This window comes from Myodes glareolus, chromosome 3, assembly GCF_982192425.1.
Source record: "Myodes glareolus chromosome 3, mMyoGla1.1, whole genome shotgun sequence".
Taxonomy (NCBI): domain Eukaryota; kingdom Metazoa; phylum Chordata; class Mammalia; order Rodentia; family Cricetidae; genus Myodes; species Myodes glareolus.
Window position 1 is genome coordinate 74,452,649 of NC_142028.1, and position 72,089 is coordinate 74,524,737.

At 40.3% G+C, this 72,089-nt stretch overlaps 4 protein-coding genes across 4 annotated transcripts; all 4 read left to right on the forward strand.

The window, feature by feature from the left end:
* The first annotated feature begins 1,711 nt into the window (after positions 1 to 1,711).
* Positions 1,712 to 2,650, forward strand: LOC125410807 (olfactory receptor 2A12-like). Its single transcript, XM_048450553.3, has one exon. It carries the CDS (start codon positions 1,712 to 1,714, stop codon positions 2,648 to 2,650), a length of 939 nt encoding a protein of 312 aa, XP_048306510.3.
* A 10,954-nt stretch (positions 2,651 to 13,604) lies between these two features.
* LOC125410808 (olfactory receptor 2A12-like) lies at positions 13,605 to 14,601 on the forward strand. The gene has a single exon (XM_085698113.2). The coding sequence runs from the start codon at positions 13,654 to 13,656 to the stop codon at positions 14,599 to 14,601; it is 948 nt and encodes a 315-aa protein (XP_085554239.2). The 5' UTR covers positions 13,605 to 13,653.
* A 22,853-nt stretch (positions 14,602 to 37,454) lies between these two features.
* On the forward strand, positions 37,455 to 38,396 carry LOC148122695 (olfactory receptor 2A12-like). The gene has a single exon (XM_087905004.1). The coding sequence runs from the start codon at positions 37,455 to 37,457 to the stop codon at positions 38,394 to 38,396; it is 942 nt and encodes a 313-aa protein (XP_087761130.1).
* A 16,357-nt stretch (positions 38,397 to 54,753) lies between these two features.
* LOC146892332 (olfactory receptor 2G3-like) lies at positions 54,754 to 59,469 on the forward strand. Its single transcript, XM_087903865.1, has 2 exons — positions 54,754 to 54,775; positions 58,520 to 59,469. Exon 2 carries the CDS (start codon positions 58,528 to 58,530, stop codon positions 59,467 to 59,469), a length of 942 nt encoding a protein of 313 aa, XP_087759991.1. The 5' UTR covers positions 54,754 to 54,775; positions 58,520 to 58,527.
* Positions 59,470 to 72,089: the final 12,620 nt, after the last annotated feature.

Below are 72,089 nucleotides of genomic sequence, written 5' to 3' on the forward strand. Positions count from 1 at the left end.
GGTTGGCATCTGGTGAAATGAAATTGAAATGGGGAGGTTGGGCATGGAACTGTGGTGTTCTTGGCAATTTCCAGATGAATAATGTTCCTGAGAACCTAAACCTCATCAGTGCTTACAGCTGCCTTGTAAAATGCCATTTAAATATTGTTTACTATTCCATTTGAGCATCTGTTTTTATGATAACATATTTCCAATTCTTTGCATATATATTTTGAGTATTTCTTTTTCACCTTTTCTAAATTACCATTAATTTTTCCCTCCATGGAAACTGTTTTTTTGAAAAAAAATCTTAGATTTACTTCCCCTAAAATAATATATATATTCTATCAGGTTTATTAAAAAAATGGTTGCTTTAGATTTACCACTCACACCTATAGTACACCTGGAATTGATTGTTGCCTGCAGAGGAAGCTAGGAGTAAAAAAAATGACTTTCCTGGTCCTATATCCACATGCTCCATCACCATTCCCCAGGAAGATGACAGTATCTCCAGTGCACTACACACATGAACTTCTGTCATTACTCATAGGACTACATGTGTGCATACTGCGTCTGACTGCGTCTTCATCTACTTGCTTAGTCTATTTTGCATATGTCTGTGATGTGTGTGTGTGGTGTGGTCGAAGACTGGCAGGGACTCCTTCCTAAATTGCTCTCACCTTATTCATTGAGGCAGGGCCTCTCAGTTGAACACAGTGCCCATCATTTCATCTAGTGTAGCTAGCTGTCTAATTCTGGGGATACTCTGTCTATGCCTTCCCAGATCAGGAATGAGAATGTGAGACTGCATATGACATATTATATTTTATATGATGATTTCAGGAGTTCTGTGGGATGCTTTAGATATTTATCATAATCCTGAGACATGAGCCTCATCAGCCTCATTTGACAGATGAAGAGACTGAGGTTCAGTAACTTGAGAAGAGTGCACAGAAACTGAACAGTGTGCCCAGAACCCACACCCCAGCCTTTATTTTCTTAATTAAAAATTATTATTTTCCTCGACCGAAGAATGGATAAGGAAAACGTGATACATTTACACAATGGAAAACTACAAAGCAGATAAAAATAATGACATCTTGAATCTTGCAGGCAAATGAAAGGAGCTAGAAAACATCATTTTGAGTGAGGTAACCCAGACCCAGAAAGACAGTTATCACATGTACTCATTCATAAAGTGGTATTCAAACATAAAACAAAGAAAACCAGCCCACAAATCACAATTCCAGAGAACCTAGACAACAGTGAGGACCCTAAGATAGACTTACATAGATCTAATCTACTTGGGAAAATAGAAAAAGACAAGATCTTCTGAGTAAATTGGGAGCATGGGGACTTTGGGAGAGGGTTTGACAGGAAGGGGAGAAGCAGGGAGGGGAGCCTCGAAAAATGTAGAGCTCAATAAAAATCAATTTAAAAAATCAAGGCATATTGCTATGAAAAAATTATTACTTTTATTTTACGTGTGTGACTTTTTGCCTACATACATGTTTGTGTACAATGTGTGTGTCTTGCTGTGGAGAAAAGACAAAGGAGTCAGATCTTCTGGAACTGGAGTCACAGGCAGCTCTCAGTTGTCTTTTTCTCTGTAATAGCTGTCAGTGTTCTTAACCTTTGAGCCATCTCACCAGCCTGTATCTTTCATTTCTACCTCTATAGCTGGAGTGTGTCAGGTGACACAGATGAATGTGATTCTCTTACAGGCACCACCATGTTGATGATTCCAGAGCAGAACCAGAGTTGGGTTTCTGAGTTTATCCTGCTTGGCTTCTCCAGTGACCCCACAACAAACAGCATCCTCTTCACTGTGTTCCTTCTCATCTACCTGTGCTCAGTCATGGGCAATGGGCTCATCATCCTGCTGATCTGCCTGGACTCACATTTGCACACTCCCATGTACTTCTTCCTCTGCATACTTGCCATGTTGGATATGAGCTATGTCACCACCACCATGCCCCAGATGTTGGTACATCTTCTTGCTAAATCTCAGACCATCTCTTTTGCTGGCTGCTGGATACAGATGTATGTGTTTGGTGCCCTGGCTACGACTGAGAGCACTTTCTTTGTTGTCATGGCTTATGACAGATATGTGGCCATTTGCCACCCACTTCACTATACTATCATCCTCAACTGGAAACTGTGCATATGGTTGGCAGCAGGGACTTGGATCTGTGGTTTCTTCTTCTCTTTGTTCCATACATTCTTTACCATGAGTCTGCCATACTGTGGACCTAACAGGGTTAGCCACTACTTCTGTGACAGCCCTTCAGTGCGTAGCCTGGCTTGCATGGATACCCACCTCATTGAGATGGTAGACCTGGTCTTGAGTGCTTTTCTGGTTGTTGCTCCCATTTCCATCATTGTGGCCTCCTACATTCTCATTGCCATGGCAATTCTCAAGATCAAGTCTACCCAGGGACGCTGTAAGGCTTTCTCTACCTGTGCCTCCCACCTGACTGTGGTCTCATTCTTCTACGGTCCATCCTCTTACATCTACATGAAGCCCAACTCCAGCTACTCCCCTGAACGAGACAAGCAGATCTCACTCTTTTACAATGCCTTTACTGCCTTGCTCAACCCTCTGGTCTACAGTCTGAGGAACAAAGACATCAAGAGGGCATTTCTCAAGGTTATAGGGCATAGTATATAACCACAATCCAGAACAAGCGGAGTTAGTGAATTCAATGTTTAAGGAACAGTGTCTTTATTGTCTGTAACTGACCTGTGCATTTGAATGCACATTGTAATTGGTAATTGGGACAAACCACTGTGTAACCATGGAGGCCCTTTTGATTGCTGAGCTTCATTAAGGTGTAATCCAAAACACCTCATTAATTTTACTAGATTATACTTGTAGAGATTTCCTCTTTTTTAACATTTTTATTTATCCTTTGGGAATTGTACTTCATACTCCCCAGTCCCACTAATTTCTCATTCCTTCCATATCTGTCCTCCATCCTTATAACTTCCTCCCCCCAAAATAAAAAATTAAAATAATGAACACATCTCACTGACTCCTCTGTGTAATAACCTGTTTATCACTCTCATCCTTCTCTTACGCCAGTCACAGCCATTGCATCTCCTGTTCTACGCTACTGTATCACTCAGCTCCTCTGTCTTTCCTGCATCTCTATCACACATTCATTTGTCATAGTGGCATTTAAAGACCTGGTGTGTCATGCAGTTACCCCTTTTCCCACATAGGTTGACTCACAGATATTCATTGCAAGGAGTCATTATTATGGTTCAAGGTCCCTCACTTCTGCTACAGCATCAACACTGGACCCTCACCTAGACTACACTCTGATTTTCTACTGTTACCCAGAGTCATGGAGATCCTGTGGCTATGGTTTCACAGGACAGGTCCCTTCATGTTATCCAGCAGTTCATAGATGATGTAGCTGTTGGGGTGCACCAACTCAAGGCACTGGATCTGGGCCTTGGTGGTAGCTGAGTTGGTCAACCTGGGTCTCCACCAGGCCTCTCTCCAACAAGGGGCAGAGTCAGCTCTTCCCTACTCTGGGAGAGATGGGGCCGGTCCCCTACTTGCCCCTGCCAAGGATGCCTTACAGCTCCTTGTGAGAAGCTAGGCACGAGCTCTTACAAGTGGCAGCCTGCAAGGGGCAGGACCAGCTCTCCTGTGGGTGGTGGCCATTGAAGGGAAAGACCGGTTCTCCTGCCCCTACGTCAGTGATGATACCGCAGGTCAGTGAGGGATGCGGCCAGCTCTCCCAAATGTGGTAGCTGGTGAGGGGTAGAACCAGCTCTCCCAAATGTGGTGGCTGTCGAGGGGTAGGACCAGTTCTCCTGCAGTCAGTGAGGGTGAGATGGGATCAGCACGGCACTCAGACATCAACGTGTCTTCAGGTGGCTGCCCAGACCACTGACACCTACATGGCCTTTTGTGGTAATCTGGGCCTCAGACATCAACACAGACCCTCACTGCTGTTGGACCTCAGACCCAGACATGACCGTTGGCAGCAGTCCAGGGCCTGATAACACCATGGCCTCAGGCTCCTCATACCAGCCTCTTCATCACCACCATCAAGTCTCCAGTTCTACCTCTCTGCACGGCACATGAACTGCGTCCCTTCCCTTTCTCTCCCATCTCTCCACCACATATTCTTACTTCTCATCTCTCCATATTTGTTCATCATAGTGCGACCACTGCCTTGACCTCGGGACCAGAGATTCACTATTTAAGAAAGGGACAATATTTTTATGTAACTGATCTGTATTGTTGAACCAACATAGTGCTTGCTACCTGAGACAATTGACAAATTCCAAACATCTCAGTAATCTTACTGGGTTATAGCCGCAAATAATCATTTGTTGTTCATTCTTATAGCTGCAGGTTGGGAGTGACCTTTTGACCTCTCACATCCATCCCGAAGGAGGAACCTTATGTCCGTCCAACATCCTAGAACGTCCTAGCATAGAAGGAAAGGAACAGTGGACAAAATCACAATGGCTCCACTTCTCAAGAGTGACCTGCTTTTCTTACCACACATTCTTTTGACCAAAGCAAGTAGTATGGTCCAGTCTGAGGGCAGGTGGTTGGGAAGCTGCTGTTGTTGTGGTTTGTTTTGTTTTGTTTTGTTTTGTCTAGAGAGAAGTAATACATGTTCTGTGTCCATGTTCTGATATGTTGGTTTCTCTACTTAGAAGCCAGCAAGTAATGCACATTATGCAACCTGGTGTAGTTCACAGATCACAGCAGCAAACCTATAAACCAACATAAAACATGCTAACTGTGGATAGCACAATTCTCAAGACAGCAGAAGGCGGAGGCAATATATGCTAAATAGCACATCACACGTTGGTAGACGAGAAGTACACTGACAGATTATGGAACAGAACCAATGCAGCTCAGAGATCTAGCTTCACACATAAATTCAGTGTGGTCTGTGGGGAAGCATGATGACCTCGTCTGTCAAGTGACACAATGTTGAAAATGAAGGGACCTGGGATCTCATAGAACCTTTTAACATCTGATCCCATGATTAGGCAGCAGGCAAGGGCACTTCCCACTGTTGCCTGCTGACTGCTGGCTCCTTTACTGCCCTTGAATGGTGGGTATGGATGGCCTCTCATCTACAGGGTAGCTCTTTCCTGACCAAGTAGCAGATTCCTCTCTGATTCAGTGACTGAAATTATTCTTTCCTCAGGAGCCCTCAGCTGAGACCTCCTCCAGTTTTATTCTGTGGACACATATTTTTGAATAATGTTTATTCTTCATTTTAGTTAATACTCAGTACTATTGTTTACTTACATATTTAGTTTTTGAGAATTCTCACATATCCTGGGCTAGCCTGGAACTTTCCACATTGCCAAAAGTGACCTTGAAGTGTTTATCTTCCTTGGTCCATCTTCCCAGAGCTGGGGCTGTAGGATGGACTGGAGGAATTTTGCTTCCTTAATGATGTCCTTTGTATTTTAAAAGTTTTCACTTAGGTAAAATACAATTAATGCACTTAAAAAAAATTCACTGTGATTATCCCTGGCTATTCGGGAACTCAGCTGGCTTCAAACTGACAGAGATCCTCCAGCCTCTGCCCTAGGAGAGTTGGGATTATAGGAATACTCCATACCACCTAGCCAACTACTCTTATCTCTTGTCATTTTGTAGTGGATCTAAGAAATTGTTTCTTGATCCAATGTCATGAAAATTTACTTCTCTGTTTTGTCTTCAAAGTTTCTTTTAGGTTTTGCTCCATTCTGAATTAATTTTGTTATAGCATGTGGCAAAGCCATATTCCATTCTTTTTCATGTGGATATCCATGTGTCTCATGCACATTTTTGAAAAATAATATCCTTTGCCCACTGAACATTCTTTATGACCTTGACTAAAATAGTTAATACATTTTAGTGTTTGCATTTGGGGTGACAATCCAAGTCTATTAAATTCCATGTCTGTCTCAGGCAAGTATCCTCCTTTTTCAGTTTTCTCTGGCTTTGTGGATGATTTCAAAGTGAAAACATTGGTTCTTACACATTGGCCTTCTTTCAAGGTAGTTTGGCCTGCTCTCAGTTACTGGTTTATGGCCGTGGGGAGACACCATGACCATAGCAACTCTTATAAAGAAAAGCATGTAATTTGGGGCTTGCTTACAGTGTCAGAGGTTTAGTCCATCATTTACCATCACGGCAAGGGCATAGCAGAACTCATGTCACTGCAGCAGTATCTGAGCGCTACATCCTGACCAATGGCAGAGAGACACTGGACATGTCATGGGCTTTTGAGAACTCAAAAGCCACCTCCACTGACAAGGTTCCTACAATAAGGGCACACCTCCTAATACTTCCAAAGTGTTGCACTTTCTAGTGACTAAGCATTCAAATACATGAGTCTATGGGAGGGGAACACTAAGGTTTGAATTAGTCCATCCCACTTTCCTTTGAATTTTAAGTTCCATTTGGCAATTTCAAAAGAGTAACGGCCAGGATATGATAGCAGCACGTTGAATCTGTGTATATGTTTAAGATGTATTAATGTCTTAACATTATAGTCTTCTGTTACATAAAACACAGCCTTCAAATGACCATGTAAGCTCAATCACACACATAAGTATGTGTTTATATTTATATATAGATATTATCTATTTAGATACATATATAAAATATATTTTAATGGATAAAATGCTTTTGTTTTGTTTTACCATTTTTTTTCATTGACACCCATAAATGTGTCAGCACCTGTGTAGTGGGTCGAAAGCTGGCATCATCAAATGTCAGCGTGCACACACAGCTATCTCTAGTAGTCCCTGCAGGAACAAGTAGTTGCATGAGCGTGTGTACTTCCCTTCCACATCTTGAGTCTGTGGTCCCCTAGGACAGTTCCCTATGGTGAACTAAAGAGGAGGCACAAACTTACTCTAGTTACACATGGTTTTAAATGACATGAAAGTGGACAGCAGAATATTGTGTCCTATTTCTGGTTATCCCTGAAGACAATGGTCAGGGGAAATTCCTTTCAGGGGACAGAACGCTGTCCATGGAATTTGGCTGTTCGTTTGGTTTGGAAGCAGAAATGGCTTCCAGGTAAGAGACTATAATGATGAGTGCATTGTGGCCCATGGGTTGGTTACATGGTCATGAATATCCATGGAATATAATAGTAAAATTGGATATATTGAGTATGCAAGAGTTCTGTGTGTAACCTTCTTAGAAATGGGAAAGAATGTTAATATGTTTCGATCTCATGGGAATTCTCATCAAAGTTGTCCTCAACAGAGAAGGATACGAACACTTGGGTGGTTAGGATGGCATTCTCTGCAGACACCTGCTGCCCTTTCCCTGGTCATACTCTTGCTGCTTTTTATGGTCATCTTCACTTCCTTTTTTAGACTGAAAACTTTTGAAAGTACTCATTTTACCAAATGAGCCAATTCTCACATGGTCCATTAATGAAACATTGCTACCCGGGGGCCAATTAACGAGTCCCTGCTTGTGAGAGCTGTGGATCTGCTGGCTTCTCTTCCTGAAGCTCACTCTCCTCTCCTTAGGTCTGTGGGCCCTTCTGATACAGAATAAAACCTCTACAGTTTGACTTTTCCTTCATGCTGACCTCTGGGGTGGTCTCATGACCATTGTGAAATTGGCCCAGTTCTGAGCAGCAGGAGCATTTTGGTTAGAGCAGAGCTACAGCCATTAGCTTGAACTCACACAATTAAAGATGTGATAGATATGGCAGATTCAGCCTTATCCTAGAGGCAAATGGCCAGGCCCTGGAGTTGGTTCTACCTTTCACTAAATGGTGACCTTTGTCAAATTGCTCAAGTCTTCTGGGTCACTATTCAGTATCTGTGCAATAAATATTTAGGGCCATGCTTTGGAAACTCTTCGAGCTGCAGCCATTTAAAACACCAGGGTGTTTCATCCCTTGGAACAGCCATGAGGCTTTATTATGTTTGCCTACCATTTTGAATCCTCACTCAGAAAGCTATAATATCAAACCCCAACATTTTTTCATTTTATATTTCCTCTGGGCATTTTTTTTCTTTTACCAGATTCCAAACATGCTTAGTGGGAGGCTTTGGGCTTTTCACATTTCCAAGTTCTGTCCCCATCATATGACTGCTTTTCTGCCATGTTATTGATGCCCATGCCTAACTCAAATGGTCTCTCTCTCTCTCTCTCTCTCTCTCTCTCTCTCTCTCTCTCTCTCTCTCTCTCTCTGTGTGTGTGTGTGTGTCACTTCTCTTGAGCTTCTCCTTATGAATCTATAATAAAATCTCCAAGACTGAAAACAACAGAGCCAGGGTGACTGTGTCATTTTGTATGTGACTCAATCAGTTCTGTCTGCTTCTCTCTGAATCTGTTTCTTTATCTATCCTGGTGGAGAAGAAGCTCTGCCTGGACTTGACTGCCTCTCAGAACTGATGAGGATCAACAACAGGAGTGAGGAGATCTGGGGTCAGAGCTGTGGAACAAGACTTAACAATAGCACTGCAGGAGCCAAGGTGCTTCTGATTAGTGCTGATTGCCAATTACTAAGGTGTAAATACACCCATAGTGGCCAGTGTCAAGATTGCAACACATGCCACTGAGCAGCAGTTGAGGAACATGTGTTTCAACCAGCAAAGGTACCACACTGAACAACTGCTAGAGTACCGACTGCTGGAAAATGGAGTTGGAATTGCAGAGTTCAGAGCTTGTGTTGCCTTTAAAATGCTATGATTGAAACTCTAGCCTCAAGCGTCGCCTTTACTCAGATGCTAAACAGCTGAGCCACATTCCTAGGCACTCTGTCTCTGTTTCAAATACAATTTATTTATCATTTCATAATTATCCTTTCCTACTAGCTGTGTTTAAGGAGCAGTTCACAGGAATTCTAACCCCTAATTAATCAATAACTCTCAGCAGGAAGACTTTATCCTCCAGGCTTCTCCTTCTAAATCCTTAGGAAACCAAGACACAGAAAGAAGGCAGGGATGGATGGAGATACGAGCTCAGGGAACACTGGTCAGACCTTCCGGCAGTGTGCTGACATCATCATATTTATTTTCTAAACCATCCTAGGAGGAAAGAGGTTACTATTGAAATTCTACAGAAGAGGAAACCCAGGCAAAATAGCAGTGAATTCAAGAGAACATGATCTAGGGTTTGGACAAAAATTTTTAATTGCATCCCAAAGACATGAGCTATTCAGAAAGTTCTCGCAGGGGGATGTCAGGGGGATGTCACAGATGACTTCCATGTTGCATGTGATGCTTGACTCTGTTTGTCTGGTATTTTTGCATATCAGAATTTTGCATATACATATGTGTATTTATGTATGTATGTATTCATGTATCACATGTCTGATTCCTGGGGAGGTCAGAAGAGGGTACTAGATCCTCCAGAACTGGAGACATAGATGGTTGTGAGCTGCCATGGTAGGTTCTGGGAACCAAACTTAGTGTTCATGCAAGAGCAGGAAATCCTCTTTTGCTCCCAGCCATCATCCAGCTCCCGTCATTGTTATCTCTTCTTTGGCAACAGAGTGACTGGGTATCCTTCTCAAATACTCCACAGCAGAGCAGGGACAACTGTGATTGCCCGAGGTAGTTGAGGAAGAAGAGGACTGTGACTCTAATGTGCTCTCATTGAGTGTCAGGGCTCAGGGTTTGGGCGGTAGAAGAGGAGTCAGAATGAGAATTTACATCCTTGACCTGTCTATTGGGTGACCGGATCCCACCTCATCTTCTCTGAGCTGCTAGTATTCCTCTATTAGCCTAGAGAAAGGGAACAGGTCATCACCCCTCCTCCTGTGGATTGTTTCTTCCCGCTCTGCCCCCAAGGGTCGCCCAGGGTTGCTCTTGTTGACAACATCCAGGAATCATCTTAGCATCACTATTGGGAACAGAAATGTCCCTTTCCCAGCTCTCCTGGGGAGTCTCAGTGAGGACGCAGGGTCATAAAACCTTAGCATCTGGGAAGAGGAGACGTCTGAGCTTGCCTTTGTTAAACAGGATTTTATAGTCGCCATCTTCAGGAGCCAGAACTGGTGTACTTTCAGAGGAAGTGAGAGATTCAGTCACTCAAACTCTACAGCAGCTTGGAATTTTTCTGGAGGTTGAGGTGCCTAGAATCCCATCACTCTGTACTCATAGCTTTACTAGACTTCCTCATCATAGCCACTCAGTGAGACATTCCCTGGATTTACATTTGGTAAGATGGTCATTGGTGTTTGACTTTGGGTGGTGTTCAGTTATCTGTGGGTCTAGAGATGAAAATTAGTCTAGCATCCATCTCCAGGTCCTCTGTGCACACATCTCAAACTCTTCAGATCTCTCACATCATTGCCTTCTCTTTATTCTTTTATCAACATTATGTCCTTCCTTCCTTCTTCCTTCCTTTATTAATTTAGTAAATATTTACAAAGAAATTTTCTGTTTTCAATCATGTTGATACACAAAGAATATGGAGCCCTGAGCTAAAAGATCCTAAGTGAAGCAGAAAGCCACGCCATAAAAATCATACCAAAAATCCTCTTTCCTTAGTTTCAGTACATCCTAGGGTCTCCCAAATTCAAAGATGAGGGGAAATTTCCTTAGGAGAGCTGGTCTGTGACTAGCCATCCAGTTCTGTCCTAGGAGAGCTTAGGGCTGATCTGAGTCTCAATAAGTTCAACTAGATGGGCAATGTGAAGGCTTTGCCTTCTTCACCTCCCACTTCTCCCAGTCCAAACTTGCAATCTGAAACAAATTGGCTGCTCTGGGCCTTATGTTTTCACCTATGACATAAGGTAAAAATACTCCCTCAGCGAACTGTTATGAGATGTTAAACTAAAGTTAGTGGGACATTGGCTGGAGTACACAAATTATCCAAAATAAATATTAGTTTCATTGTTATTAGAAAGGCTAGGAAATCACACATACAAGTATACTCCATCAGAGATAATTTTTTTCTTAGTTGTCTGAGGATTCAGTTAACAGCAGAGGAAAAAATGATTTGTCGAAGTTATTTGTTGTCAAAATTGATTATCAGACCCCTCTAGGGATCTTCAGATTATAACAGACCAATGAACAAGGAATTCAGGATGTATCTTACCTAGGTGAGGGGTGGGAGGTGGTGACAACAGAGAAATGCTTTCCTAGCCAAGTTGAGCCCTGCAGTGGCCACAGTGTGGACAAGACAGTGCAGGTCTCTTCACGATGATGATGAGAAACTAGGCAGTTGCCTAATGTATGAGAGAGGCAGAGACATGCAGGATACAGTACAGGGAGACCTTTCATGGAGATGGGTGAATGGAGAGAGAGAGGAGATACAGGAGACAGCTGTGTGCTGAAACTTAGTCTCCACAGATAAACAGCTCAGGAATGACCTGTGACCCACCTCAAACGACAGACACGGGAGCCCATAAAAGGCTTTCAGCAGTCCAGTCAGGAGCAGTGTGGAAACTTTGAAAAACCACTGCATGGAACATGAAGAACATGTTGAGGAAGACAAACACCCAGCACTGAGAAAGGGAAGTGGACACAAAGTTCTTCCCTAAACAAGAACTGATTTGCAACTGATACTTATTAGGAGAGGGAAAATCAGGTTTTTTTTTCAATAGTGTAGCTGTGCATATCAGTTTCTCTTTTCCTGGCCACATGCTCAGGAGTAGTTAGCCAACAGGAGACTGGCTCCATGTTTCAGTTTTGGTTTGGTATTTTTTTGTTGCTTGATTTTTCTTTTTTTAAGTTATTTTTTTTTTGTTTAGTTTGTTTTGTTTTGTCTTGAAAGAGAGTATGGGAGGATAAAGAACATGAACTTGGGTGGAGATCATCCTAGGCAAGTCGGTGGCTAGGAGAGATATGAGAAAAGTATATTTTATGAAAAAATTAAAAATTAAAGTAAAAGGAAAGATTGTATTGAGGAGAAAAGTGTAGAGTCCAAGGGTGCATGGAGATGCTGATGCAGAAACGCCAGGAGGAATGATGGGCTCCTTGTCTGGGTGGAAAGGAAGGACAGCTGTGAGGTTCTGAGCAGTAGACTGGTCAGGAGGGGATGGGGACAGGGAAAGAGAAGACTGAGGGTGTCTAGGAGTCTCTTTCATATTTCTGCTCCCATCAGAGCAATTACTGCTTTAACCATTATGTTGCTGTTTGGCATGAGTTGGTCCCTGGTTCAGACTATTGTGAGCAGTATTTGTAAATTTCCTTAACATGTCTTTCCTTGAGCATGAATTTGTATGTCTCTACTTGTCTACATATTGTTTCAGAAGTATTGTTGATATTGGTATTGTTAAGCAATGCACTAATGTGTTCAACTTTAGGACACAGCCGAGCACACACTAAAGGGATAAATTTAATTTATTCTCCCATTGAATTCAGTTACTGTTGTCAGTACTAGAAATTTGTTGTTATTGTCATGCTGGTAGGGGTGTGGTGATGTGAGACTGAGAAGAGGAGGTGGGCGTTGGTGCTGTGCTGTTCTTTGCAATCTCCAGATGTAATGGTGCTGAGACTCTCAGCCTCCTCAGTGCTCACTGGACAGCTGCCTGTGAAATGCACTTAAAATGTGGTTCACTATTCTATGGGAGCATCTGCTGCTATGTTTGTGCCTCTCTAATTCTCTCTATAAGTATTTTAAGTACTTTTTTTGCTCATTCTAGATTAATGTTAATTTTTCCCTCCAAGGAACACGCTCTTTTAAAGAAATCTGATCTTTGTATTCTCTAATTGATAAAGACATTGATTAGGTCTGATTCTAAAAAATTGATTGCTTTAGATTTACCACTTTACCATATATCACACCTGGAATTGGTTGTGTGCAGAGGGAGACAGGAGTAAGAAAAAAAAATGAAGAGATAACTTTTATCCACACATATCCACATGATCCATCAGCCTTCCCCAGGAAGACAACAGTGTCTCCAGTGTACTGCACACATTACTCATAGGACTTCTGTCATTACTCATAGGACTACACATGTGAGGGCCTGTGTCTGACTGATGTTTGTTCTGCATCTTCATCTAGTTTTTTACTCTCTTTTTTCTGCATGTCTGTGGTGTGTGTGTGTGTGTGTGTGTGTGTGTGTGTGTGTAATCATAGACTGACAGAATTCTTCCTCAATTGCTCTCACCTTATTCATTGAGGCAGGGTCTCTCAATTGAACCCAGTGCCCATCATTTCATCTATTTTAGGGATCCAGTTTCTGCTTTCCCAGAGATAAAATGAGAGTGTGAAACTGCACATGATCTGTTATGTGTTCTGTGCTGTTTTCAGGAGTTCTGTGAGATGCTTCACATAGTCATCATAATCCTGAGACATGAGTATCACCATCCTAATTTCAAAGATGAAGGGACTGAGGCATTGGGAGACTCAGTAACTTGAGAATAATAAACAGAAACTGAACAGTGTGCTCAGAATCCACATCACAGTCTTTCTTTTTCATTAAAGAATACTGTTATTTTATTTTCTATAGATGGGCCTTTGCCTACATGCATGTCTGTGCACCGTGTATGTGTCTTGTTTTTGGAGGAGAGATAAGGGAGTCAGGTCCCCTGGAATTAGAGTCACAGACAACTCTGAACTGTCTGGTTCCCTGGAACAGCAGTCAGTGCTCTTAAACTTTTAGCCTTTTCACAAGCATGAGACTAACATGACATCTCACCTTTCTGCCTCAACAGCTGGTATGTGTCAGGTAACTCACAGATGAATGTGATTCTCTTACAGCCTCCACCATGTGGATGATTCCAGGGCAGAACCAAAGCTGGGTTTCTGAGTTTATCCTGCTTGGCTTCTCTAGTGACCCCACGACCAACAACATCCTCTTTGTTGTGTTCCTTCTGATCTATTTGAGCTCAGTTATGGGCAACGGGCTCATCATCATACTGATCTGCATGGACACACATCTGCACACTCCCATGTACTTCTTCCTCTGTATACTTGCCATGTTGGATATGGGCTATGTCACCACCACCATGCCCCAGATGTTGGTTCATCTTCTTGCTAAGTCTCAGACCATCTCCTTTGTTCGCTGCTGGATACAGATGTATGTGTTTGGTTCCTTGGCTACTACTGAATGCAGCTTATTTGTTGCCATGGCTTATGACAGATATGTGGCCATTTGCTACCCACTGCGTTATACTGTAATACTCAACTGGGGTGTGTGCATATGGTTGGCAGCTGGGTCTTGTGTCTGTGGTTTCCTCTCTGCTTTGTTACATACATTCTTTACCATGAGTCTTCCATATTGTGGGCCCAACAAGGTCAACCATTACTTCTGTGAAGGCCCTGCAGTGCGTAACCTGGCTTGCATGGATACTCATATCATTGAGTTGGTGGATCAGATATTGATTGTTCTTATGGGTCTTGCTCCAATTTCCCTCATTGTGGCCTCCTATGTTCATATTGCCATTGCTATTCTCAAGATTAAGTCCACCCAGGCTCGTTGCAAGGCTTTCTCTACCTGTGCCTCCCACCTGACTGTGGTCTCATTCTTCTATGGTCCAGGCACTTACATCTACATGAGGCCCAACTCCAGCTACTCCCCTGAGCGAGATAAGCAGGTTTCACTCTTTTACAATGCCTTCACAGCCTTGCTTAACCCAATGGTCTACAGTCTGAGGAACAAAGACATCAAGAGAGCATTTCTCAAGGTTATAGGGCATAGTAATGTGGACTGTTGAACTAGGATCTAGGTGAACCTGGAGTGGGTCATTCACTATTTTAAAAATGACTGTCTTTATTGTATGTAACTGACCAGTGCATTTGAACCAACATTGTACTTGGTGATTGGGACAAACCACTGTGAAACCAAGGTGGCTGCCTCTATTGATAAGCTACACTAAGGTACATTTCCAAAGACCTCAGGAATCTTACTGGGTCAAAGACGCAAAGATTCTTCTTTTGCTCATGTTTGTAGGTGCAGGTTGTAAATGCCCTTCTGTCCTCTCACACCCATCCTGAAGAAGGAACTTTACATCCAATATGTCATCCTAGAACAGAAGGGAAGGAATAGTTGACAAACTTACAATTACTCAGCTTCTCAAGAGTGACCTGGTTCTCTTACCACACATGTTTTGGCCAAAGCAATCAGCATAGTGTTGTGGAATATTATTTTAGTTGGGTAAAGATATATTGCCTTTGTTTACACTACAGAATATTTTTTTAACTGTGTAACGGTGTGTTACATTCATTTGTGCTGCATTTGGTTAAGATGTGAGGATGTGTTACACTAGATTGTGCTGCATTTGTTTAATTATATAAAGATGTCTTCCATTTGTTTCACCTTGCCTGCCTAAAGCACTTGATTGGTCTAATAAAAAGCTGAATGGCCAATAGCTAGGTAGGAGGGGGATTAAAAAGCTGGCAGGCAGGAAGAATATGTGGGAGGAGAAACCTAGAAATGAGAGAGATGTGAGAAGAGAATGAGTAGAAAGATGGGAACATGCCCGGGGTCAGAAGCCAGGCATCTGCCAGCCAGTCAGATGGTAGAAGCAGTAAAAGCAAGGTATGCAGAAGGAAAGAAAAGCAAAATTCCCTGAGGAAAAAATTAGATAAAGATAAATAAGTTAAAGTTGAAAGAGCTAGTCTGAAATGAGCCTAAGGCTAGGCTGAGCATTTAAAACTAATAGGAAGTCTCCATGTCATGATTCAGAAGCTGGTTGGTGATTCAAAAGAAAAAGCCCAGTAAATTTGGAGTTTCAATGTGAGGCCTGAATTTCTAATAGGGCCTGAGATAGCTGAAAAAGAGGAAACAAAAGGCCAGATGTTAAGTAGAAACAGCAAACTAAGTAAAAACAGTTGCCTCAGAGGCATTCTATAGCCGGGGTCATTGAATGCAGTTCCAGTCAAACACACCTCCAGTCTGGGCCTGCCCAGCTCTCACAGACCAGAAAGGGGCAGAGCCAACCATCACAGCCCCAGCAGAGGGTCCTGAAGTGGCTTAGCAGTTTTAAGGTTTTGCTTATGGAAATAAAGCAGGTTTAGATGGGAAAAAAGCTTCTAAACATGTTACAGTGTGTTTAAAAATGTGTGTTGATTTAAGAAAGGAAAGAAAAAGATATAGATAGTAATAGAAAAATAGTTTAAAAATAATAAATTTTTAAAAGAAGAGTAAATTAATATTAAAGTAATAAGACACATAAAGATGAAAAATATACAGGGAGTCTGGAACCTCCACTGTGTTGTATTGACTTTGAATGTTTTAAATGTTGAAGGCTGCTGAGAGACATGGGATTGTAAGAGGGACTGCCGAATCAGACTAGCTTAGATACTTTAGCAATGCCATAATGTTAAAATGGAAGTCGAAAAATGCATTGAATTGGGAGAGGGGTTGTGTTTTTGCTTCTAAAGGAAATGAAAGGCTGTGGATTAATAATAGGAATTAATAATAATAATTCCTTCTAGGTTAATAATGGTCAGGTTTGGACAGGAAAACCCCCTTAAAAATCCTGGCTACAGACATAAGGAAATAAACCTAGAGAATCTACAGGACAGGTGACGTACATTTTACCTGTTCAAACATAAAACAAAAATCATCTTTGGCTGGATTGCATACAATGCACAGGCCATACCTGCATTAATGCAGGTGTGTATGTTGACTTTGAAAGCTTGTATGCTTCCAAAGCAAGGGGACCAGACACCAACAAAAATGGGTGAGCCAGCTTCTCAGAGTGCCTCTGTTGCCAGTTTCCACATAGTTCTGCATCCAGAACAGCTTCAAGGCTGCTGGCTGAGATGGACCAGTCTCATAGACTAGTCTAGTCAGGACTGCCGATAAGCCTTGTGTTTTCCCATTGCACAGAGACTGGACAACAATTTTTATAGCTAATTTTCCCAGGACTTGACCATTAATACCAATTTTCTTAGGTTCCCTAAGGATACCATTGTCCACAGACAACAGAAAGCAGTTCTGAGAAGACAATACCCACACACCTAAGAGGTGGGATGGGTGGCTTTGATTATTTGGTGAATTGGAGATGTTTATCATCATTTAGAGGGGTATATAAGAATATAGGATAAAAAGACAATGATTAACCAAAAATATCTTACATTGGTATGGATTTGGGTATATTGACACAAATTTAAAGTTATTTTTGTTATGCTGTATAAATGCTTCTACTCTTGTTTGTGGTATTGTACCTATGCAGCCCACTGAAAAATGTAGTGTATATCAAAGAAATGCAGCTTAGTGTTTAGCCATCTATAATAATCAAACTTGTAGATATGTTAGGTATGTTTTCATTATCATACAGTGATATATTTTAGATAGATAGATGATCTTCAGACACTTCAACAACCCAGAGAATATGGCATTTAAAATGCTTTGCTAATATAGGGCTTTTCATGAAAGTGAGACATATCTGCTCCTGGCAGCAACAATTTACTTCAGAAAAGATGATGGGCATTGAAGAAATTCCATATGGTGTTTGCTTTCTTTGTGGCAAAGTTAGTCACTGGACATAGAAATTGCTCTTGCCTTCACTGCTGACAGTATGCTGTACAAACTGTAAAAGGAAGGCGTTAAGAAAAAGGACTATCAAGCTTTATTAAAACAAGGGACCGACAATCCTTCAAAATTGTTGCTTTATAGAAAAGTCTGGAAGAGACTCTACCACACATGTAGGAAAATGACTTCTGAACTTTTGCGAAGACTAATTGGGGCAGTCCTTCAAAATTCTTGTTTCATAGAAGAGACTAACAGATGTTTTAAACCTGAAGACTGAATATGGATGTCTCAATGTTGCAGAAGAATGTTGAGTGACTATCCAGGCAGCCAAATATTGATGTCACTTTTGAAGTGCTTTGCACTGCACTTCCTGTTTACTCAGGTATCATTCTGGGGTCTTTGGTGGAGTTGAAGATTAGGTAGATAGAGTCATAGATGTCCTTAGCTATGATAGAAGTCAAATTAGGTGCAAACTGTTGGACTCATCAAAATAGATGATGATTTATTCAAAAAAATAAATTCAAAATAGAATTAATAATGGAGTATTTTCTCTGAATTTGCCAAATCCAAAAGGATTGGACACTGTAAATATAATTCTTACTTGATAACTGTTCATAATTTATATAGTCTTAATATGTTAGAATCAAAACCTTTCTTTTTAAATAGACGAAAAGGGAAAATATTATAAAATATTATTTTAACAGAGTACAGATGTGTTATATTTGTTTACACTGTAGAATATTGTTTTAACTGTGTAAAGGTGTGTTACATTTGTGTATGCTGCATTTGTTAAATGATATAAGAATGTGTTTGTCCTGCATTTGTTTAGTTGTGTAAAGATGTGCTGCATTTGTTTTACCTTTCCTGCCTAAGGCACCTGATTGGTCTAATAAAAAGTTGAATGACCAATAGCAAGGGAGAACAGGGATAGGCAAGGTTGGTAGGAGCTGGTTGCTGGCCCAAAAGAAAATCCTGGTAAAGTATGGTCCAACCTGAAAACAGGAGGTGGGAAGTTTTTTGTCTAGATAGAAGTAATACAAGTTCTATGACCATGGGTCTGATATGTTGGTTCTACTTAGAAGACAAAAAGTGATGTGAATTTTGTAACCCGGTGTAGTTCCTAGAAAACAATAGCATAACTATAAACCACCACAAGATGTGCTAACTGTGGATAACATGATAGTAAAGATAGCAGAAGGCTGAGGCACTATATTCTGAGTAGCACAGTGTGTGTTGTCAGGACAAAAGTAAGCTGATGGATTGTGGAACAGATCCAATACAGCTCAGAGAACTAACTTCACACATAAATTCATTATGGTCTATGAGGAAACATGATTATCTCTCTGTCAAACAAGGCAATGCTGGAAGTGAAGGAATCTGGTGTCCCATTAGAACTTCCCAACTTCTGCTCCAATTTTCAGGCAGCAACCAAGGACATATTCTACCATTGACTGTTGACTGCTGGTTCCCTTGGATGAATGGTGGGTATGGATTGCTTCTCATTTTCAGAGTAGCTTTTAACTGATAAATCAGCAAATTCCTCTCTGATCCCGTGCCTGAACTGTTCTTTCCTAAGGAGGCCTCATGATTGTGGTCTTATTCAGTGTCACATATTTTTTTTATTTTTCTTTTTTTTGTCATTTTCTTTTTTTAAAAAAAAATTTATTGCTTTATAAATAATACCATTCAAATTTTCCACTTCCTCCCCTCCTCCCATTTCCTTCCCACTCCCCAACTCACCCTCCACCCTCCCTTCCAGTCCTAAGAGAGGGCAGGGTACCTTGCCCTGTGGAAAGTCCAAGGCCCTCCCCACTTCATCCAGGCTTAGGAAGGTATGCATCCAAAAAGACTAGGATCCCAAAAAACCCAGTACATGCAGTAGAGACAAATCCTAGTGCCATTATCATTGGCTTCTCAGTCAGCCCCCATTGTCAGCCACATTCATAGAGTCCAGTTTGATCACATGATTGTTCAGTCCCAGTCCAGCTGGATTTGATGAGCTCCCATTAAATCAGGCACACTCAGTGGGTGGACCAACCCATCGCAGTCTTGACTTCCTTGCTCATATTCTCCCTCCTTTTGCTCTTCAACTGGACCTTGGGAGCTCAGTCCAGTGTCCCGAAGTGGGTCTCTGTCTCTATCTCCATCCATCGCCGAACAAAGGTTTTGTGGTGATCACATATTTTTAAGTAATATTTATGCTTCATTTGTAGTTAAGACTCATTACAATTGTTTACTCATGTATTTATTTTTAAAGAATCCTCACATATTGTGGGTTAGCCTGGAACTTTCCATATTCCTGAAGGCAACTTTGAAGTTATGATCTTCCCGCCTCCTTCTCTCCAGTGCTGGGATTGTAAAATGGGCTCCTATGTCTAGAGAACTTTTTTGCTTCTTTGATGATGCCCTTTGTATTTTAAAAGCTTTAACTTAGGTAAAATATAATTAATGAACTTTTTTAAAATAAAGATTCACCCTGGGTATCCCTGGCTGTTCGGGAACTTACTATATAGTCCAGCTGGCTTCAAACTGACAGAGATCCTCCAGCCTCTGTCCTAGGAGTGCTGGGATTAGAGGAATACTCCACACACCTGGCCAGCACTCTTATCTCTTGACATTTTGCAAAGGATCTAAGAAATTGTTTCTTGATTCAATGTCATGAAAATTTACTCTGGTGTTCTTTCTTTAAAGTTTCTTTTAGACTTTGATCCATTCTGAATTAATTTTGTATATAAATATGTGACAAAGGCCCAATTACATTCTTTTTTTATGTAAATATCCAAGTGTCGCCTCCATATTTTTTGGAAAATATTTTCCTTTCCCCCACTGAACATTCTTTATTTACCTAGCTAAAATTGTCAGATAATACAATTTAGTGGTTGAATCTGGACTGACAATCCTAGTCTATTAAATTCCATGGCAATCTTGGGACAGTGCCATCCTTTTTTGTTTGCTCTGGCTTTGTGAATGGTTTCAAAAGTGGAAAACCTACCTCACACTGCACCTCCAATGATAAACTTCCTCTAACGTGGCCACATCTCCCAAGCCTTCTAATTCTTCCAAAGAATTCAACCCTCTGTTGACTAAGCATCCAAATATATATGGAGCCATTCTTATTCAAACCACCGTAGGCCTCTTCTGAGTATCTTGTACTTTCCATTGAACTTTATAATCCATTTGGCAACTACAAAAGAGTGATTGCTAGGATAGAGTTGAGGCACATCGAGTATGTCTGTGTATCTGACATATTAGTGACATAGTCTTTTGTTACATGAAACACAGCTTTCAAATGACCACATGAACTAAATCCCCACATATTACAGATCTTTTTTATTTGAATACATATATGGAATATATGTGTAGAAGGAAGGAGCGGGCTGCGTTCCCGCATGGATCCAGGCTAGCTCACCCCTGAAATAATTACATGGAAACTGTATTCATTTAAACACTGCCTGGCCCATTAGCTCTAGCCTCTTACCGGCTAATTCTCACATCTTGATTAACCCATTTCTATTAATGTGTGTAGCACCACGAGGTGGTGGCTTACTGGGAAGATTCTAACCCATGTCCATCTTGGGCAGGAGAAGCATGGCATCTGCCTGCCTCTGCTTTCTTTCTCCCACAATTCTGTTCTGTCTTCCCCACCTACCTATGTTCTGACCTATCAGGCCAAACAGTTTTCTTTATTAATTAATCAATGAAAGCGAGAGATAGATAGAAGACCCTCCTACATCATATATGTTTTGATGGATAACATGCTTTTGTTTTATCATCCTTTTTCTGATGGCTCCCGTAATTATAAGAAAACCTGTATAGTAGGTTGAAAAGCGGGCATCATCTAATATCAATGTACACCCACATATATATCTAGTAGTCCATGAAGGGACAAGTAGTTCCATGAGCAAGTGGCCCAAATGATCTACTTCTGCTATATTCCTTTGGCCTGAGCCTTTGGTCTCCCAGGGCAGTTCCCCATGGTGAATTGTGGAGGAGGAGCAAACTTATTCTAGTCATTCATGGTATTAAATGATATGTCTTTCCCAGGGAAAAATGTCCATCAGATTACTGTGCCTTTTCATGGATAGTCCTGAAGACAGCGATCAGAGGAAACCATTTCAGGGAACAAAACACAGTGTAGGACATTTGCTTGTTCCTTTAGCTTGGAAGGAGAAATGGCTTTCAGGAAAGAGTCTATATTGGAGTCTATGTTGATGAGTGCTTTATGGTCCATGGGTTGGCTACATGATCATGAACATCCATGGAATATAATAGGTAAATTGGAGAGAATGAATGTGAAGAGATCTGTGAGTAGTCATTGTAGAAATGGAAAAGAATGTTAAGATGTTTCTGTCTCATATAGATTCTCATCAAAGGTGTCCTCAAGAGGAAAGGGTATAAAGGATTAAGTGGATGGGATGGCATTCTCTGCAGACACCTGTGTGCCCCTTTCCTTGGCCATCCGCTCAGTGCTTGTCATGGTCATCATCACTTCCACTCTAGACATAAAGCCAAAAAACATTTAAAGTACTCATTTAATCAAATGAGACAATTCTCACATGGTCCATTAATGAGGCATTGTCAGCTGGAGTCAATTAAGAAGTTTCTGGTTGTGAGAGCTGTCAATCTGCTGTCTTCTCTTCTTGAAGCTCACCCTCATCTCCTTAGGCCTGTGGGTTCTTCTGGTGCAGAATGAAACCTCTAGAGTTTGACTTTTCCTTCATGCTGACCTCTGGGATGGTCTCATGACCATTATGGCAGTGGCCCAGCTCTGAGCAGCAGGAAAATTTTTGGTTAGAGCAGAGGTACAGCCATTAGCTTGAACTCACAAAAGTAAGCATGAGATAGAGATGACAGATTCAGCCTCATCCAAGAGACCCTGGAGTTGGTTCTACCTTTCACTAGATGGGTGACTGTTGTCAAATTGCTTACGTCTTTTTGGTTACTGTTCAGTATCTGTGCAATGGACATTTAGGACCATTCTAGGGAACCTGTTTGTGCTGTAGGCATTTACAACACCAGGGTGTACTGTCCTTTGGGGTCAACAATGAGGCTCTGTTATGTCTGCTTACCACTTTTTGAGACCTCAGTCAGAAAGGTGTAAGATCTACCCCTGACATTTATTTTATTTTATTTTTCCTCTGGTCTGTCTTTTCTTTTGCTGGATCCTAACTATAAGACTTTGAACTTTTCACCTTATCCAAGGTCTGTCCCCATCATGTGACTGCTTTTCTGTCTTGTTGGTGAAATTTGTGCCTAATTCAAGTGGTGTGTGTGTGTGTGTGTGTGTGTGTGTGTGTGTGTGACTCCCTTTTGAGACCCTCCCTATGAATCTAAAATAAAATCCCCATGACACATGGCAGAGCCAGGGTGGCTGTGTCATTCTACATGTGACACTCAATGGGTTCTGTCTACTTTCTCTGAGCCTGTTTCCTTAACTATCTGGGTGGAAAAGAATCTCAGCCTGGAATAGACAGTCTCTCCAGAGATAATGAGGATCAACAACAGAAGTGAGAGTAATTGGAGTCAGAGATATTGGACAATGTTTGACAACAGCAATGTAGGGGACAGGACTGAGGTCTATATGCTTCTGATTAGTGCTAGTTGCCAATTATTAAGGGGCAAATGCACCCATGATGGCCAATGTCATGGTTGCAACACATGCCACTGAATGGCTGTTGAGATTACATGTCATTATACAGTGTTTCAACCAGCAAATACATCACACTAAACAACTGCTAGGGCACAGAGCACAGGAAAATGGAATCGCTCATCAGGATGTGTAGAATTCAGAGCTTATGTTGCCTTTACTTTTTTAAAATTGATTTTTATTGAGCTCTACATTTTTCTCTGCTCCCCTCCCTGACCTTTACTTTTTTAAATCTATGATTCAAACTTTAGCCTCGAGCATTGTATTTACTCAGGTGCTATACAGCTGACCCACATTCCTACGAACTCTGTCCTTGTTTCCAATACAATTATTTAATTGTCATTTTATAATTAACTTTTAACATTGGCTGTGTTTAAGGAGCAGATCGCAGGAATTCTAACCCCTTATCAATCATCACTCTCAGCAGGAAGACTTTATCATCAAGTCTTCTCCTTCTGAATCCTTAGGAAGCCAAGACACAGACAGAAGGCAAGGATGGATATTCTCAGTCATGGAACACTGGTCAGGACTTGTGACAGTGTGCTAACATTATCACATTTATTTTCTAGTCATCCTAGAAGGGAAGAGATTACTACTAGATTCTATAGAAGAGGCAACCGAGGCAGAATAATATCAAGTTCAAGAGAAAATGCTCCAGAACTTGATATATTTGGATCCAAATTTTTATTTGCACCCAAGAGACGTGAGTCCCTCAAATAGTCCTCATACACTGATATGGGTTGTCACTACTGGCTTCTGTGTTGCCATGTGATGGTTGACTGTATTTTTTGTTTATGTGTATCATAATTTTGCATATATATACGTGTGTGTGTGTGTGTGTGTGTGTGTGTGTGTATAGACATGTATGCCTGTTTCTAGGGAGGTGTGAAGAGGACACCAGATCCTCTAGAAGTGGAGATGTAGAAGTCGTGAGCTGTCTTGTATGTACTGGTAACAAACTCGTTGTTCTACTCTTTTTCTCATAAGCATCCTCCATCTCCCATCATTATCATCTATTCATTAGCACCAGAACTTCTGGGTAACTTGCTCAGGGATCACACAGTAGAGAGGGGAAGACTATGATTGCCCCAAGGTACTTGAGTCATTTTTTTTTTCCCTTCAAGATTCTCCAGTTTTTCAAATATGTTTTACATCCAGGGTGTTAATTTTTGCCTAAATAACAAACTCCCCAATTAGACAAATAGAAGTTTTTGGATTTTGACTGGAAGTATACCAAAGTTACCATTCACTTTTTCATCATTATCTTGTTTATGACATGCCCCATCATTTGTAGAGGTCTTCAATAATTTATCCAAAGTTTTTTATCTTCATGTCTTTTACTGGATTTATTTCTATATATTTAATTAATTTATTTCATTTGTTATTGCTCTGTGTGTGTGTGTGTGTGTGTGTGTGTGTGTGAGAGAGAGAGAGAGAGAGAGAGAGAGAGAGAGAGAGAGAGACGCGGGGGGAGTAGGTGATGCTGTGCAAGTGAGGAGGTCAGAGGACAACTTCTGTGGAGATAGATTTCCCTTTCCTCATTTATGTAAGTTCTGGAGATTGAATTCAGAGGTTGGGATTATATGGTAAATGCCTTTGTCTGCTGGGTTATCACACCAGTCCATTTTTATTATTTTCTTTTATTTTTAAAAATTTAATGTTGAATTCTTTTTACTTATAGACACTTACTTATTAATTTCAATTTTTCTTGGTATTCATTTTTCCACCTATACCAACACAGAATCTACAGATGATGGATTTCTAACATTTAACATTTTATTTCTTTCTAGTGGTATATTTCACTGAGTAAGAACTCTTGTGGAAGGTAAATTTATGTTTCATGATTCATTTCAATATTTGCTATTTTCTTTTTTGATGTGACAAAATTGTAATCACATCAAGAAAGCATCAGCTGACCTGTAAACAGAGATACAGATGCTCATGAGCTGCCTTGTAGGTGCTGAGAATTGAACCCAGGTCTTCTGGAAGAGCAGCCAGAGCTCTTAACCACTCAACAATCTCTCTAGTACTGAGTTCAACTAGTATTGTATTTTCTAATTATCCAACATGCTTATATGTATGATTGTGTATAGTTTTTGTAATCATCTTGTCATTTTCTGATATCAAATTTGTTTTATCACATGGAATGAATTGTTTTCAATACTTTTCCTATTATTTGGAAAATGTGCTATAATGAACAGTTTTGTTTTTTTAAGCATTGGAAGAATTTACTAAACTATCAACGAGTTTTCTTTTTATGAAAATTTAAACTTATAGTTTTATTTTAAATACAGAATTGGGCTCTTCTGCCTTCTCTTCCTCTTGTGTCAGTTTTGGTAATTTGTGTTTTGTGAGGACACTTTTTACTTTTATTTACACTGCCCAGCTTGCCAGCATTGCCAGCATTGCCAGCATTAAGATTTTAAAAAAAAACAACTTTATTTTTATTTTATGTGTGTTGGTGTTTTTCCTGTATGTATGCCTGTGTGGAAGTGCGGGATACCCTGGAACCAGAGTGACAGACCTTTGTGAGCCACCTTGTGGGTGCTGAGTATTGAACCTCAGTCCTCAGGAAGAACAGTCAGTGCTTTTAACTGCTGAGTCATCTCTCCAGCCCCACCAAAAGCTTTTTGTAGCATTTATTTCTTCTTTTAAATGACTGCAAGGTCTGTGATATTGTTCCATTTTTCATTCTTGATGTTGGCAAGTTTAATTTACTTTTTTCTTTGGTCTTTGTTGACTATTTCAAAAACACTGAAATATTTTACATCATGAAAAACTACGTATAATTTTGAATTACAGGTAATAAAAGAGAAAATGAAATGATATCTCTATATAAAATATATGATTTTACAACACATGAACATGGGTATAAAAAAGACACGGGACACATGCAAAGGCTAGAAGTAACAAAAGAAGCTAGCCAGCTGTAATAGTGTGTGTTTGTGATACCAAACTTTGGAGCCTGAGGTCGGAGTATATTGAAATTGAAGTCAGTCTGGGATACATAGTCAGACTCTTATCTCAAAAATACAAACAAAAACTTAAGATACACAAGACCTGTGAATACAAATTTGAATTCTACAGGAATCATTAGTCTGAGACTAAATTTCCATTTAACTACGTTAAGAAACCACATTCCACATTTCTTAAAAAAAACATTGCAGCAAAATACCTCATTAACTGCTCTTACCTCAAGGAGAGAAAACTTAATTATAGTAGTTTTCAAGAATGTGGAACCAAAGAACTCCTACAGCTGATAAACACCGTTAGTAATGTGGCAGGATACAAGATCAACTCCAGAAAATCAGTTGCCCTTCTATACACAAAGGATAAAGAAGTGGAGAGGGAAATCAGAAAAGCATCACTTTTCACGATAGACACAAACAGTATAAAATATCTTGGGGTAACTCTAACCAAGGAAGTGAAAGACCTATTTGACAAGAACTGTAGGTCATTGAAGAAAGAAATTGAGGAGGATACCAGAAAATTGAAGGATCTCCCTTACTCTTAGATTGGGAGGATCAACATAGTAAAAATGGCAATTCTACCAAAAGCAATCTATAGATTCAATGCAATCCTCATCAAAATCCCATCAAAATTCTTCACAGACCTTGAGAGAACAATAATCAAGTTTATATGGAAAAACAAAAAACCCAGGATAGCCAAAACAATCTTACACAGTAAAGGAACTTCTGGAGGCATTACCTTCCCTGACTTCAAACTCTATTATAGAACTACAGTATTGAAAACAGCTTGGTATTGGCATAAGAACAGAGAAGTTGACCTATGGAATCGAACAAAAGACCCAAACATTAACCCACAAACCTATGAACACCTGATTTTCGACAAGGGAGCTAAAAGCATATAATGGAAGAAGGAAAGCATCTTTAACAAATGGTGCTGGCATAACTGGATGTCAACTTGTAGAAGAATGAAAGTAGATCCATATCTATCACCATGCACAAAACTCAAGTCCAAATGGATTAAAGACCTCAATATTAATCTGACCACATTGAACCTGATAGAAGAGAAAGTGAGAAGTAGTCTACAAGACATGGGCACAGGAGATCACTTCCTTGGTAGAACCCCAGTAGCACAGACAATAAGAGAATCAATGAATAAATGGGACCTCCTGAAACTGAGAAGCTTCTTTAAAGCAAAGGACACTGTCAATAAGACAAAAAGGCTACCTTCTGACTGGGAGAAGATCTTCACCAACCCCTCATCAGAAAAAGGTCTGATCTCCAAAATATACAAAGAACTCAAGAAACTAGACACTAAAATTCTAATAACCCAATTAAAAAAATGGGGTACTGAACTGAACAGAGAATTCTCAACAGAAGAACTTCGAATGGCCAAAAGACACGTAAGGTCATGCTCAACATCCTTAGCGATCAGGGAAATGCAAATCAAAACAACTTTGAGATACCATCTTACACCTGTCAGACTGGCTAAAATCAAAAACACCAATGATAACCTATGCTGGAGGGGATGTGGAGTAAGGGGAACACTCATCCATTGTTGGTGGGATTGCAAACTTGTGCAGCCACGTTGGAAATCAGTGTGGCAGTTTCTCAGGAAACTGGGAGACAACCTCCCTCAGGACCCAGCAATTCCACTCTTGGGAATATACCCAAGAGATGCCCAATCATACTACAAAAGCATTTGTTCAACTATGTTCATAGTATCACTATTTGTAATAACCAGAATCTGGAAACAACCTAGGTTCCCTTCAATAGAAGAATGGATAAAGAAGGTGTGGAACATATACACTTTAGAGTTTTACTCAGTGGTAAAAAATAATGACATCTTGAATTTTACATGCAAATGGATGGAAATAGAAAACACTTTACAGAGTGAGGTAACCCAGACCCAAAAAGAGGAATATGGTATGTACTCACTCATAAGTTGATTCTAGCCATAATTAAAGGTCTTTGAGCCTATAATTCCTGATCCTAGAGAAGCTAAATAAGAAGGTGAACCTGTAGAAAATCACATAGTTGTCCTCCTGGATATTAGAAGTAGACAAGAATGCCAGGCAAACTTGGGTGCACGGGGCGGTGGGGTGAGGGTGGATGTAAGGGGAGATGGGTAAAGAGAAGGGAGATGGGAGGATTCAGGAAAACTTGGGGGAATGGGATGGGTGGGATGGAGGATGGATGGATATGGGATCAGGGAAGTAAATATCTCAACTAAGGGGGCCATTTTAGGGTTTGCAAGAGACTTCATTCTAGAGGGGTTCCCAGGTCCAAGGAGAGGTCCCCAGATTGTTCCTTGGGAAGCAGAGGAGAGGGTGCCTGAACTGCCCTTGTCCCATAGCCATACTGATGAATATCTTGCATACCACCACAGAACCTTCATCTGGCGATGGATAGAGATAGAGACAGACACCCACATTGGAGCACTGGACTTAGCTCCCTAGATTCAAATGAGAAGCAAAAGGAGGGAGAATATGAGAAAGGAAGTCAGGATCATGAGGGGTGTGTTCACCCACTGAGACAGTGAAACTGATCTAATGGGAGCTCATCAAGGCCAGCTGGACTGGGAGTGATAGAGCATGTGATCAAAATGGACACTCTGAACGTGACTGGCAATGAAGACTGACTGAGATGCCAAGGATAATGGCACTGGGTTTTTATTCTACTGCATGGACTGACTTTGTGGGAGCCTGGTTTGTTTGGGTGCTCACTTTTGTAGGCCTGTATGGAGTGGGGAGGACCTTGGACTTCCCAAGGGGCAGGGAACCCTACTTCTCTTAAGACTAGAGAGGGAAGGGGAGGTAGAGACAGGGAGGGAAAAAGGGGTGTGGGGAAGAGGTGGAAATTTTTAATAAATAAATTAATGAATTAATTAATAAAAAAGAATGTGGAACCAAGTCCGAGACCCTGACACACAGAGTTTGTAGTGAGGTGGTAAAATAAATGCACGCCTTGATAATGATGGTAGCATAGAGATGCCCATTTTTTTATTCTCTTTGTGAGCATCCATTTGTCTCACGACCATGTTTGAGAACGCCATGTTTTCTTCACTGAATGATCTGTATGTCCCTGACTAAAATGGGTTGACTTGTATCTGAGCTGTCAGTTCTAGTCTACTATCTTCCATGTTAGTCTTTATAACAATATCATAACTTCCTGGTTTTTGTAGCTCTGTGGTAGGTTTGAACTTGGCAGGCAGAAGTCCTCCCACTTTGTTTTTATTTTTCAAGAATGTTTGGCCTCTTCTGAGTCCCTTGCACTTTCCATTGAACTTTAAGATCCACTTGGCAACCTCAGTAAAGAGGGAACTAGGACTACGATAGAGGCACATCAAATTAGTTTAGGATATGTTGGCATCCTAATAAACAGAAGTCTTCTGATACAGGAAATGTAAGCCTCCAAACTACTATGTAGCCTCAATGGCCACAGTGACCTAGGTGTTATCTGATGTACTGGGTCACAGAGTGCACGCATAGCAGACATGCACCATCAAATATGAGTGTGCACCCAAATATATCTCTAGCAACCCATAAAAGAACAAGAAGATTAAAAGAGGAAATGACCCAAATAGTCTACTCCGTACACATTCCTTCCACAACCTGAGTCTGTGGTCCCCATGGACAGTTTCCTATTCTGTGTGGATGAAGAGGAGCAAACCCATGATGTTTACATATAGCTTTGAGTGGCATGCCTGATCCACTTGAAAGTGGACAATGGAGCACAGTGTCCTGTTTCTGGGATGTGCCTAAAGACAGGGGTGAGGGGAAACCCTTTCATGGGACAGAACACTGTCTATGACATATGTTGTTCCTTTGGTTTAGAAAGAGAAATTTCTTCCAGGAAAAGAGTCTATATTGATGAGTGCATTGTGGTCCATGGGTTGGTAACATGGTCATGAACATCTATGGAATATAATTTTAAAATCAGATAGGATGTGTACGGAGAGATTTGTGGCTATACTTCTTAGAAATGAAAATAATATTAAGATATTTCTGTTTCATATGAATAACTATCAAAGGTGTCCTCAATAGGAAAGGATATGAAGAATTAAGTGAATGGGATGGTATTCTCTCAAAGCCCCTTCCTGTGCCATATCCTCTCACTGTTTGTCATGGTGATTGTCACTTCCATCTCTAGATACAAAGCCTGAAAACTTTTTGCAGTACTCATCTCACCAAATGAACTAATTCTCACATGGTCCACTAATGAGGCATTGTCATCTGGGGGCCAATTAAGGCATCCCTGTTGTGAAAGCTGTGGATCTGTTGTCTTCTCTACTTGCAACTCACAGTTTTCTCCTTGGGTGTGTGGGTCCACTTGGTGCAGAATGAAACCTCTAGAGCTTGACTTTTCCTTCATATTGACCTCTTGAGTGACCCTGTTGCCTTTGAGGAACTGGTCAAGCTCTGAGCAGCAGGAACACTTTTAGTTATAGTAGAGGTACAGCCATTAGCTTAAACTCACACAATAAATCATATAGTCTTGGCAGATTCAACCTCAGTCAAGAAGCAAATGGCCAAGCCCTGGAGTTGGTTCTACCACACACTAGCTGGTTGACCTTTGCCAAATCACGCATATCTTCTGGGTCACTCTTCATTTACCTGTGCAATGAACAGATGGGACCATGCTTGACAATCTCTTGTTGCTAGAGTCATTTTAAAAAGCAGGATGTGAAGGCACTTGGGGAAATAATAAGGCTCTGTAATATGCCTACTTTTTTGAATCCTCACACAGAAAGATATAACAATCCTCTACTTTGGTTTATATTTTTTTTCTCTTCTGTCTTTGTCTTTTGTCAAAACCCAAATACCCTTTCTGTGAGACATTGGACTAGTGCACGTCTTCCAAGTTCTGTCCCCATCAGGAACTGCTTTTCTGCCATGTTGCTGACATACATGCCTAACTCAAATGGTCTGTGTGTGTGTTGGAGGATGTCTTCTCTTGTCCTCTCCCTATGAATCCACAATAAAATCTCCATGACTAAAACCAACAGAGTCTCATTCTATATGTGACTCAATCAGTTTTGTCTGCTTCTCTCTGAACCTGCTTCCTTATCTATCCTGGTGGATAAGAATCTCTGCCTGGACTCAAGTGCCCCACAGAACTGATGAGGATCAACAACAGGAGTGAGGAGAGTTGGGGTCAGAGTTGTGGAACAAGGCTTAGCAACAGCACTGGAGGGGCCAAGTGTTTCTGATTAATGCTGATTATCAATTACTAAGCTGTAATTACACCTATGATGGCCAATATCATGGTTGTAACACATGCCAGTGAACAGTAGTTGAGATGACATGTCTTTACACAGTGTTTCAACCAGCAAATGCACCACACTAAACAACTATAGAACACAGAGCACAGGAAAACTAAGTTGCTCCTCAGAATATCAGAGTTCAGAGCTTGTGCTGCATTTATGGTGTGGGAGGTCCTTCTGTCTGTGTGTTGCTTTTCTTGGTTAATGATTAAAGATATTGCCTTGGCCTGTTGATTGGTAAGAACTTAGGTAGGTCAGAAAAATGGACTGAATGAATGCTGGGGAAAAAGAAGGGTAGAGTCAGGGAGGTGCCATGGATCCGCCACTGGAGTTAGACAAGCTGAAACCTTGCTGGTAGACCACGGCCACATGGCAATACACAGATTAATAGGAATGGCTTAAATTAAGATGTAAGGGTTAGCCAATAAGAAGCTTGATTTAATTAATACAGTTTCTGTGTGGTTATTTCAGGGCTAGGCTAGCCGGGAGGCTAGGAACTGGGCAGTGGGACAAACAAGTAACCTCTCTTCCTACACATTTACATCTTTTATGCTATGAGTCAACTCTAGTTCCAATCATTCTACTTACTCAGGTGCTATACAGTTGAGTCACATTCCTAGGCACTCTGACTTGTTTTTAGTGCAATTTAATGGTCACTTTATAATTAACTTTTGCTATTGGCTTGTATAAGGAGCAGTTAAAATGAATTCTAACTCTTATCAATCACTCTCAGTAGGAAGACTTTATAGTCCAGACTTCTCACTTTTAATCCTTAGAAAACCAAGGCTCAGACAGAAGACAGAAATGGAGATGAGAGGTCATGAAACACTGGTCAGGACTTGTGAGAGGGGACTGACATCAACACATTTTATTCCTCTGGACAGCTGAGAAAGGAAGAGGTTACTATTGGAATTGTACAGAAGAGGCAACCAAGACAGAATAGCATCAAGTTCAAGAGAACATGCTCCAGAGTTTGATATATTTGGATTCAAATGCTTATTTATATCTAAGAGACACAAGCTCCTCAGAGAGTGACATCATGGGGATGTCACTGCTGACTTCATGTTATGATTTCATGGTTGACTTTTTTTTATTTGTTTGCTTATGTGTATCAATATATTGCCTGTATTAATGTCCATATATACATACATACATGCACACACACACTCATATGTATGTATGTACAGCACTTGTATGTCTGGTCCCTGGTAGGTCAGAAGAGGGTACAAGATCCTCTAGAACTGGACATAAAGATGGTTGTGAGCTGCCATGTATGCTCTAGGAAGCAAAATTAGTGTTCTGTAAGAGCAGTAAACCCTCTCTTTTTCATAAGCATCCTCCAGTTCTCATTATTGTTATATCTTCATCAGCACCAGAGGATCTGGGTAACTTGCTCAGATATTACAAGGCAGAGAAGGGAGGACTATGATTTCCCTAAACTAGTTGAGAAAGGAGGAGGAGTATGACTCAAACATGGTCTCACTGACTGTCAGGGTTCAAGGTTTGGGCAGTGAATGAGGAGTCAGAATGAGAACTTACATCCTTGACCTGAGTATCAGGTAACACAGTCACACCTTCTCTTCTTTGAGCAGCTATTATTGCCCATTTAGTCTAGAAAAGGGAACAGGTAGGTCACCACTCCACCTCCTGTGGGTTTTTTCCTCCTGCTCTCTCCCCAGGGTCTCCCTGTAGTGCTCTTGTTGACAGCATCCAAGAATCAGCCCTACTGGGAACAGAAATGGCCTTTTCCCAGCTCTCCTGAGGAATCTCAGAGAAGAGGCAGGGTTATAATATCCTTAGAATCTGGTCCCACTGGGTAGAAGAAAAGATGTCTGAGCTTCTCTTTGTTAAGCAGATATAATGGGTTGATGTCTTCAGGAGTCAAGGCTGCTCTTCTTGCAGAGAAAATGAAGATTCAGTTGCTCAAACACTACAGCAGCTTGGAATTTTTCGGAGACTGAGCTGCCTAGATTCTCATCCCTCTGAACTGAGTTGCTTTATGACACTGAGAAGATAAAGAAATATTCACTTGGTAACACATTCCTTATCTTTACAAGTGGTAAGATACTGATATTTGACTGTGCATGGGGCTAAGGCATCTTTGGTACTAGAAATGAGAAGTAGACAAGCCGTCCATCTCCAGGTCTTCTGTGCATACATCTCAAACTCCTCAGACCTCTTCCTTCATTGCCTCCTCTTCTTCCCTCTTGTTTTCAACCTTATGTTTTTGTTTCCATCTATTTATTAACTTAATAAATATTCACAGGCAGTTTTTTGCTTCCAATCATGTTGACACATAAAGATATGGAGTCCTAAGTCAAATGATCCCAAGTAAACAGAAATCCATATACCTGAGAGCAGTGATGGCCAATGTCTTTGAAGAAGTCTTCCCAAACACAGTCACAGCTTCATACACTTTGTTGGAAAGAACCATAATTTTTTTTGTTTCATTTTGTTTATCCTGGTTAGTCCTCTGTAGCCTAGCTTGGCTTAATCTTGTTACATAGTCAAATATATCCTAGAATCCTTAAACCTAAACTCTCTAGATTCAGACATTTTAGGTTGTGGCTTTTTGTAGCCTGGAACTCCATCCTGGTGTCTTTATCTGTGAGTCCTAGGCTCATAGAATTGGGTCACCAACCTGCTGGCACATGGTAAGCAAAATCTTAGGTCACTGAGCTGTGAGAATGTAACAGACCATGGATCAATAAATGGTGTCCCCATGCCATATATATCATAGAACAAATATTCTTTACTTGACTCTTTCCACATTCAGTACATCCTAGGGCCTCCCACATTCAGATAGGAGGGGAAATCTTATCAGGAGAGCCATTCTTGGATAACCATCCAGCTCTGTCCTAGGAGGGCTCTGGCCCATTCTAAATCTCAATAAGCTCAGCTTGATGGGCAATGGACTTTGCCTTCCCTCCTCAGAGTCTATGAGCCAGGAGCAGAAAAGGTGACTGAGAGGCAAGCTCTGATGTCTCACCCTCTAAACTCACTTTCCCCATCCTGAATTTATAACCTGAAACACATTGCCTATTCCATGCCTTATGTTTTCACATATAACATACAGGTAAAATCACGTCCTACAATAAACTGTTGTGATGTTGAATTATAGATAGTGAGATATTGGCTGGAATACATTAAATTATCTAAAATAAATACTAGCTGATTTTATTATTAGATAGTTCAGGATATCATATATACAGCCTTACTCCATCAGAGATTATTTTTCCTTAGTGGTGTGGGGTTTCAGTTAACAAGAGAGAAATAAAGGGTTTGTCCAAGTGTTTGGGGGAGTCAAAATTGATATCAGAACCTCCCAGGTTTTTCAGATTGCAATCACCCAGTGAACAAGAAATGCAAGTTATACCTTATGTGTGTTAAAGTGAGAGGTCATAGCACAAAAGGGAAGGCTCCCTGGACTATCTGAGTCCTGATGTGACCACCATTGGGCAATACTGTGGGGATAGCAGATCACCTTCCATGATAAGAAGCTAGGAACTTTTTAGTGTATGAGAGCAGCAGAGTCATGCAGAATACTGGGAGGGCTTAAATGAGAGTATGTGTGTATAGAGAGGAGATGGAAGAGACGGTTGTGTGCTAAGGCTAGTCTGCATGGGGCAGGGTTTTAGTAATGACCATCCACCTCAAATGGCAGAGCATGAGAGATCATAACAGGCTTTCAGCAGGGGCCAGGAAAGAAGAGTGTAAAAACTTTGAAAAACCACTGCAGCAGTCACATGATGAGCAAGCTGAGGAAGACAAATTCCTAGCACTGAGAAAGGGAATTGGACATAAAGTTCTGCCCCTAAACTAGAACTTATTTGAGAAATAAACCAGTTTCCTTCAATAAACTGTCACTGTGCCCATCAGCTATAGTCTGTGATGGTTATATGCTCAGGAGTAGTTGGCCAACGGGAGACTGACTCCATGGCTTTGATTATGATTTGGTATTATTTTTCTTTGATTATCTTTCTTCAAGCTTTTTAAAAAAATTCTGTAGTTTTGTTTTGTTTTGTCTTGAAAGCCAAAGTGAGAGGAAAAAGAACATGAAGTTGGGTGGAGATGGTCTGGGGGAAGTTTGGGGAGGGTAAGGATATGATCAAAGTGTATTGTATGATAATACATTTTAAGTACTAAAGAAAAAGAAAAGACTGTATTTAGCAGGAAAATGTAAAGGCAAGGGACATATGGAGACTCTGATGGACAAATGCCAGGAGAGATGATGGGCTCCTGACCTGGGTGGAAAGGAAGGGCAGCTGTGAGATTATGAGCAGTAGACTAGTCAGGAGAGGGGATGGGAACAGGGAAAGAGAAGATTAAGGGTGTCTAGGAGTCTCTTTCATTTTTCTACTCCCATCAAAAGCAATTCCTGCCTTAACCACTGTCTTGCTGATTAGCATGAGTGGTACCAAAGTTCAGACTCTTTTGAGCAGTGTTAAGAAATTTCCTTTACATGTCTTTCCTTGAGCCTATGTTTGTAGGAACCTTTGTGTTTACATATTGCTTCAGAAATATACTTGATATTTTTGTTGCTAGCAATGCAGTGATACATACATTAACTCTGCTCAACTTTAGGGAACACAGCGAGGCACAAAGAAAAGGGATCATTTTAATTCACTCTCCCGCTGAATCCAGTTGCTCTTGTTAACACTAGATTCTGTTATTGTAGCCAGGCTGGCAGGTGTGTGGTGATGTGAGACTGAGAAGAGGAGGTGGGTGTTGGTCCTGTGCTAATCTTGGCAATCTCCAGATGTGTAATGGTTCTGAGAACCTCAGCCTCCTAGGGCTCACTGGACAGCTGCCTGTGAAATGCCCTTTAAATGTGGTTCACTTTTCTGTGGGAGCATCTGCTGCTATGTTTGTGCTTTTCCAATTCCTCATATAAGTATATTTGAGTCCTCTATTTGCTTATTCTAGTGTACCATTATTTTTCCCTTCAAGAAAAGTGGTATTTTAAAGAAATCTTATCTTTGCTTCTCCTAAAATGATAGAGAGATAGATTTATCAGGTTTGAATCTAAAAAGTTGGTTGCCTTAAATTTACCACTTAAAGCTATATTGCACCTGGAATTGATTGTTTATGTACATTGGAAGGTAAGTGTAAAAAAGAGAGAAATGACTTTCCTGTTTACAGATCCACTTGATCCATCAGTGTTCCCTGGGAGGATTACAGTGTCTGCAGTTCATTGTATGCATGAACGTCTGTCATCACTCATAGGAACATATTGTGAGGGATGTGTCTGACTGACATTTATTCTCTTTCCTTCATCTACGATAGGGGAGTTCAGCCAATCACATTCTGTTTGGGGGCATGTTGCCCTTAGGCTAAAGCTTGCCTATAAACCTGCAAGCGCGCTCCTGCTAGTTCTCTCTCGCCTGGCTCCTGAGTCCGGACAGATCGTTTGGATTCTGGTGTAAGCTGGTGTAAGTCTTACTTCTGTTTATTAAAGCTGTATATTTTGTATTAAGATAGTCTGGGGACTTTTCATTACCAATCGCCCTGCGGCTTCTTGTTTACACTCTTTTGCACTCCCCTCTCTCTCTGTGTGTCTAGTCAGAAACTACATGGGGTTCTTCTTCAGCTGCTCTCACCTAATTCCTTGAGACAGGGTCTTTCAGTTGAATGCAGTGCCCCTCATTTCATCTTGTGTAGCTAGCCTTCTAAATCTGCGGATGCCATAATTCTGCCATCCAGAGATGGAATGAGAATCTGAGGAATGCACACAACATATCAAGTGGGCTTTTTTCTGGTTCCAGGAGTTTTGTGAAACACTTTAGATATTCATCACACTCCTGAGACATTCCTTTCATCAGCCTCATTTGATAGATAAAGAGACTGAGACTTTGGTAGGTTCTGTAGCTTTGGAAGTTGCACAGAAACTGAACAGTGTGCTCAGACACCCCTCATCCCAGTTTTTCTTTTCTTAATTAAAAAGTATTGTTTTTTATTTTATGTGTATGGGTTTTGCCTACATACAGGCCTGTGACCATGTGTGCCTCCGGCCTGTTAAAGTGAGAGGAGGGAGTCACATTGCCCGGAGATGGAAGCACAGAAATCTGTGCGCAATCCATCCTTGAAATAGCAGCAAATGTTCTTAAATTTTAAGTCATCTCGCTAGACAGTTTCTCTCCTTTCTGCCTCTATAGGTGGCATGATTCTGGTGACAAATAGATGGATGTGATTCTCTTACAGGCATCACCATGTGGATGATTCCAGGACAGAACCAAACCAGAGTTTCTGAGTTTATCCTGCTTGGCTTCTCCAGTGACCCAACGACAAAGAGTGTTCTTTTCACTGTGTTCCTTCTTGTGTACCTGAGCTCAGTCCTAGGCAATGGGCTCATTATCATACTGGTCTGCTTGGACAAACAACTGCAGACTCCCATGTACTTCTTCCTCTGCATACTTGCCATGTTGGATATGGGCTATGTCAGTACCACCATGCCCCAGATGTTGGTGCATCTTCTTGCTCACTCTCACACTATTTCCTTTGCTGGCTGCTGGATACAGATGTATGCGTTTGGTGCCCTTGCTGCTACTGAGAGCATGTTGTTTGTTGTCATGGCTTATGACAGGTATGTGGCCATTTGTTACCCACTGCATTATACTGTCATCCTCAACTGGGGACTGTGCATACGGTTGGCAGCTGGTCCTTGTGTCTGTGGTTTTTTCTCTGCTTTGTTACATACTTTCGTCACCATGAGTCTGCCATATTGTGGGCCTAACAGGATTAACCACTACTTCTGTGAAGGTCCTTCAGTTCTTAGCCTGGCTTGTATAGATACCCACATCATTGACATAGTAGACCAGATCTTGATTGTTCTTATGTGTCTTATTCCAATTTCCCTCATTGTGGCCTCCTATGTTCATATTGCCAAGGCTATTCTCAAGATCAAATCCACCCAAGCCCGTTGCAAGGCTTTCTCTACCTGTGCCTCCCACCTGACTGTGGTCACATTCTTCTATGGTCCATCATCTTACATCTACATGAGACCTAACTCTAGTTACTCTCCTGAGAGAGACAAGCAGATCTCACTCTTTTACAATTCATTCACAGCCTTGCTCAATCCCTTGGTCTACAGTCTGAGGAACAAAGACATCAAGAGGGCATTTCTCAAGGTCATGAAGCATGGTAGGAGGTAATAGTAAACAAGTATCCAGGAGATGTTGGAATATATTTTTGCTTTTTGATAAAAGATATTTTTTTTGTATTTTATTTTTGTAATTTGGTATTTTATTTAACTATTCTGTGCATTTGACCAACATAATACTTGGTAACTGAGACAAACCACTGTGAAATCAATGTGACTGTCTTGATTGACAGCTACTACCAAAACTCCAGAAGCACATGGGCTTTCTCCACCATGGGTTGTGGACCTTCCCTGAACCTTCTCAGACTGTTGTCAAACTAGGTAGCTGCCTTGAAATCCAGTCAGATGTTTATTGTTCTATGTGGCATCAATAAACCTCATATCTTCATCAAAATCATTGGTAGATTTGGTAAGAGAGTTGTAAATTATTAAAGGGAGGAATTAATTAAAAGAAAAGTTTTTTTCTCACATTAAAAAATGGGGAAAACATTACAATGGAGAGATTTTTGTATCTGTATGATAACATGCTTAGACAGTTTAAATTGGAAGGATTAAATGATTGGATATCTAATTTAGAAGGGATTTATGTAATGTCAATTGTAAACAGCTTTGTCATTGCTGTCTTATCACTAAAAACATGATTACTCTGAGTACTAAGAAACAGGCCTTAAAATAGATCACAGAGATATTCATATCCAAACAGAGGAATTTAATGGAGAGTCAATTTCTGTGTAAGAATAGAGAGAAACAGAATAAGGTTTTTAGACAACTAAACTTAATATGTCCAGTAACCTTACAGGAATTGTCAAACTTGTTTATAGCTTAATGGACTCCTGTGCCAATGTTAGATTTAAAGAGATTCAGGAAAGCAATAGTCTCATATATCATGCATTCACCTTTTGTGAAGCAAATGCTAAACTCGTGGTCAGTTTGTTATAGAATTAAACCTGATGACTGGATAGAAATGGTTGAAGGTAGTTTACAATTGGTCCACTATTACAGTGAAATACCTCATTCAGAGAAGAGACTAAGATTATTGAACAACAGAGTAAAGGTAGAGGTATGGAAATCTCCCAAGAGCAATCTCTTTGAAAAAGAGACTATATCACAATAGAAGGGCAAACTGTATATGATGACCTCACCCCAAATGTATGCCAAGCAGCAGCTATGAATGCTTGGGACAAAATTGGAGAAATAGGAAAGAAAATTGAGTCATTTACTAAAGTAATATGGGGCCCAAAGGAAGTCTTTACAGATTTTTTTTTTTACAAATACTGCCTTCAGCAGTAAATAGAATTGTTGCAGGAGGTCACTTGTTTGTTCCCAGCTGATTGGCCCTGAAATAACCACACAGAAAGTGTATTAATTAAATCCCTGTTTGGCCTATTAGCTCTAGCTGCTTATTGGCTACCTCTTGCATCTTAATTTAACCCATGCGTATTAATCTGTGTATAACCACATGGCTGTGGCTTACTGGCAAGGTTTTAGCTGGCAGCTCATGTCTTTCCCCTCCGGTAACTACATGGCATCTCTCTGGCTCCACCTTCTAACTCCCAGCATTCAGCTTCATTTCCCCCACCTAGCTCTTTTCTATTCAATCACAGGCCAAGCAGATTCTTTATTAAATAAGCACTAAAATAAACATACATACAGAATGACCTCCCACACCATTTCTCCTTTTCTGTTTAAATAAGAAGGGTTTTAACTTTAATATAGTAAAATTAAATATAACAAAACAGATATCAAGCAAGAAGTAAAGTTATAACATTTATATCTACTTTATCTTTTATTATAACTAATAAAAACTATAATTATAACTATATATTCTTCAACTCCATCAAAGACTCCAGAAAGATATAATATTAACTAAGCTAACAGCAAGTACATTGTAAGCAACTTCTAAAACTCTAGAATTGATAGAGACATCTTGCTGCCTAGACAGTTACCAAAAGTTCTTCTGTATCATTGTGGGCACCCATTTAGCCTACTGGCCCATAGTATCTGTCAGACTTTTATATCAAGCAGGAAATTTCAAAGACAGTTCTGCTTATAATTGGTAGTTTGTTAGTCACTTTCTTCTATGTTCTTCAGAATGTCAGGCAGTCTCTTTCATGAAGCAGGAACACAGAAGGATCATCTCACTGTTAGGCAAATTGAGCAGTCATCTCTCCATGGATCCTCCATGTCTAGCTCACACAGTGTAACATTAAGCAGTCCAGGCAAGAGCAGTTTCTTGCCCAAATGGCCAACAAACTCCACAAGAAGCCTCTTTGATATCCATCATCCTCTTAAAGTAGATTGGTGCTGCCAGGAGCATGTGTGTCTCATGTCATGGAAAGTGCTAAGTTTTTAAAACATTTTAAATGCCACATTATGAAGGTCTCTGAAAGATTTGAGAATGCCTATCAAACTGAAATATATCTCTATATATCTAGAAAACCTAACTAACATGACTAAAAGCTTGACTATTATGGATGGTCATTTATTATTACCCTGTATTTCTTAATTATACATTATATTTTCAAACACCTTAATCAAAGCAGATATATAACAGAATTGACCCAAAATTTGTATTAATAAACCAAGATTCATACCAAGGAAATTATTCATCTCTGAAGAATATCCCTCCTTTAAATATAAACAAACATTTATAAATACTATGTGGGAATTTGGGCATAGTTCTCTTCAAACTGCTTCCTGCTTTTTGTTGGGTGAAGTATTTTTGGAAGTGTACATGACAACCTTTTGTGGGATCTTGGTTCATCAAACCACATTAGTCTAGAATTAATTCACAGGTACTCATCTTCTGTGGAAACAAAAGAAGACTCTCTTTTCCAAAGCAACATATTCCTAGACCCAAATTCTAAAGTCAAGATACCTTTATGTTGGTTTATCTAAGCAGTCCATACAATGAAATATCTCTCTGTACTTAGCTCCTTACTAGTTAAAAAGGTAAAAGAAAACACAATAATATACCGAATCCAGACTCTCTGTATATTCCATCTTTACATGGCTTGATTTTACTCTATTACTCTTAATGTTTATTTTATTATCTTTACTGCTTTAATATAAGACTTTCTGTACTCTGTCTCTTTAGAGATTTTGTTTCATCATTTTTTAAACGATTTGCTTCTTTTTGTAATTCTATATTGTCTTTTTTGTTCTCTCTCTCATGCCTATGTACATTTATCCAAAACTTTGACCCATTTAGAGGTCTTTTCCATATGTATTTATCTTCATTGGTTATCTGTAATCCTTTTCTGACCAGAACTACTTTTTAAATGTTAAGCTGGTATGGCTGGGGCCAACTTGACCCTGCCTACTAGTCTACCCAATCCAGCATGGTGAAGACATGTTCAATACCTCTGCAAGTTGTACACAACACCTCATTTCCAAGTATGCAGCAGGTCTATGTTGAGACATTAAGCAGTTTGTAACATGTTGTTCACACACCTTATTTAAATGCACTGTAACCAGACCTCAAAAAAAAAAAAAAGTCAGAGCTACTCGTGCTGGTGAACCAGCAAGCAGCTGGTTTAAAACCCACAGTTTTGGGGTGTTTTTTGTTTTGGTTTGCTACCACTGAATCAGGAAGATCTCTCTTGAAGGAGTCACATCTCTGCTTGCCACCAGCCAATATAGCAAGAATCTGCATTAAACTCTGTTTTTTTTGTGTGTGTGTCTAGAATTCCTTTCCAAGCTTTTTCAGGTTTTATGTGGATTTAGCTAGAACATATTGGCATACCAATCTATTGTAGGAGGTCACTTGTTTGTTCCTGACTGTTCGGCCCTGAAATAACCACACAGAAACTATATTAATTAAATCACTGCTTGGACTATTAGATCTAGCTTCGTATTGGCTAGCTCCTACATCTTAATTTACCCATTTCTATTAATCTTTATATCAACACATGGCTGTGGCTTACCAGCAAGGTTCCTGCTGGCAACTTGTATCTTTCCCCTCTGGCAACTACATGGTGTCTCTCCAACTCTACCTTCTTTCGCTCAACATTCAGTTTAGTTTCCCCACCTAGCTCTATTCTACCCTATCACAGACCAAGACAGATTCTTTATTAATTAACCAATAAAAGCAACCTATATACAGAAGTACTTCCCACACCATAGAATGATACCAAATTCAGAAGTGAGACAAATAATAATTCAATATCTGGCCTTTGAAAATATCAATTCTCAGTGCAAAAGGATAACTAGGCAGTTAAGGTAAGGTAAGCACCTTAGGAGAAATAGATTCAAGATATAATTAGTATTGAAACTCATGACCATCATGATGCATGTGTAGGAGAGATGATTTCCAGAGGTTTGAGAAAAATTGGAATGTCAAACAAATGTTATGATTGTGACAAGAAAGGTCACATTAAAAGGACTGTAGCCAGGGCATTCCTATAAGCAATGCTTTTCTAAGAATAATCCATTCAGAACACCCATTCTTTCTGGATTATGCAGCAGGTGTGGGAAAGGCAGGCATTGGACTAATGAATGTAGGTGAATGAGGAATATTTAAGGTAATCCTTTGTCATTGGAAAACTCTGTGAGGGGGGCTCTCACCTCTCCCCCATGCCAAATCCAGTTCAATCATTTCCTGTCATCATAGAGGAAACATCATCCCAAAGCAATTAAAGACTATAATGCCTATTGTAAGAACCATACTGCTCTGGATAATAGAATAGCTATAGAAGAGAGGACAAAAAACTTCAGGAGAAACCATAAAAATGAGTATCTTTGCAAACTTCTATAAATGAGCAAAGACCAAAACTAATAATATGAACAGATAACATTGTCAATGAAGGTCTGGTAGACATAGGTGCAGATGTAGGAATAACTTCTTCAGAATCTTGACCTCCAAATTGACCTCTTCAGGAGATAAATGTTCAGTTTTAGGGGTCAGAACTTTATCTCAGGTAAAGCAGTACATGAAATGGTTTGAATGCATAGGGACAGAAAAACAGTAAAACCATTTGTGGTTGACACAGCAATGAATTGGTGGGAACATGATTTGTTACAGCAATAGAATACTCAGATTAACAGTCTTCCATTCTTAGACATAAACCACGAGTTAACATATTTTTCTGGGGAAAATATTAGAAGGTTTTCTAAAAAATAGTCACCAACTCCTCAGGTTGTACAATAACAGGACACAACAGCTGCCGGTATTTCAAAGACACCACCAGTCCTAATTTTAAAATGCTTGACAGACAAACATCTGTGTTATGCTATGACTTCAACAATGAAGAAACTGTAGGCTTTAAAATAGCTGGTACAGGAGCAACTAGTTGCTCAGCATATTGAAAAGTCAACCAGGTATTGGAATTCTTCTATATTCGTTGTTTAAAAGAAATCTGGAATATGGATATTGGTAACACATCTAAGAGCTGTTAATAGGGTGATTCAGTCAATGGGCTCTCTACAGTCTGGCATTCTTTTGCCTTCTCTATAGTCAATAAGATGGCCTCTTAAAGTTTTTGATATAAAAGATTGCTACTTCACATACCTTTAGAAGAAAAGGACAAAATTTTGCCTTCACAGTGACTACTTATAATAATTCTCAGCCTAATAAAAGATATTAATGGAAGATTCTCCCATGGGGTGTGTTCAATAGTCCCATCCTGTGCCAAAATTTAATAAACCAGCCATTGGAAATGACATGTAAGCAATTCCTGGAATCTTTAGTTTACCGTTATGTGGTTGGCAGTTTGCCATCTGTTTCAAATGTAGATACTTTAGAAAGAATGTCTGAAGTTTGAAGAAGTAAAGCAAATTTCGCCTTGTTGGGGCTTACAAATTTCTCCTGAAATATACAAAGAGGAAATTCTATTAATTATTTAGGCTGTAAACTAGGTTTATAAGAAATTAGACCTCAAGAGGTGGAAGTTAGGAGAGATTGATTAAAGACTCGAAATGACTTCCAAAGATTTCTAGGAAACATTTCCCATCTACAGAGCACTACTGGGATAGGTCCTGAAGACCTGATTAATTCAAACAAAACATTAGATAATGAAAAGGACTTAACTAGTCCCAAGGAATTATCAGCTGAAGGTTAGAGCTAATTTTCTTGGATTGAAGAGAAATTAAAGAAGGCACTTGTGGATCATGTGGATTCAAATCTTAACAACATTCTGGTCATATTAGCCTCTAAACAGTACCTGACAGGAATTTTAATGCAGAGGAAAGATATTATCTTAGAGTGGATATTTTTATCACATAAACTGAGTAAAAATTTAAAAACTTATGTGGAAAAGATCTCTGAGTTCATTCTAAAAGGAATTCCATCAATTAGCAAAAATAGACCCAGCAGAAACTGTAGAGCATTTTAGTAATGAAAAAATTGACACTAAAACTCTAATTAACCCAATTAAAAAATGGGGTACTGATCTGAACAGAGAATTCTCAACAGAAGAACTTCGAATGGCCAAAAGACACTTAAGGTCATGCTCAACATCCTTAGCGATCAGGGAAATGCAAATCAAAACAATTATGAGATACCATTTTACACCGGTCAGATCAGCTTAACTCAAAAACACAAATGATAGCCTATGCTGGAGAGGATGTGGAGTGAGGGGAACACTCATCCATTGGTGGGAATGCAAACTTGTGCAGCCACTGTGGAAATCAGTGTGGCGGTTTCTCAGGAAACTGGGAGTCAACCTCCCTCAGGACCTAGCAATTCCACTCTTGGGAATATACCCAAGAGATGCCCTATCATACCACAAAAGCATTTGTTCTACTATGTTCATAGTAGCACTATTTGTAATAGCCAGAACCTGGGAGCAACCTAGGTGCCCCTCAATAGAAGAATGGTTAAAGAAGGTGTGGAACATATATACATTAGAGTTTTACTCAGCGGTAAAAAACAATGACATCTTGAATTTTGCTTGCAAATGGATGGAAATAGAAAACGCTTTACTGAGTGAGGTAAGCCAGATCCAAAAAGAGGAACACGGTATGTATTCACTCATAAGTCGATTCTAGCCATAATTAAAAGTCTTTGAGCTTATTTTTCATGATCCTAGAGAAGCTAAATAAGAAGGTGAACCTGAAGAAAATGATACAGTTACCCTCCTGGATATTGGAAGTAGACAAGAGTGCCAGGCAACCTTGGGTGCATGGGGAGGGGGGGTGGATGGAAGGGGAGAGGATTAGAGAGAAGGGAGTAGTGGAGGATTGGGGAAAGCTTGGGGGAATGGGATGGGGGGGAAGGAGGAAGGATGGATATGGGAGCAGGGAAGTATATATCTCAACTAAGGGAGCCATTTTAGGGTTTGCAAGAGACTTGATTCTAAAGGGGTTCCCAGGTCCAAGGAGAGATCCCCAGATTGTTCCCTGGACAGCAGAGGAGAGGGTGCCTGAACTGGCCTTGGCCCATAACCATACTGATGAATATTTTGCATATCATCTTAGAACCTTCATCTGGCGATGGATGGAGGTAGAGACAGAGATCCACATTGGAACACTGGACTTAACTCCCTAGGTCCAAATGAGAAGCAGAAGGAAAGAGAACGTGAGCAAGGAAGGTAGGATCAGAGGGAACCTTCACCCTACGATGGATGGAGATTGAGACTGAGACCCACACTGGAGCACTGGACTGAGCCCCCAAGGTCCAAATGAGAAGCAGAAGGAGGGAGAACATGAACAAGGAAGGGAGGACCGTGAGGAGTGCGTTCACCCACTGATATAAGGGAACTGATCTAATGAGAGTTCACCATGGCCGGCTGGACTGGGACTGAACGAGCAAGTGATCAAACCGAATTCTCTGAATGTGGCCGGATTCTCTGAATGTGGCTGGCACAGGGACTGTCTGAGAAGTCATTGATAATGTCACTGGGACTTGTTTCCTCTGCATGTACTGGATTTTTGGGATCCTAGTCTGTTTGGATACTGATCTTCCTAGACCTGGAGGGAGGGGGGAGGACTTGAACTTCCCACAGGGCAGGAAACCCTTACTGCTCTTAGGGCTGGAAAGGGAGGAGGAGAGGGAGTGGGGGGAGTGGAGGGTATTGGAAGGAGGGGCAGAAGTGGAAACTTTTATTAATTAATAAAAAAAAGAAATTGACAAACATGACCATACCCTTCACCCCCATTTGCCCTTTTGTCTGCGGGGTTCTTGGACTACCAGGATTCCCTGTTCCTGTGCTGAGGAGCTCCATCCAGATGGGTGAGTGTGTGCCCCCCTCAGGGCAAACGACCCAGAAGGGAGTACAGTGCCCCTCCAGCTCCTGCTTCAGGGACTTTTTTGTTCCACATGACACTGCCTCCCCCAAGCCTGCCCTACTGACTGCGAGGTCCTTGTCCCAGGAACAGATCCTCCTTCTGCACTGATGAGATCCAGCCAGAGGGCACTCCTTTCCATCTGCGGGGTCCTTAGATCCACCAGCACAACCCGCTCCAGTGCCGAGGGGCCCTAAGAGAGGCCAGACCAAGAAAATTCCCCAAGTACACAGTCAGTCACAGCAAAGACTGGACCAAGACACCAAGACTCTCCTGGCTGCATTTGAAGGAAGAGATGGGCAGGCGCCAATGCAAGAATTCCTCCAAGAACATGAAAGGCGACATGACAACACCAGAAGACAGGGATCATGCAACAAGACTTGAACACCCTATTCCAGAAGAAGTAGAAGAAATCGGCTTTAAACGTAACATTATGAAAATAATACAGGACCTTAAACAGGATGTGAAAAACTCCCTTAAAGACATGGAGAAGACAAACAAAAAGGTAGAAGAAAATATCTCTCAAAGATACCCAAGAAAACCAAGAAAAAGCACTGAAACAAGTAATGGAAACAGTTCAAGACATGAAGAATGAAATGGAGGGAATGAAGAAGACACAAACCAAGAGATGGCAGGATATGGAAAATCTGGATAAATGGACAGGAACTACAGAGACAACTATAATCTACAGAATACAAGAGATGGAAGAAAGAATCTCAGACGCTGAAGATACTATAGAGAAAATAAACTCATTGATCAAAGAAAACAACAAATCCAACATACTCTTAACACAAAAAATCCAGGAAATCTGGGACACCATGAAAAGACCAAGCCTAAGAATAACAGAGAAAGAAGAAGGATAAAAATTACAGCTCAAAGGCCCAGAAAATATATTCAACAAAACTATAGTTGAAAACATTCCCAACCTAAAGAAGGATATTCCTATGAAGGTACAAGAAGCATACTGGACCTCACCATATAATAATCAAAACACAAAACATACAGAATAAAGAAAGAATATTAAGAGCTGCAAAGAAAAAAGTCAAGTAACATATGAAGGGAAACCTATCAGAATTACATCTGACGTCTCAATGGAAACCATGAAAACCAGAAGGTCTTGGATAGAAGTGCTGGAGATACTAAGAGACCATGGATGCAAGCCCAGACTACTATACTCAGCAAAGCTTGCATTCACTATCGATGGAGAAAACAAGATATTCCAGGACAAAAACAGATTTAAACAATACATAACCACAAGCCCAGTATTACAGAAAATATTAGAAGGAAAACCACAAACCTAGGAGCCAACAACACCCATAATAACACAGGTATCTGACAACCCTCCACCAGGACAACTCAAAGAAGGAAAACACACAAACACTACCACGAAATAAATGAATAAATAAATAAATAATTAACCAGCGTTAACAACCAGTACCTTCTCCCAGTACCCTCCAACTCTCCCCACTCCACCTCCTCCTCCCTCTACAGTCTTAAGAGCAGTCAGGGTTTCCTGTCCTGTGGGAAGTCCAAGTTCTTCCCTCCTCCCTCCAGTTCTAGTATCTTTTCTTCACTGAATGATCTGTATGTCTCTGACTAAAATGGATTGACTTGTATCTGAGCTGTCAGTTCTAGTCTACTAACTTCCATGTTAGTCTTTATAACAATATCATAACTTCCTGGTTTTTGTAGCTCTGTGGCAGGTTGAACTTGGCAGGCAGAAGTCCTCCCACTTTGTTTTTTTTTTTAGATTTCTTTGTGTATTTTTTCTTTTTTTAAAGCAAATTGTATTAAATTATAAAAGTTTCCATTTCCGCCCCTCTTCCCAACACCCTCCCACTCCCCCCACTCCCTCTCCTCCTCCCTCTTCATCCCTTAGGGCAGTCAGGGTTTCCTGCCCTGTGGGAAGTTCCAGTTCCCTCCCACTCCCTCCAGGTCCAGGAAAGTGAGTGTCCAAACAGACTGGGTCCCCAAAATCCAGTATATGCAGAGGAAACAGGTCCCAGTATCATAGTCAATGGCTTTTCAGAAAGACTTCGGGCCAGCCACAGTCAGAGAATCCGGCCAAATTCCGAGAATCTGGTTAGATCACCTCCTCGTTCAGTCCCAGTCTATTTGTTGTTCTGTATGCTTCTTGAACCTTCATAGGAATATCGTTCTTTAGGTTGGGAAAGTTTTCTTCTATAATTTTGTTGAATATATTTTCTGGGCCTTTGATCTGCAGTTCTTCTCCTTCTTCAATCCCTATTATTCTTAGATTTGGTTTTTTTAATTGTGTCCCAGATTTCCTGAATGTTTTGTGAAGAGAATTTGTTGGATTTGCCGTTTTCTTTGACCAGAGCATTTATTTTCTCTATGGTATCTTCAGATTCCGAGATTCGTTCTTCTATCTCTTGTATTCTATTGGTTATGCTTGATTCTGTAGTCTCCGTTCGTTTACCTAGGTTTTCCATATCCAGCCGCTTCTCCGTTTGTGTTTTCTTCATTGCCTCCATTTCAGTTTTCAATTCTTGCACTGTTTCCTTTACTTGTTTGATTGTTTTTTCTTGGTTTCTCAGGGTCTCATTCACGGATTTACTTATTTCTTCAAACTTTTTGTTATATTTCTCATCAATTTCTATACTCATTTCTTCAAACTTTTTGTTATATTTCTCATCCAATTCTTTAAGGGAGTTATCCATATCCTGTTCAATACTCTATTGCTTTCATAATGGCACTTTTTTCCACTTCTTCTGGGTTAAGGTGTTCAAGCCCTTCTGTTGTAGGGTCCTTGGGATCTGGTGTTTTCATGTTGTTTTTCAGATTGTTGGATGAGGTCTTGCCTTGGCGTCTGCCCATCTCTTACTTCAAATGTTCTCTATTGGAACTTCTGTTACCGGGTCAGGTTCCCTTCTTGGGCAGGGACTTCACTGACAGAATGCCCACCTTTCCTCAGGCAGGCTATTGAAGCACAGGCACTCCCTCTTTCCTGGATGCGCTTACAATGCAGGCTCAGCTTGCAAGGCAGCTGAGCTGGGGAAAATTTTATGGCCCCAGGGGGAAGGGAGAAATATAGGAATTCGTACCTGGATGGGAGCTGGGATGGCAGGCGGGAGGGGGTAGCCAGCACTGCAGGACGACCTGGGTGACTGTGGGTTCGGGGAACGCCAAAGCTCTTCCTCACCAGGACCCTGTCAAGGCCCGAAGCAAACTCACCTCTCCGAAGGCCCTCTGCTAGAAGTCAGGGCCCCTGCTGGTCAGGAATGTGGCTGAGCTGGCACCTGGTCCACCTGTCCTCAGGGAGGCCTTTAAGACCCAGGAACTGCCTCGAGCCGGGCTGCGCCTACAGCCCAGGTCCAGCTCGCAAGGCAGCTGAGCTGGGGAAATTTTATGGCCCCAGGGGGAAGGGAGAAATATAGGAATTCGTACCTGGATGGGAGCTGGGATGGCAGGCGGGAGGGGGTAGCCAGCACTGCAGGGCGACCTGGGCGTCTATGGGGTCGGGGAACGCCCAAGCTCCTCCTCGCCGGGACCTTGCCATGGCCCGAAGCCAGCTCACCCCACAGAAGGCCCTCTGCTAGAAGTCAGGGCCCCTGCTGCTCAGGAATGTGGCTGAGCCTGCACCTGGACCACCTGTCCTCAGGGAGGCCTTTAGGACCCAGGAACTGCCTGGAGCCGAGCTGCGCCTACAGCCAAAGCCCAGCTTGCAAGGCAGCTGAACTGGGGAAATTTTATGGCCCCAGGGGGAAGGGAGAAATATAGGAATTCGTACCTGGATGGGAGCTGGGATGGCAGGCGGGAGGGGGTAGCCAGCACTGCAGGGCGACCTGGGCGTCTATGGGGTCGGGGAACGCCCAAGCTCCTCCTCGCCGGGACCCTGCCACGGCCCGAAGCCAGCTCACCCCACAGAAGGCCCTCTGCTAGAAGTCAGGGCCCCTGCTGCTCAGGGCTCCCACTTTGTTTTTATTTTTCAAGAATGTTTGGCCTCTTCTGAGTCCCTTGCACTTTCTATTGAACTTTAAGATCCACTTGGCAACCTCAGTAAAGAAGGAACTAGAACTATGATAGAGGCTCATCAAATTAGTTTAGGATATGTTGGTATCTTAACAAACAGAAGTCTTCTTATACAGGAAATGTAAGCCTCCAAACTACTATGTGGCCTCAATGCCCACAGTGACCTAGGTGTTATCTGATGTACTGGGTCACAGAGTGCATGCATAGCAGACATGCACCATCAAATGAGAGTGTGCACCCAACTATATCTCTAGCAACCTATGAAAGAACAAGTAGATTAAAAGAGGAAGTGGCCCAAATAGTCTACTCCATACACATTCCTTCCGCAACCTGAGTCTGTGGTCCCCATGGACAGTTTTCTATTCTGTCTGGAGGAAGAGGAGCAAACTCGTGATGTTTACATATGGCTTTGAGTGGCATGCCTGATCCACTTGAAATTGGACAATGGAGCACAGTGTCCTGTTTCTGGGATGTGCCTAAAGACAGGGGTGAGGAGAAACCGTTTCAGTGGAGAGATCACTGTTAATGGCATATGTTGTTCCTTTGGTTTAGAAAGAGAAATGTCTTTCAAGTAAGAGTCTATATTCATGAGTGCATTGTGGTCCATGGGTTGGTAACATGGTCATGAACATCCATGGAATATAATTTTAAAACTGGACAGACTGAGTATGGAGAAAATTGAGTAAATGGATTAGTCATATCCTTAGAAATGGGAGAGAATGTTATGATTTTTTATTTCATGTGAATATCCATCAATGGTGTCCTCAACAGGAAAGGATATGAAGAATTAAGTGAATGGGATGACATTCTCTCAAAGCTCCTTCCTCTGCATATTCTTTTACTGCTTATCATGGTGATTGTCACTTCCATCTCTAGATACAAAACCTGGAAACTTTTTGCAGTACTCATCTCACCAAATGAGCTAATGCTCACATGGTCCATTAATGAGGCATTGTCATCTGGGGGCCAATTAAGGAGTCTCTGTTGTGAAAGCTGTGGATCTGTTGTCTTCTCTACTTGCAGCTCACAGTCTTCTCCTTGGGTATGTTGGTCCACCTGGTGCAGACCAGTCTAGAGTTTGACTTTTCCTTTATACTGACCTCTTGAGTGACCCCATGACCTCTGAGGAACTGGCTGAGATCTGAGCAGCAGGAACATTTTTGGTTAGAGCAGAGGTACAGCCATTAGCTTAAACTCACACAATAAACATATAGTCTTGGCAGATTCCACCTCAGCCAAAAGCAAATGACCAAGCCCTGGAGTTGGTTCTACCACGCACTATCTGGTTGACCATTGCCAAATCACTCATATCTTCTGGGTCACTCTTCATTTACCTGTGCAATGGACAGATGGGACCATGCTTGACAATCTCTTGTTGCTAGAGTCATTTTAAAAAGCAGGATGTGAAGGCACTTGGGACAATAATAAGGCTCTGTAATATGCCTACCTTTTTGAGTCCTCACACAGAAAGATGTAACAATCCTCTACTTTGGTTTATATTTTTTTCTCTTCTGTTTTTTGTCTTTTGTCAAATCCCAAATACCCTTTCTATGGGACATTGGGCTAGTTCACTTCATCCAAGTTCTGTCCCCATCAGGTAACTGCTTTTCTGCCATGTTGCTGACATACATGCCTAACTCAAATGGTGTGGGGTTTGTGATGGAATGGGTGTGTCTTCTCTTTCCCTTCTTCCTATGAATCCACAATAAATTCTCCATGACTAAAAATAACAGAGCCAAAGTGACTCTATCCTTTTATATGTGACTCAATCAGTTTTGTCTGCTTCTCTCTGAACCTGTTCCCTTATTATCCAGGTGGAGAAGATCCTCTGCCTGGACTCAATTGCCCCACAGAACTGATGAGGATCAACAACAGGAGAGAGGAGAGTTGGGGTCAGAGCTGTGGAACAAGGCTTAGCAACAGCACTGGAGGGGTTAAGGTGCTGCTGATTAGTGCTGATTGCCAATTACTTAGGTGTAAATACACCCATGATGGCCAATGTCTTGGTTCTAATATATGCCACTGATCAACAGTTGAGATTATATGTCATTATACGGTGTTTCAATCAGCAAATGCATCACACTAAACAACTGCCAGAACACAGAGCACAGGAAAATGGAGTTACTCTTCAGGATCTGCAGAGTTTGGAGCTTGTGCTGCATTTATAGTGTGGGAGGTCCTTCTGTTTGAGTGTTGATTTTCTTGGTTAATGAATAAAGATACTGCCTTGGCCTGTTGATAGGGAAGAACTTAGGTAGGCAGGGAAGACGGACAGAATGAATGCTGGGAAAAAGAAGGACAGAGTCAGGGAGATTCTATTGATTCGCTGCCGGAGACAGACATGCTAAAACTTTGCTGGTAGGTCACAGCCACATGGTGATACACAGATTAATAGGAATGTATTAAATTAAGATGTAAGAGTTAGCCAATAAGATTCTAGAGCTAATGGGCCAAGCAGTGATTTAATTCATAGTTTCTGTGTGGTTATTTTGGGCTAAGCTAGCCCGATGGCTAGGAACTGGGCAGCGAGACAAGCAACCTCTCCTCCTATATATGTACATTGTTTAATGCTATGATTCAAGTCTAGCTCCAATCATTCTACTTGGGTGCTGTACAGCTGAGTCACATTCTTAGACACTCTGGTTTGCTTCTAACACAATTTAATTGTCATTTTATAATTAACGTTTGCTATGGGCTTGTTTAAGGAGCAGCTAACAGGAATTCTAAATCTCAATCAATCACTCTCAGTAGGAAGACTTTATAGTCCAGACTTCTCACTTTTAATTCTTAGGAAACCAAGGCTCAGACAGAAGACAGAAATGGAGATGAGAGGTCATGAAACACTGGTCAGGACTTGTGAGAGGGGACTGATATCCACACATTTTATTCCTCTGGACAGCTGAGAAAGAAAGAGGTTACTATTGGAATTGTACAGAAGAGGCAACCAAGACAGAATAACATCAAGTTCAAGAGAACATGCTCCAGAGTTTGATATATTTGGATTCAAATGCTGATTTATATCCAAGAGACACAAGCTCCTCAGAGAGTGACATCATGGGGATGTCACTGCTGACTTCCATATTATGATTTCATGGTTGACTGTTTTTGTTTGCTTATGTGTGTTAATATATTGCCTACATTAATGTCCATATATGCATACATACACACATACATTCATATGTATGTATGCATTCCATATGTATGTCTGGTCCCTGATAGCTCGGGAGAGGTTCCTAGATCCTCTAGAACTGGACATAAAGATGGTTGTGAGCTGCCATGTATGCTCTAGCAAGCAAAATTAGTGTTCTGTAAGAGCAGTAAACCCTCTCTTTTTCATAAGCATCCTCCAGTTCTCATTATTGTTATATCTTCATTAGCACCAGAGGTGTTGGGTAACTTGCTCAGATGTTACATGGCAGAGAAAGGAGGACTGTGATTTCCCTAAACTAGTTGAGGAAGGAGGAGGAGTATGACTCAAACATGGTCTCACTGACTGTCAGGGTTCAGGGTTTGTGCAGTGAATGAGGAGTCAGAATGAGAACTTACATCCTTGACCTGTGTATCAGGTGACACGGTCACACCTTCTCTTCTTTGAGCAGCTATTATTGCCCATTTAGTCTAGAAAAGGGAACAGGTAGGTCACTACTCCACCTCCTGTGGTTTTTTTCCTCCTGCTCTTCTCCCCAGGGTCTCCCTGTAGTGCTCTTGTTGACAGCATCCAAGAATCAGCCCTACTGGGAACAGAAATGGCCCTTTTCCAGCTCTCCTGAGGAATCTCAGAGAAGAGGCAGGGTTATAAAATCCTCAGAATCTGGTCCCACTGGATAGAGTAGAAGATGTCTGAGTTTCTCTTTGTTAAGCAGATTTAATAGGTTGATGTCTTCAGGAGTCAAGGATGCCCTACTTGCAGAGAAAATGAAGATTCAGTTGCTCAAATATTACAGCAGCTTTGAATTTTTCTGGAGACTGAACTGCCTAGATTCCCATCCCTCTGAACTTAGTTGCTTTATGACACTGAGAAGATAAAGAAATATTCACTTGGTAACACATTCCTTATCTTTACAAGTGGTAAGATACTGGTATTTGATAGTGCATGGGGCTAAGATATCTTTAGTACTAGAGAAGAGAATTAGACAAGCCATCCATCTCCAGGTCCTCTGTGCATATATCTCAAACTCCCCAGACCTCTTCCCTCGTCGTCTGCCCTTCCTTCTTGTTTTCAACCTTGTGTTTTTTCTTCCATATATTTATTAATTTAATAAATATTCACAGGCAGTTTTTTGCTTCCAATCATGTTGACACATAAAGATATGGAGTCCTAAGTCAAATGATCCCAAGTAAATAGAAAACCATATACCTGAGAGCAGTGATGGCCAATGTCTTTGAAGAAGTCTTCCCAAACACAGTCATGGCTTCATACACTTTGTTGGAGAGAACCATAATTTTTTGTTTTATTTTGTTTATCCTGGTTAGTTCTCTGTAGCCTAGATTGGCTTAATCTTGTTACATAGTTAAATATATCCTAGAACCCTGAAACCTAAACTCTCTAGATTCAAGCATTTTAGGTTGTGGCTTTTTGTACCCTGGAACTCCATCCTGGTGTCTTTATCTGTGAGTCCTAGGCTCATAGAATTGGGTCACCAACCTGCTGGCACATGGTAAGCAAAATCTTAGATCACTGAACTGGGAAAACATAACAAACCATGGATCAATAAATGGTGTCCCCATGCCATATATATCATAGAACAAATATTCTTTACTTGGCTCTTTCCACATTCAGTACATCCTAGTGCCTCCCACATTCAGGTAGGAGGGAAATCTCATCAGTAGAGCCATTTTTGGATAGCCATTCAGCTCTGTCCTAGGAGGGCTCTGGCCTATTCTAAATCTCAATAAGCTCAGCTTGATGGGCAATGGACTTTGCCTTCTTCACCTCCCCTCCTCAGTGCCTATGAGCCAGCAGAAGAGAAGGCAGGCTCTGATGTCTCACCCCTAAACTCACTTTCCCCATCCTGAATTTGTAATCTGAAACACATTGCCTATTCCATGCCTTATGTTTTCACATATAACATACAGGTAAAATCGCTTCCTTTAGTAAACTATTGTGATGTTAAATTAAAGGTAGTGAGATATTGTTTGGAATACATTAAATTATCTAAAATTAATGTTAGTTGATTTTATTATCAGAAAGTTCAGGAAATCATGTATACAGCCTTACTCCATCAGAGATTATTTTTCCTTAGTGGTGTGGGGTTTCAATTTACAAAAGAGAAATAAAGGGTTTGTTCAAGAGTTTGGGGGAATCAAAATTAATAACAGAACCTCCAAGGTTTTTCAGATTGCAATCACTCAGTGAACAAGAAATACAAATAATATCTTATGTGTGTATCTTATGTGTATCTCAATCTACAATTGAGAGGTTGTAGCATAACAGTGAAGGCTTCCTGGACTATCTGAGTCCTGATGTGACCACCATTGGGCAATACTGTGGGGATAGCAGATCACCTTCCATGATAAGAAGCTAGGAACTTTTTAGTGTATGAGAGCAGCAGAGTCATGCAGAATACTGGGAGGGCTTAAATGAGAGTATGTGTGTATAGAGAGGAGATGGAAGAGACGGTTGTGTGCTAAGGCTAGTCTGCATGGGGCAGGGTTTTAGTAATGACCATCCACCTCAAATGGCAGAGCATGAGAGATCATAAAAAGCTTTCAGCAGGGGCCAGGAAAGAAGAGTGTAAAAACTTTGAAAAACCACTGCAGCAGTCACATGATGAGCAAGCTGAGGAAGACAAACACCTAGCACTGAGAAAGGGAATTGGACATAAAGTTCTGCCCCTAAACTAGAACTTATTTGAGAAATAAACCAGTTTCCTTCAATAAACTGTCACTGTGCCCATCAGCTATAGTCTGTGATGGTTATATGCTCAGGAGTAGTTGGCCAACAGGAGACTGACTCCATGGCTTTGATTATGATTTGGTATTATTTTTCTTTGATTATCTTTCTTCAAGCTTTTTTAAAAAATTCTGTAGTTTTGTTTTGTTTTGTCTTGAAAGCTAATGTGAGAGGAAAAAGAACATGAAGTTGGGTGGAGATGGTCTGGGGGAAGTTTGGGGAAGGCAAGGATATGATCAAAGTATATTATATGCTAATGCATTTTAAATATTAAAGAAAAAGAAAAGACTGTATTTAGGAGGAAAATATAAAGGCAAGGGACACATGGAGACTCTGATGGAGAAAAGCCAGGAGAGCTGATGGGCTCCTGACCTGGGTGGAAAGGAAGGACAGCTGTGAGGGTTCTGAGCAGTAGACTGGTCAGGAGAGGGGATGGGGACAGGGAAAGAGAAGACTGAGGGTGTCTAGGAGTCTCTTTCATATTTCTACTCCCATCAGAGCAATTCCTGCCTTAACCAATGTTTTGCTGATTAGCATGAGCAGTTCTGAAGTTCAGACTCCTTTGATCAATGTTAGAAAATTTCCTTTACATGTCTTTACTTGTACCTATGTTTTTAGGAACCTTTGTGTTACATATTATTGCAGAATTATGGTTTAAATTTGTATTGCTAGACAATGCATCAACAATTAGGAACATTAGGGAACAAGACAGACACACAGTAAAGGGATCATTTTAATTCACTCTCCCACTGGATCCAGTTGCTCTTGTCAGCACTAGAATCTGTTATTGTACCCAGGCTGGTAGGTGTGTGGTTATGTGAGACTGAGAAGAGGAGGTGGTCATTGGCATTGTGCTGTTCTTTTGTAGTTTTCAGATGTTTAATGGTGCTGAGATCCTTAACTTTCTCAGTGCTCACTAGACAGCTGTCTGTGAAATGCCCTTTAAATATGGTTCACTATTCTTGGGAGCATCTGCTGTTATGTTTGTGATTTCCTGATTTCTTGCATAAGTATTTTAAGTCCTCTATTTGCATATTCTAGTTTACCATTATTTTTTCCTTCAAGGAAAGTGGTATTTTAAAGAAATCTTACCTTTGCTTCTAGTAAAATGATAAATAGATTTATCAGATTTGAATCTAAAAAACTTGTTGCCTTAAATTTACCACTTAAAGTTATATTACACATAAAATTGATTGTTTGTGTACATCAGAAGGTAAGAGTAAAAAAAGAAAGAAATTATTTTCCTGCTTACAGGTACACATGATCCATCCTTGTTCCCTGAGTCAGTGCCTTGTATGCATGAACTCCTGTCTTTACTCATAGGAACATATTTGGGGATGTGTCTGACTGACATTTGTTCTCTTTTCTTCATCTACTTGTTTACCCTCTTTTGCATGTATCTGGTGCCCCACCACCACGTGTGTCTCGGGTCAAAAACTGACGTGGGTTCTTCTTCAGCTGCTCTCACCTTATTCTTGAGGCAGGGTCTTTCAGTTGAATGCAGTGCCCCTCATTTCATCTTGTGTAGCTAGCCTTCTTAAGCTGGGGATGCCATGTTTCTGCCTTTCAGAGATGGAATGAGAGTCTGAGGACTGCACATAAAGTGCCAAGTGTGTTTTCTGGTTCCAGGAGTTTTGTGAAATGCTTTAGATATTCATCATACTCCAGAGACATTTTCTTTTCATCAGCCTCATTTGATAGATGAAGAGACTGAGACAGTGGGAGGTTCTGTAGCTTTGGAAGATACACAGAAACTGAACAGTTTGCTCAGAACCCACACCCCAGTTTTCCTTTTCTTGATTAAAAAGTATTAGTTTTTTATTTTATGCATATGGGGTTTGCCTAAATACATACATGTGACCATGTGTGTGTGTGTCCTGTGGAGGTGAGAGGAGGGAGTCACATTGTCTGGAAATGGAAGCACAGAAATCTGTGCGCAATCCATGCTTGAAATAGCAGCAAGTGTTCTTAAACTTTGAGTCATCTCACTAGACTGTTTCTCTCCTTTCTGCCTCTATAACTGGCATGTCTCAGGTGAAACGTAGATGAATGTAATTCTCTTACAGCCTGCACCATGTGGATGATTCCAGGACAGAATCAAACAAGGGTTTCTGAGTTTATCCTGCTTGGCTTCTCCAGTGACCCCATGATCAACAGCATCCTCTTCATTGTGTTTCTTCTCATCTACCTGAGCTCAGTCATCGGCAATGGGCTCATCATCCTGCTGATCTGCTTGGACACACAGCTGCACAATCCCATGTACTTCTTCCTCTGTATACTTGCCATGCTGGATATGGGCTATGTCACCACCACCATGCCACAGATGTTGGTACATCTTCTTGCTCACTCTCAGACCATCTCCTTTGCTGGCTGCTGGATACAGATGTATGTGTTCGGTGCCCTTGCTGCTACTGAGAGCATGTTGTTTGTTGTCATGGCTTATGACAGATATGTGGCCATTTGCTACCCACTGCATTATACTGTCATTCTCAACTGGGGACTGTGCATTCAGTTGGCAACTGGTCCTTGTGTCTGTGGTTTTTTCTCTGCTTTGTTACATACTTTCTTCACCATGAGTCTGCCATATTGTGGGCCTAACAGGGTTAACCACTACTTCTGTGAAGGTCCTTCAGTTCTTAGCCTGGCCTGCATGGATACCCACATCATTGAGATGGTGGACCAGATCTTGATTGTTCTTATGTGTCTTATTCCAATTTCCCTCATTGTGGCCTCCTATGCTCATATTGCCAAGGCTATTCTCAAGATCAAATCCACCCAAGCCCGTTGCAAGGCTTTCTCTACCTGCGCCTCCCACCTGACTGTGGTCTCTTTCTTCTATGGTCCAGGCACTTACATCTACATGAGACCCAACTCTAGCTACTCTCCTGAGAGAGACAAGCAAATATCGCTCTTTTACAATTCATTCACAGCCTTGCTCAATCCCTTGGTCTACAGTCTGAGGAACAAAGATATCAAGAGGGCATTACTCAAAGTGATGAAACATGGTAGGATGTAATAGTAAACAAGGATCCAGGAGATGTTGGAGTATATTATCACTTTTTGATAAAGGATATGATACTTTTTGTATTTTATTTTGGTAATTTGATATTTTATTTAGCTATTCTGTGCACTTGACCAACATAGTACTTGGTGACTGAGACAAGCCAGTGTGAAATCAATGTGACTGTCTTGATTGACAGCTACTACCAAAAATCTAGAAGCACATGGGCTTTCTACACTGTGGGTTGTGGGCTCTCCCTGAAGAACCCCGTTCTCTGTTTGCTGCCAAACTAGGTAGCTGCCTTGAAATTCAGTCAGACATTTATTGTTCTATGCAGCATCAATAAACCTCAAGATCATTGGTAGATTTGTTAAGAGTTGTGAACTCTTAAATGGAGTAATTAGTTAAAAGAGAAGGTTTTTTACCCACATTAAAAAATGAGAAAAACATTACAATGGAGAGATTTGGGTCTCTCTATGATAACATGCCTAGAGAGTTTGAAAATGGAATGATTAAATGAGAGAGTATCTAATTTAGACGAGATTTATGAAATGTCAATTATAAACATTATCAGCTTTGACATTTTTGTGTTATCACTAAATACATTGATTAATCTGAGTGCTAAGATACAGGCCTTAGAATAACCTAGTAAAATAGATCACAGAGATATTCATATCTGAACAGAGGAATTTAGTGGAGAGTCAATTTCAGCATTGCATTGTAAGAATAGAGAGGAACAGTATAAGGTTTTCAGACAATTAAACTTAATATGTCCAGTAACCTTACAGGAATTGTCAAATGGCAGAAGCACGTTTAGAACTCACTGTACTCCTGTGCCAATGTTAGATTTAAAGAGATTCAAGGAAGCAGTAGTCTCATATGTCATACATTCACCTTTTGTGAAGTAAATGCTAAACTCGTGGTCAGTTTGTAATAGAATTAAACCCAATGACTGGAAAGTATTGGTTAAAGGTCGTTTAGAACCTCCTCCACAATTACAATGGAGTATCTCATTCAGAGAAGAAACTAAGATTATTGAACAAAAGAGTACAGGTAGAGTAAGGGAAATCTCCCAAAAGCAAACTCTTTGAAAAAGAGACTATACCACAATAGAAAGGCAAACTGTATATGACCTCACCCCAAATTTATGCCAAGCAGCAGCTTTGAATGCTTGGGACAAAATTGGAGAAATAGGAAAGAAAATTGAGTCATTTACTAAAGTTATATGGGGTCCAAAGGAAGTCTTTACAGATTTCTTACAAATATTGACTTCAGCAGTAAAAAGAATCGTTGTAGGAGGTCACTTGTTTGTTCCCAGATGCTTGCCCTTTAATAACCACAAGGAAGTGTATAAATTAAATCCCTGTTTGACCTATTAGCTCTAGCTTCTTATTGGCTATCTCCTAAACCTTAATTTAATCCATATATATTAATCTGTGTATAACCACATGGCTGTGACTTAATGGCAAGGTTTTAGCTGGCAGCTCATGTTTTTCCCTTTTGGTGACTACATGACTACTCTGGCTCTGCCTTCTTTTTCCCAGCATTCAATTTCATTTCCCATACCTATCTCTATTTTATTCTATCAAAGGCCAAGACAGATTCTTTATTAATTAACCACTATAACAAACACACATACAGAAGGACCTCCCACACCATTTCCCCTTTTCTGTTTTAATAAGAAGGATTTTAACTTTAATATAGTAAAATTAAATATAACAAAACAGATATCAGGTAAGAAGTAAAGTTACAACATTTATATCTATTTTATCTTTTATTATATCTAAGGAAAATTATAATTATAACTATATATTCTTCAATTCCACCAAAGACTCCAGAAGAATATAGTATTACCTAAGCTAACAGCAAGTGCATTGTAAAAACTTGCAAAACTCTAGAATTGATAGAGACATCTTGCTGCCTAGACAGTTACCAAAAGTTCTTCTGTATCATTGTGGGCACCCATCTTTAGTCTACTAGCCCATAGTACCTGTCAGACTTTTATATCAATCAGGAAATTTCAAAGACAGTTCTGCTTATATTGGTAGTTTGTTAGTCATTTTCTTCTGTGTCCTTCAGAATGTCTGGCAGTCTCTTTCATGAAGCAGGAACACAGAATGATCACCTCGCCTTTAGGTAAATTGAGCAGTCATCTCTCCATGGATCCTCCATGTCTAGCTCACACAGTGTAAAATCAAGCAGTCCAGGCAAGAGCAGTTTCTTGCTCAAATGGCTAACAAATTCCACAAGGAGCCTCTTTGATATTAATCATGCTCTTGAAGTAGATTGGTGTTGCCAGGACATGTGTGTCTCATGTCATGGAAAGTACTAAATTTTTAAAACATTTTAAATGGCATATTATGAAGGTCTCTGAAAGATTTGAAGAATACGTCTCTAACTGAAATATACATCTATTTCAGATGTACTGAAATGTACATCTATACATCTAGAAAACCTAACTAACATGACTAAAAGCTTGACTATTATAAATGATCATCTATTACCCTGTATTTCTTATTTATACCTTACATTTTCAAATGAGCTTCACAAACACAATACCTTAATCAAGAGCAGATATATAACAGAATTGACCTAAAATTTATATTAATAAACCAAGATTCATACCAAGGAAGATTATTCATTTCTATAGAATATACTCCTTTAAATATAAACAAACATTTATAAACCATATATGGTCATTTAGTCATAGTTCTCTTCAAACTGCCTCCTGCTTTTTCTTGGGTGAAATATTTTTGGGGGTGTACATGGCAACCTTTTGTGGGATATTGGTCATCAAACCATATATGTCTAGAATTAATCCACAGGTTCTCATTTTCTGTGGAAACAAAAGAAGAACCTCTTTTCCTAAGCAACATATTCTTAAACTCAAATTCTAAGGTAAAGATACGGTTATGTCGGTTTACCTTAGCAGCCCATACAATGAAATGTCTCTCTGTATTTAGCTTCTTCACAGTTAACAAAGTCAAAGAAAACATAATAATATACCTAATTCAGACTCTAGGTATATTCCAACTTTACATGGCTTGTTTTTAATCTATTAATTAATTTTTAATATTTATTTTATTATCTTATGCTTTAATATATGACTGCCTGTACTCTGTCTCTTTAAAGACTTTGTTTAATCATTTTTAAATGATTTGCTTCTTTTTGTAACTCTATAATCTCTTTTTTGTTCTCTCTCTTATGACTATGTACATTTATCCAAAACTTTGACCTCTTTAGAGGTCTTTTCCATGTGTATTTGACTTCATTGGTTATCTGCAACCCTTTCCTGACCAGAACTACTTTTTAAATGTTAAGCTGGCATTTCTGGGGCCAAATGGACCCTGCCTACTACCTCTACCAAGTCCAGCATGGTGAAGACATGTTCAATACCTCTGCAAGTCGTACACACCACCCCAGTTCCAAGTATGCAGCAGGTCTATGTTGAGACATTAAGCAGTTTGTAACAGACCTTATTTAAATGCTCTGTAACCAGACCTCCCAAAAGAGTCAGAGCTGCTCGTGCTGTTGAACCAGCAAGCCGTTGATTTAAAATCCACAGATTTTGGTTGCTTTTTGTTTTTATTTTGCTACTACTGAATCAGGAAGACTTCTCTTAAAGGAATCACATCTCTGCATGCCACCAGCAAATATAGCAAAAAGCTGCATTAAACTGTATTTTTTTGTGTGTGTCTAGAATTCCTTTTCAAGCTTTTTCAGGTTTCATTTGGATTTAGCTAGCACACATTGGCATGTCAATCTATTGTAGGAGGTCACTTGTTTGTTCCTAATTGTTCAGCCGGAAATAACCACATAGAAACTATATTAATTAAATCACTGCTTGGACTATTAGATCTAGCTTCCAATTGGCTAGCTCCTACATCTTAAATTAACCCATTTCTATTAATCTGTGTATTGCCACATGGCTGTGGCTTACCAGCAAGGTTCCAGCTGGCAGCTTGCAGCTTTCCCCTCTGGCAACTACATGGTGTCTCTCCAACTCTACCTTCTTTCTCTCAACATTCAGTTTAGTTTTCCCACCTATCTCTATTCTACTCTATCACAGGCCAGGGCAGATTCTTTATTCATTAACCAATAAAAGCAACATATATATAGAATGACTTCCCACACCATAGAATGAAACCAAATTCAGAAGTGAGACAAATAATGATTGAATATCTGGACTTTGAAAATGCTAATTTTCTATGTGAAAGGATAACTAGGCTGTTAAGGTAAAGTCAACACCTTTGGAGAAATAGATTCAAGGTATAATTAATATTGAAACTCATGACCATCATGATGCATGAGTAGGAGAGATGATTTCCAGAGTTTTGAGGAAAAATTGGAATGTCAAATGTTATAGTTGTGACAAGAAAGGTCACATTAAAGGGACTGTAGCCAGGGAATTCCTAGAAGCAATGCTTTTCTGAGAATAATCCATTCAGAACACCCATTCTTTCTGTATTATGCAGCAGGTGTAGGAAAGGCATGCATTGGACTAATGTACGTAGGTCAATGAAGAATATTTAAGATAATTCTTTGCTATTGGAAAATTCTGTGAGTGGGCCTCTTTCCAACCCTCATGCCAAATACAGTTAAATCATTTCCTGTCATCATAGAGTAAACACCATCCCAGAGCAATTAAGACTATAATGCCTATTGTAAGAATCATACTGCTCTGGATAATTGAATAACTGCAGAAAAGAGAACAGAAAATTCAGGAGAAACCATAAAAATGAATATCTTACAATCTTCTATAAATGAGCAAAGACCAAAACTAATAATATGAACAGATAACATTGTCAATGAAGGTCTGGTAGACATAGGTGCAGATGTAGGAAAAACTTCTTCAGAATCTTGGCCTCCAAGTTGACCTCTCTAGGAGGTCAATGTTCAGTTTTAGGGGTCAGAACTTTATCTCAGGTAAAACAGTACATGAAGTGGTTCGAATGTATAGGGCCAGAAAAACAGAGTAAAACCATTTGTGGTTGACATAGCAATGAATTTTTGGGAATATGATTTGTTACAGCAATAGAATACTCAGATTAACATTCTTCCATTCTTAGACATAAACCATGAGTTAACATATTTTTCTGGGGAAAATATTAGAAGGTTTTCTAAAAAATAGTCACCAACTCTTCAGTTTGTACAAGAACAGGGTACAACAGCTGCTGGTATTTTAAAGACCCCACCAGTCCTACTTTTAAAATGTTTGACAGACAAACACATATGTGTTATGCAACAGCTTCAACAATGGAGAAACTGTAGGTTTTAAAACAGCTGGTACAGGAACAACTAGATGCTCAACATATTGAAGACTCAACCAGGTACTGGAATTCTTCTATATTTGTTGTTTAAAAGAAATCTGAAATATGGATATTGGTAACACATCTAAGAGCTGTTAATAGGGTGATTCAGCCAATGGGCTCTCTACAGTCTGGCATTCTTTTGCCTTCTCTATAGTCAATAAGATGGCCTCTTAAAGTTTTTGATATAAAAGATTGCTACTTCACATACCTTTAGAAGAAAAAGACAAAATGTTGCCTTCACAGTGTCTACTTATAATAATTCTCAGCCTAATAAAAGATATTAATGGAAGAGTCTCCCACAGGGAATGTTCAATATTCCCACCTTGTGCCATAATTTTCAAAACCAGCCATTGGAAATGATATGTAAGCAATTTCTGGAATCTTTAGTTTACCGTTACATGGTTGGCAGTTTGCTATCTGATTCAAACGTAGATACTTCAGAAAGGATGTTTGAAGTTTGAAGAAGTAAAGCAAATTTTGCCTTTTGGGGCTTACAAATTTCTCCTGAAATATACAAAGAGGAAATTCTATTAATTATTTAGGCTGTAAACTAGGTTTATAAGAAATTAGACCTCAAAAGCTGCATGTTAGGAGAGATTGATTAAAGACTCGAAATGACTTCCAAAGATTTCTAGGAAACATTTCCCATCTACAGAGCACTACTGGGATAGGTCCTGAAGACCTGATTAATTCAAACAAAACACTAGATAATGAAAAGGACTTAACTAGTCCCAGGGAATTATCAGCTGAATGTTAGCAATAATTGGCTTGGATTGAAGAGAAATTACAGAAGTCACCTGTGGATCATGTGGATCCAAATCTTAACTACATTCTGGTCATATTAAACTCCAAACATTCCCTGACAGGAATTTTAATGCAGAGGAGAGATATTATCTTAAAATGGATATTTTTATCACATAAACTGAGTAAAAATTAAAAAAAACTTATGTGGAAAAGGTCTCTGAGTTCATTCTAAAAGGAACTCCATCAATTAACAAAAATAGGCCCAGAAGAAACTGTAGAGCATTTTAATTACGAAGAAATTGACAGACATGACCCTGTTTCCCACCCCCGTTTGCCCTTTTGTCTGCAGGGTCCTTGTACAACCAGGAGTCCCTGTTCCTGTGCTGAGAAGATTCATCCAGATGGGTGAGTGTGTGCCCCCCCTTAGGGCGAACGATCCAGAAGGGAGTACAGTACCCCTCCAGCTCCTGCTTCAGGAACTATTTTGTTCCACATGACACTGCCTCCCCCAAGCCTGCCCTGTTGTCTGCCACGTCCTTGGCCCAGGAACAGATCCTGCTTCTGCACTGATGAGATCCAGCCAGAGGGCACACCTTTCCATCGTTGGTGTCCTTAGATCCACCAGTACGACTGGCTCCAGTGCTGAGGGGCCCTAAGAGAGGCCAGACCAAGAAAATTCCCCAAGTACACAGTCAGTCACAGCAAAGATTGGACCAGGACACCAGGACTCTCCTGGCTGCATTTGAAGGAAGAGATGGGCAGACGCCAATGCAAGAATTCCTCCTACATCCTGAAAGGAAACATGACAACAACAGAAGCCAGGGATCACAGAACAAGACTTGAACACCCTATTCCAGAAGAAGTAGAAGAAATTGACTTTAAACGTAACATTATGAAAAAATTAGAGGACCTTAAACAGGATGTGAAAAATTCCCTTAAAGAAATGGAGAAGACAAACAAAAAGGTAGAAGAATAAACCTCTCAAAGATACCCAAGAAAACCAAGAAAAAAAACATTGAAACAGGTAATGGAAACAGTTCAAGACTTGAAAAATGAAATAGAGGGAATGAAGAAATTACAAACCAAGAGATGGCAGGATATGGAAAATCTGGATAAATGAACAGGAACTACAGAGACATGTATAACCTACAGAATACAAGAGATAGAAGAAAAAATCTCAGACACTGAAGAAACTATAGAGGAAATAAACTCATTGATCAAAAAAAAAACAACAAATCCAACATACTCTTAGTACAAAACATCCAGGAAATCTGTGACACCATGAAAAGACCAAACCTAAAAATAATAGGGAAAGAAGAAGGATAAGAATTACAGCTAAAGACCCAGAAAATATATTCTACAAAATTACAGAAGAAAACTTTCCCAATCTAAAGAAGGATATTACTATGAAGGTACAAGAAGCATACAGAACAACAAATAGATCTAAAAAAATCCCCTCACCATATAATAATCAAAACACAAAACATACAGAATAAGGAAAGAATATTAAGAGCTGCAAAGGAAAAAGTCAAGTAACATAGGAAGGGAAACCTATCAGAATTACACCTGACATCTCAATGGATACCATGAAAGCCAGAAGGTCTTAGATAGATGTGCTGCAGACACTAATAGACCATGGATGCAAACCCAGACTACTATACCCAGCCGAGCTACCGTTCACTATCAATGGAGAAAAAAAACTATTCCAGGATAAAAACAAATTTAAACAATTCATAGCCACAAATCCAGCCTTAAAGAAAGTAATAGAAGGAAAATCGCAACCCAAGGAATCCAACATTGCCAACAATGCCTACAATAATTCAGACATCTAGCGACCTTTCACAAGCACAACTCAAAGAAGGGAAACACACAAACTCTACTACACAAAAAATAAAAAATAAATAATAACCAGAGTCAACAACCACTGGTCATTAATATCACTTAATATTAATAGACTCAACTCACCTATAAAAAGGCACAGACTAAGAGATTGGATACAAAAACAGGATCCAACATTCTGTTGTTTATAAGAAACACACCTCAACCACAAAGACAGACATCTACTCAGAGTAAAGGGTTGGGAAAAGGTTTTCCAAGCAAATGGACCTAAGAAACAAGTGGGTGTGGCCATTCTAATTTCCAACAAAATTGATTTCAAACTGAAATCTATCAGAAGAGATGGAGATGGACATTTCATACTCATAACGGGAAAAATTCATTAGGAGGAAGTCTCAATACTGAATATCTATGCCCTTAATATAAAAGCACCCACTTATGTAAAAGAAAAACTTTTAGAACTCAAGGCAGTCATCAAACCATACACACTAATAGTAGACTTCAACACACCTCTCTCACCAATGGACAGGTCAATCAGACAGAAACCCAGAAGAGAAATAAGAGAATTAATAGAGGTAATGAATCAAATGGACTTAACAGATGTCTATAGAACATTCCACCCAAATTGGAAAGAATATACCTTCTTCCCTGCAGCTCAAGGAACCTTATCAAAAATTGACCACATACTCGGTAACAAAGCAAACTTCCACAGATACAAAAAAATATTAGTAACCACCTGTGTACTGTCAGATCACCATGGAATAAAGTTAGAATTCAACAACAATGCTACCCCCAGGAAGCCAACAAATTCATGGAAGTTGAACAGTCAACTACTGAATCACCCCTGGGTTAAGGAAGAAATAAAGAAAGAAATTAAAGTCTTCCTTGAATTTAATGAAAATAAAGACACAACATACTCAAACCTATGGGACACAATGAAAGCAGTGCTAAGAGGAAAGTTCATAGCACTAAGTGCCCAATTAAAGAAAACGGAGAGAGCACACATTGGAGACTTAACAGCACACTTGAAAGCTCTAGAAAAAAAAGAAGTAGACTCACCCAGGAGGAGTAGAAGACTGGAAATAATCAAACTGAGGGCTGAAATAAACAAAATAGAAACACAGAAAACAATTCAAAGAATCAATGAAACAAAAAGTTGGTTCTTGGAAAAAATCAATAAGATTGACAAAACCCTATCCAAACTAATCAAACAGCAGAGAGAGATCACTCAAATTAATAAGATCAGAAATGAAAAGGGGACATAACAACAGACACAGAGGAAATTCAGAGAATCATCAGATCTTACTACAACAGCTTATATGCCACAAAGTTGGAAAATGTACAAGAAATGGACTGGTTTTTAGATAAGTACCATTTACCTAAGTTAAATCAAGACCAGGTGAACAATCTAAATAGACCTGTCAGTCGTGAAGAATTAGAAGCTGTTATCAAAAACCTCCCGACCAAAAAAAGTCCAGGATCAGATGGTTTCAATGCAGAATTCTACCAAAACTTCCAAGAAGTGCTAATACCTATACTCCTTAATGTATTTCACAATATAGAAACAGAAGAGTCATTGCCAAATTCTTTTTATGAAGCTACAGTTACCCTGATACCAAAAACACATAAAGACACAAACAAGAAAGAGAGTTACAGGCCGATCTCACTCATGGACATTGATGCAAAAATTCTCAACAAAATCCTGGCATACTGAATCAAAGAACACATTAGAAAAATTATCCATTATGATCAAGTAGGCTTCATCCCAGAGATGCAGGGCTGGTTCAACATACGCAAATCTATCAATGTAATCCATCATATAAATAAACTGAAAGAAAAAAACCAGATGATCATTTCATTAGATGCTGAAAAAGCTTTTGACAAAATTCAACATCCCTTTATGATAAAGGTGTTGAAGAGATTGGGGATACAAGATCATACCTAAATATAATAAAAGCTATTTACAACAAGCCGACAGCTAACATCAAACTGAATGGAGAGAAACTCAAAGCCATTCCATTGAAATCAGGAACACGACAAGGCTGTCCACTCTCTCCATACCTCTTCAATATAGTGCTTGAAGTTCTAGCAATAGCAATACGACAACATAAGGGGATCAAGGAGATTCGAGTTGGAAAGGAAGAAGTTAAACTCGTTATTTCCAGATGATATGATAGTGTACATAAGCAACCCCAAAAACTCTACCAAAGAACTCCTACAGCTGATAAACACCTTTAGTAATGTGGCAGGATACAAGATCAACTCCAAAAACTCAGTTGCCCTCCTATATACAAAGGATAAAGAAGCAGGGATGGAAATCAGAGAAACGTCACCTGACACGATAGCCACAAATAGCATAAAATATCTTGGGATAACTCTAACCAAGGAAGTGAAAGACCTATTTGACAAGAACTTTAAGTCTTTGAAGAAAGAAATTGAAGAAGATACCAGAAAATGGAAAGATCTCCTCTGCTCTTGGATTGGGAAGATCAACATAGTTAAAATGGCAATTCTACCAAAAGCAATCTATAGATTCAATGCAATCCTCATCAAAATCCCATCAAAATTCTTCACAGACCTTGAGAGAACAATAATCAAGTTTATATGGAAAAACAAAAAACCCAGGATAGCCAAAACAATCTTATATAATAAAGGAACTTCTAGAGGTATAACCATCCCTGACTTCAAACTCTATTACAGAGCTACAGTATTGAAAACAGCTTGGTATTGGCATAAGAATAGAGAAGTCGACCTATGGATTCGAATAGAAGACCAAGATATTAACCTACAAACCTATGAACACTTGATTTTCGACAAGGGAGCTAAAAGTGTGCAATGGAAGAAGAAAAGCATCTTTAACCAATGGTGCTAGCATAGTTGGCTATCAACCTGTAGAAGAATGAAAGTAGATTCATATCTATCACCATGCACAGAACTCAAGTCCAAATGGATTAAAGACCTAAACATTAATCTGATCACTTTGAACCAGATAGAAGAGAAAGTGGGAAGTAGTCTACAAGACATATGCACAGGAGACCACTTCCTAGGTAGAATCCTAGTAGCACAGACAATAAGAGAATCAATGAATAAATGGGACCTCCTGAAACTGAGAAGCTTCTTTAAAGCAAACGACACTGTCAATAAGACAAAAAGGCTACCTTCTGACTGGGAGAAGATCTTCACCAACCCCTCATCAGACAAAGGTCTGATCTCCAAAATATACAAAGAACTCAAGAAACTAGACACTAAAACTCTAATTAACCCAATTAAAAAATGGGTACTGATCTGAACAGAGAATTCTCGACAGAAGAACTTCGAATGGCCAAAAGACACTTAAGGTCATGCTCAACCTCCTTAGCGATCAGGGAAATGCAAATCAAAACCACTTTGAGATACCATCTTACACCTGTCAGAATAGCTAAAGTCAAAAACACCAATGATAGCCTATGCTGGAGAGGATGTGGAGTGAGGGGAACACTCATCCATTGTTAGTGGGAATGCAAACTTGTGCAGCCACTGTGGAAATCAGTGTGGCGGTTTCTCAAGAGACTGGGAGTAAACCTCCCTTAGGACCCAGCAATTCCACTCTTGGGAATATACCCAAGAGATGCCCTATCATACCGCAAAAGCATTTGTTCAACTATGTTCATAGCAGCACTATTTGTAATAGCCAGAACCTGGAAACAACCTAGGTGCCCCTCAATAGAAGAATGGTTAAAGAAGGTGTGGAACATATATACATCAGTGTTTTACTCAGCGGTAAAAGAACAATGACATCTTGAATTTTGCATGCAAATGGATGGAAATAGAAAACGCTTTACTGAGTGAGGTAAGCCAGACCCAAAAAGAGGAATATGGTATGTACTCACTCATACGTGCATTCTAGCCATAATTAAAGGTCTTTGAGGCTATTATTCATGATCCTAGAGAAGCTAAATAAGGAGATGAACCTGAAAAAGAAAATCATGTAGTTATCCTTCTGGATATTGGAAATAAACAAGAGTGCCAGGCATCCTTGGGTGCATGGGGAGGGGATGGGATTGAAGGAGAGAGAGTTAGAGAGAAGGGAGTAGGGGAGGATTGGGGAAAGCTTGGGAGATTGGGTTGTGGGGGAGGGAGGAAGGATGGATATGGGAGCAGGGAAGTAAATATCTCAACTAAGGGAGCCATTTTAGGGTTTACAAGAGACTTGACTCTAGAGGGGTTCCCAGGTCCAAGGAGAGATCCCCAGATTGTTCCCTGGACAGCAGAGAAGAGGGTGCCTGAACTGGCCTTGGCCCATAACCATACTGATGAATATTTTGCATATCACCATAGAACCTTCATCTGGCGATGGATGGAGATAGAGACAGAGACTCACATTGGAACACTGGACTTAACTCCCTAGGTCCAAATGAGAAGCAGAAGGAGGGAGAATGTGTGCAAGGAAAGGAGGATCAGAGGGAACCTTCATCAGACGATGGATGGAGATTGAGACAGAGACCCACATTGGAGCACTGGACTGAGCTCCCAAGGTCCAAATGAGAAGCAGAAGGAGGGAGAACATGAACAAAGAAGGCAGGACTGTGAGGAGTGCGTTCACTCACTGATACAAGGGGATTGATCTAATGAGAGTTCACTAAAGCCAGCTGGACTGGGACTGAACGAGCACGTGATTAAACTGGATTCTCTGAATGTGGCTGGCACGGGGACTGTCTGAGAAGCCATTGATAATGGCACTGGGACTTGTTTCCTCTGCATATT

Bases quoted from the DNA above. Each gene is read 5' to 3' on its own strand.
- LOC146892332 (XM_087903865.1), top strand. From the start codon at position 58,528: ATGTGGATGATTCCAGGACAGAATCAAACAAGGGTTTCTGAGTTTATC.
- LOC148122695 (XM_087905004.1), top strand. From the start codon at position 37,455: ATGTGGATGATTCCAGGACAGAACCAAACCAGAGTTTCTGAGTTTATC.
- LOC125410808 (XM_085698113.2), top strand. From the start codon at position 13,654: ATGTGGATGATTCCAGGGCAGAACCAAAGCTGGGTTTCTGAGTTTATC.
- LOC125410807 (XM_048450553.3), top strand. From the start codon at position 1,712: ATGTTGATGATTCCAGAGCAGAACCAGAGTTGGGTTTCTGAGTTTATC.